This window comes from Struthio camelus, chromosome 9, assembly GCF_040807025.1.
Source record: "Struthio camelus isolate bStrCam1 chromosome 9, bStrCam1.hap1, whole genome shotgun sequence".
Taxonomy (NCBI): Eukaryota; Metazoa; Chordata; class Aves; order Struthioniformes; family Struthionidae; genus Struthio; species Struthio camelus.
The window spans coordinates 300,799-372,355 of record NC_090950.1 but is presented as its reverse complement, the minus strand read 5'-3'; positions in this window follow the sequence as shown (position 1 = coordinate 372,355).

Below are 71,557 nucleotides of genomic sequence, written 5' to 3'. Positions count from 1 at the left end.
CAATACTTTCGGAATGCTTGCCAGCGGAAAGCTGTCCAGTAGGCCCTAGCTGCCAAATATTCTGCCTTGATTAAAAACAACAACAACAAGCGTCTGTGATTTGCTTGCTTGCTTGTTTCCGTTTTTGAAGGGCTGCTGGGAAAGAAGGCAGGACTGCCACCACATTGCACGTGCCTAAGGTCTAGCGGGTGCCAGGAAAGCAGGTAGCTGTGTCCTGCTCTTCTGCGCAGAACACCCGCCTTAGCCCGGACCTGAAAGGCAGTCGGTTTTCCTCAAAGGCTTTTGGCCGCCTTCCTCTCGAGCCCGTTCAGTGCCGGAGTCACGGCGCACGTCAAGCTGTGCGCAGGCTCGGGTCTTTGCTTTCTAGAAAAGCAAACCGCTGAGCAGATGGGCTTGGGCTGAATGTCATGACAGGGAGTGACCCTGCTGCCTCTTGCCTTTCCGATGCCGAGCTTGCTGGCGGGAGCCTTCAGGACTCTGACTAACCTTGCCGCCAGCACCGCAACTTACCACCAAAAGCAACAGATCGCCATGCTCAAAACAATAACATTGCCAAGCCAAGCTTGAAAAGCTTGTTTTGATTCTCAAAACAATAAAATGACCATCAAACCAAAAGCCAGTCCTTAGCGGTACTTCAGACTTCTGTACGAATTTTACCACGCAAAGAAGCAACTTTTTTCCCCCGTTCGCTTCCATTAGGCGTGCTTTTTTCCAAAGGTGCCGGTAATGCCGATGGGTAGCAGAGCTCCCGCTGGCGCCCCAGGCCTGGCAGGAGCTAAGGCCCGAATGGGGTGCCGTGGGAGCGCGTGGCAGGAGTGCGAGCAGCAAGCCACTCTGCTGCTCGGGCAGGTCAAGTGTCAGCACGTCTGATCAGAAGCTGCTTGTGCTTCACTGGGGCTGGGTGGAGGAAGCGAGGCTAAAGGGAAAAGAAAAAGAAAAAAAAAGATGTCGAGCAACTGCATAAGGCAAAGGGAAATCCAGTCAGGCCCAGCTGGCTAGCGAGGGGGCACTTTGGGGCGCAGGGCCACTGGCACGCAGGCAGTCCCGGCGACACAACCACGCGTGGCCACGGCAGCCAAGGCAAAGGCACCAGACACACCGAACTGGGGAAGGGATGGAGCAAAGTGGGGCCCACCGGGCACAGGTGGGCTGTGCCGCGGCCTAGCGCGGGGGCGCGGGGGCAGGCGGCCCGTGCCAGGGCCGGCACCGGGCCAGCGCAGCCGGGCGCCACCCCGCGCGGCCCCGGAGCAGGCACCCCTGCCGCTGCCCGCGGGCCCCGGGCCCCCGGGCCCGGCCGGCCCAGCAGCACCAGCCCTTGGCCCGGGCGCCAGCGCCACTGGGTGGGCTGCATGTCGCTCCTGGGGCGCCCCGCCCCTCCCCTCCCGCCCACCGCTTGCTGCTCGGCCCGCCCCACCCCGCCCCGCCCCTCCCACCCACTGCTCGCTGCTCCCCGCCCCGCCCCTCCCCTCCCCTCCCCTCCCGCCCACCGCTTGCTGCTCGGCCCGCCCCACCCCGCCCCGCCCCTCCCACCCACTGCTCGCTGCTCCCCGCCCCGCCCCTCCCCTCCCCTCCCCTCCCGCCCACCGCTTGCTGCTCGGCCCGCCCCACCCCGCCCCGCCCCTCCCGCCCACCGCTCGCTGCTCGGCCCGCCCCACCCCGCCCCGCCCCTCCCCTCCCGCCCACCGCTTGCTGCTCGGCCAGCCAGCGCGCAGGTGGCCGGGGCCTGGCAGGCAGGCGGCGACCCGGGCAGCGTGGCGGGGAAGGCGCGGGGCTCGCTCGCTCGCTCGCTCCCCGCCCGCCCTCTCGGTGCCAGCCCCGAGCCCCGAGCCTGACGCCAGCCCCGGCCTCCGCACGCCGGCCCCAGACGCTGCCCACCAGCGCTAGAGGCAGGTGCGCCAGGGCACGCAGGGCGGCCTCCGGAGAGCTGCGCCCACGCAGACGGCAGAGCTGGGGGCGGTGAGGGGCCCTGCGGTGAGGGCGGCGCGCATGGCACAGGGCCTGTGAGAGCCCTTTGCTTAGGCCCCTGCCCTGCCCTGCCCTGCCCTGCCCTGCCTGCCGCTAACCCCGACCCTGAAGCCCTGTCCTGACCCCAGTCCCTCCCCCGAGCCCCTGCTCTAATCCCTAGCCCCACACCCTCTCCGCCCAGCCCAAGCCCAACCTGGTAACCCCTTAGCCTCCCTCTCACCCCAGGCCCCCCCCCCCGATCCCGCCCCTGAAGTCCTTGCCACACCGGGCTCACCCTGAGCCCTAGCCCGAACCCAAAAGGCTAGCCCATGCCCTAACCACTTACCAGCAGCCGTAGGCAGAGCGCTGAACCCTCCCCCAAGCCTCCCCCGATCCCTACCCCGAAAAGGCGAGTGCCAACCTGTAGCCCCTAGCCAAAACGCACTAGGCCCTAACGGGACACCGAAAGGGCAAACCCTGAACACTAACCCTCTCCCGGTAGAGTAACGCCTGCGCTGCCCCTCCGTGGCCCGAGTTAATGGCAACGTTAGAGGGAAGGTGATTGCTTGCAGGTTATGCCTGATAAAAGTCTGCTCTCCTGTACAGTCACAGGAACCAGGAGATTTCCCCTCCTCACAGCTCCTCCTGACAGAGTTCAGAGACCTGGTGACTCTTTTGCTCTGTTTCACAGGCAAACTATGACATGCAGCTGCCTTGGACGTCTGAGCAGGTAGGAGGGATTATTTATGGAGCCCAGGACTTCAGGCAGGGAGTTACCTTTCCTGCCTACCCAGTGCTACCTTGCCTACCCAGTGAGGCTCTCCATTATCAAGCTCCGAGGAAACGCCAAATGCACCCTCCAAGCGTGCCCCACGCAGGAGCAGCTCTGCCGTGCCAGGCCTGCGAGTGTTCGCCTGACCAGCTTCATCCAAACAGAAGCTACCGCCACTGAGTGCTTTGAAGAAAGCAGCGGGGGAGCGGGGGCAGTCGGTCACAGCGAGCCGTTCCCTCTGCACAGAGCTCCCGCAAATGAAAGTAGTGTCACCGCGCCAGGAATCTGTTAGCATCTCTCTCCTGGAGACATCTCAGGCTATGCCTGCTTCTCTTTGGCATGAAATGCTGGCTGGCTTCAAAAGCATTGCTTTGCCCTTCCAGATCCGGAACCTTCCCTCAGAGCAGCTCCAAGAGCCAAGGTAGAACCTGTTAGAAACTGGTCCCTCAGTTAGCATAACTGTTATGTTAGAAACGGGAGCTAATTTAGCTCTAGCCCAGCTGAGCGCTAGGCCTAACGGAGATGAAGCCTGCAGGCCGCAGGACTGACCGGCAGTGAACGCGAAAGACATTGCTGCTGATGGGACTGCAAAACCAGCTAGAAGCGGCCCTCAAGGACCCAGAACAGAATGAACAGAAGCAACGGTTAACCTTCGGCAACGAGTGAAGGCACTGTGAAGCAGCAACGTAGCAACCGTCCTGGGCTGCAGACATGAACCGATCCGAAGGAAAGAGACTTAACTGACTCAGTAAAGAAGACTGGAAGAGACTTTCACTGGCAGGCGGGGAACTAAGACTGTAAGGAGGACAGTTTCTTCAGACTTCTTTTGTTCTGGGTCCCTCGAAAGAGGCACCCGGCTCGAGCAGTTTGACTGATTACTGCATTGCAAAATGAATTGAATTTGCCTGGAGAATGATCTAGAGTCGAGCCGCTCTTTTCCATGGCAAACTGCAGTACCGTTTGGGGCAATGATGGAAAACACCCAATCCAGTATGAGAAGAACCCCCAAACCAAAGCTGCTGTGGACACACTGACGCGTTAATTCCATAGCACAGGAGCTGCCCGCGAAATGTAGGCGGCTTACCCCCGCTAAGTATTTGTCAAATAGCTGCTCTCGTTAGTTCTGTCAAGACTCTCTTATGCGGCAATTGTACAGGACTAAGTTCGTCCCAGAAGGCGCAAGGAGAGAGCAGCCCCGTTCCTGGGAAAGCCTTCTGGAGAGAGAAAGTCCAAGCGTGCTCACACTGATGAGGAGGCGCACTAGTGCTAACGTGTAATAGCGCCAGGCTTTTCCGCTAATTCCTGGAGACAGGTGAAATTGTGCGGCTGCTCCAAGAACGCCTTAAAAGTTGTTTGGCATTGCAGGGTCTTCCAACAGGCTTGCTCTTAAGGGCTGTTGAAGGTGTTTCTCTGTAGTGCAGAATGAGGGGCTTGCTTCCCCTCCTGACCTAGACCAAATGCATGGAAAAGGGAGCTGGAGGAGAGCGGGTGTTGTGCTCTACAAGTCTTAGGGACAGAGTTTGGGGCACCACAAGAGTGGGAAAGACAACCCGCACCAACAGGAAAATGGCAGCCCAAACGGCACAGCAGGTATGGTGACAGCAGCGTATTTTTCTTCTTAGTCTGGCTTCTTCGGCCCGGGAAAGAGGTGTCAGCTGTGCGGGCGGGAGCCCAGCCCCAGCCCCTGCCTTTTTCTGCGGTGGGGCTGTCTTTGCCTCCCAACACCTCCAGCAGCTGCAGATGTGGAGGGTAATTTGTCCTGCAGTAGATGTCTTGGAGATGCCTCCAAGCCAAAATTGTCTTGTGGGGGGGCCTCCTTGTTGCCATTGACTCTGGAGGTGGCGAGGAGCTCCGGTCGAGAGACAAGCTCCTCAGACATGTCCTCTTGTGCGTTTTCTTTCCTCCTGAGCTGCTGCCGGGGCTCAGTGCTGGTCATGTGCTTGCCTATGCTGGTTTCCTCCTCTTGGCTTTTGGGCTCTTCAGTCTGGCGTGAGGTGGTGGCAGCAGGATGCTTTCTTCCCTGAGCCAAGCAGGGAGTTGGGAGAGGAAGGGGGCCTGGAGGGACGCCGGAGCTGTGCATGCCTCTGAGAGCTGGTGGGCTGCAAGAGGATGCTGGAGGTGCGGGGAAATGCGATGGTGGGCAATGTGCTGGCGGGACGTGTGTGCAGCAGGCAGAGGCGAGTGGTGGCGGAAGGCGAAGGCTGGAGGGTGCAGCTCAGAGGGCGGCTGGGTGCAGGGGAGCCCTGGCAGCTGGGCCAGGCTGCGGGGAGTGCTGTCGGGGCCTGGGCCGGGGTCGGGGCGGGCGGGGGCTGGGTGGGGAGCACCGTGGGCCGTGTGGGCTGTGTGGGCTGTGCGGCCGTGCTGGGGGGCGGGTGGGCTCCGGGGGCAGGGCCTGGGTGTTGGGTGCAGGGTGCTGGGAGGTGTGTGCACATTGCTGGCTGCAGAGTACCGGGAGGTGGGTGCTCACTGCTGGGTGCAGGGTGACAGGTGCTGGGATGCATGGTGCTGGCTGCAGGATCCTTTGAGGTGAGGTGCACGTTGCTGGCTGCCGGGTGCCTGGAGGTGGGTGCTGGGTGCAGGGTCCCAGGTGCTGAGATCCAGGGTGTGAGGTGCTGGAGTACACAGTGCCAGGGTGAGGAGTCGCAGTGCAGGGTTCCAGGGGCTGGGGTGCATGGTGCTGGGTGCAGCAGCTTAGTGCTTTCATGTGTTGAGACATCTCGGCATACTTTTTTTCTGTTTTTCCCAGTTGTGACCAGTCTGGATTACGCCTTTGGGGTGGGGTTGTGGGTGGGAACCTGCTCAGCACCAGCATCTGCAGCTCCCGCTCTGGGAGGGAGCAAGGCTAATGGTAGGCTGTGTGTGGCTGGCAGCAGCATCTCTGCCGCTGTAGGTGCTCGAGCGGATTGTATTGCTTTGCTTTGGAGGCATGCAGTGGAGACAGTTGGGAGAAGCAGCTTGCTTTGGTTCTCTGTCAGGGCCAAGGCAGAAGAGCTTAGTATGGAAGCTGGTGTAGAACGAGAGTCTTTGGAGGCAGCCCTGAAGCTGGGTCATCCTGTCGGTACGATGTTGATAGGTGCCAGGAGCAATGTCTGCCTTGTTGAGGCCTGCAGAGGCAAACCTTGCTGTGGAGCTGGAGCAAGAGCCTGGCTGTTGTTGCTGTTCAGCAGCATCCGAGTTTTTCATTTTTGTGCCAGGCCCTTGCAACGTTGGAAGCTGTCGCGGCCAGCTTCTCGGCGGACGAGCGGAAGGAGTTGGAAGAAGGGCAGAAGGAGCTCTACAGGGCCGGGAGTGGGGACAATGATGGGAGGTCTTGACCTCCCTGGGTAAAGACCTTTTGGCGTAGTGCTTTAGAGAAGAGAGTTGGGCGCTGAGGGAGAGTGCGAGCAAAGCTCATGTCGTGCCTTTCTTTGCTTTTGATGGGTTTTGTATTTCCCGGCTTGTGTGGAAGCCAAGTTTGCTGCAGGAGTAAAGCTGGAAAGGTGTGCGGGACCTGGACAGATACTAGAGTCGCGTCCCGCATTTGCGTGTCTCAGGTCCTTTGGGTGTTCAAGTACTGTCTGTCTTTGTTATTTCATTTGGCAGGTGAGGGGCTGAAATGGGGAGCAGGAAGATGCTCACCAGGAAAATCCAGGGATTGTAATCACCTGGACCTGGAACTTGCCAACCAGCAAGAACCCAGCAGGCATGTGATCAGCTGTGTCAGCCTTGCCTGCAGTGGCCATGAGGCAGTGGAGCTTGTGCTTCTGAGGGGAGTGAGGAAGAAGAGCAGCAGAGTGCAGACTGTGGATGTGAGAGGAGCAGACTTGGGCCTCCTGGGGGGACTGGTGGAGGAATCCCATGGGAGGCAGCTCTGAAGGGCTCCAGAAAGCTGGCAGGTCTTTCAGGCCAGCAGCCTCCAAGCTCCAGAATGGCCCATGCTGATACCCAGTTCCAGTGTCAGAGAAGGAAATCGCAACTGCTTTAGCTTCAGCACTGTTAGAGAAGGAAAGTGTAGCTGAGTTAGCTTCAGCTTAGCATCGGCCTGACTCTTCCTTAGCGTAAGTGCCTAAAGTAGACGAAGCCTGCAGGCCTCAAGGCCGAACTGTCCAGGAACTCCAGAAATTGCTGACGATGTGACATTGCTGATGATGGAACTGCAAAAGCAATTAAAGCCAGCTAATACAGATACAAAACTCACTACCCAGGAGACCAAGTGGAGTGCAGGAGACCAGATGGGATGCACCTGGCTTGTGGTTGAGCTTTGGGAAGATAAGGGACTGGTAGGAAACAAGGACATGGTAACCAGCCTGGGATGTAGGCCAGGACCTGTGCAAAGGAGACAGACACCAATCAGAAGGAGAGCGAGCACCGACTCAGGAAACAAGATTGGAGGAGACCTTCCCTGGCAGGCAGGGAAACCAAGCTGTCAAGGGTAGAATTACCCCAGAATGTCTTTGTTTGGGGTACCCAGCTCCAGCTCTTACTATGCTCTACCGTCATTTAAATAAATAAATAATTTTGCTGTTATATGTGCATGAGACTCTGCTCCTTGGAAACCTAGCGTTGGACTATTTCTACAGCACCCAGGAAACCAAGCAGACATCTCAGGAGACAGGGTGGCTAAAGAGGGAACTCAGGCATGAGCTCTAATGCAAAAAGGCAGCACACAGCCATGGGAAGCAGGGAGAGGCTGCAAAGGAGGAATTGAGAACTATTGTCCAGGCAAGTAGGGAAGCAGTTCCTCTGACACAGCCAAAGCTCCTCTAGGCTCGATGCTTGCAAGGGATGCCAGGAGCATAAAGATGATGTGCTCTTGTTTCAGTAAGAGTAGAAGCGGGAACAAGGGAAATGTGGGCCCAGGGCTGAACGGGGCAGGCTGCCATTGAGAGGGACCTAGACAGGTCACGGAATGACTGAGTGCCCAACCAGTTCTTAGGCATCTGAGACAGTTTATTGAGCCCTAACAGATACAACAGATTTGGGGTGTCGGTATAGGCGTTCCTACTATTAACAAATGGATTTGATTAACAAATACAGTGCTTAACAAGTAAACGGATTTATCAAACTATTTACATATATCAAACTGTGGACATATATTGATATGTTATGGCACAAAAAAAGGAACAGAAACAAGAGAACAGACAAAAGAAGGATAAGTAGCTCCTCTGAAAAGGGAAAAGCAGTAAAGAGGGAGGAAGCTAACACTTCCACGATTCGGACAATCTCGAACCCCTTTTACAAAGCAGCTTTGCTTCTGTAGATTGGGCAATAACCGTCCTATAGGTGCACCGAACACTCACGCAACCATGCGGCGAGATTTAAATCCCAGCAGGAATTCCTCGGGCGGCACCCCCCCCCCCCCCCAAAATGCCACCTGTCCTCCCATTCAAAGTAATAGCAGGGTCTGTCTGTGACTACTTTGCTGGATTTACATGCGATGGCAAGCATTGCAAGTTATAGTTACCTAATCTAAGACTCCATTGGAAAAAATTACAACCACCACCACCACCAAGAAGATCCCCCCTCCTCCCCCCCCCCCAGAATGCTTAACACAGCTGCCCAGAAAGGAACTCTCCCATTAGGCAGAACGATTGGACTTTTCAGATTGGTCTGCAACGGGGAAGAGAAAAAAAAATTAAGACACTTCCAAAAATTAACATTAAAGCGTTAAGTCATCAAGAAAAGGCAATGGCCTTACAACGCAGAACCAGCAGAGGCTATTTAAGAGCCATGCCGATTGTAAATCAGTCCTTGCCTCTTAGTCCCCCACAGCTCAGGTAAGCAATCACTAATGTAGTGAGTTCTTTTGTGATAACAATTACTTTCACCTTTCCCCGCCCCACCCCGTATAGCTAGGTTTCAAATATCTTGGGACTAGATTTGAAGTATCATTGTCAAAATAAATACCGGTCCATGTCCAATTTAAACTGTACCAAGTGTACGCTTCTAACAAGACTGATAAATCCATGAGAAGATGCTAGTGGACCCAGGCTGCTTGGTTTTTAGCCGAAGGTAAACTCATGCTTGGCTTGGTCAAGTCAGCCACAGCACAAAGTCTTCCTAGCTCTACTAGAATGTCACTGAAAGGGTAATATTAGTAAATGTCAGAGGCTAACACGAGTAAAGATTAGTCACTAACGTTAAGCAATGTTTCTGTGAAGAAGTAGCTTTCTGGTGGTGAAAACAAATCCCCCCCCCGGTTGATTGGACTCAACCTGGAGAGCTAGGATCTAAGCCTGGGATTTAAGCACAGGAGTGCCATGAATGGCCAGCAGGAGGCATTCCCCCACGTTTGTGACTGCTAAATGAACCTCTTTCTACACAGCTCCAGGGCAGAGAACACCACCAACAGTAAGCGTATGCTGTGCTTGCTTTACAGACAGCACAGTACCGCTCTAACAACTCTCTAGGTGTTTTTTTCCTTTTAAGAACAGGTCCTGTTTTGCAAGGATGAGGCACAAATACGTATGGCCTTCCTACAGAGAAAGAAAACAACTGCTGATAACAATAAATAATTTAGGAAAATATTCATATGCTTTACAGTCAATAGCATATTCTACAAGCTGCTGAGCCTGCACATCTTCTACCTCTCCACCAAGATTTTTTTAAATTTTGCTCTTATGCTTTTACTCCTTCACTCGCCAGCCCGATAAGGTACTTCTTCAACACAAGTGCGAACGCAAAAGCTACCTGTTAGCCCGACTCAATTTCTTTTTAGCATTTTAATTTCCCTACAGAGTGAATTTCTCACATGAGGTTAGCTTCTTATTCTGAAAGAGCATTGGAATACTTTCTAAGAACTTACAAACTGCTCCCTGATCCTGCAAGCGCCGTCTTCACAGACAGTTTCCGAGTTTGCTGCTTTGTGCTTTATGTCACTGCCAAATGTTGTGCCTGTCCCGTTTTATAGAGGGTAACCTCAAACATGGACTATCCATCCCTATGCCTCCAGGTCAAGAGGGAACAGTGGAAAAACATGAAGCGCCTTTGGTATTGTAACCAGCTGATCTCTTCCAAGACATCCACAGCCCACTCAGAATAACCAAATTAAGTAGCAGAAGGATGACTTTTTAAAACAGATACATAAATAGCTTCCCAAAAGAGCACTTGCACAAGTGAGTAATTCTGGAGACAGGACACTTTTGCTTTATCACAGGAGCAGTGCCAGGCTGTTCCCCTTCCCTTACACAAACTCATTCAAAAGGTCCGAGAACTGACATAATACCAGCCTGTGCACATGATGCGTCCACAGGCTATGCTAGCGCAACCGCACGTGTAAAGAACAGCCCAGCTTCTCCCCGGGAAACTCTACAGCAAGTCTGCATTGTGCAATTATGTGCAATTGTAGCAGCTATTGCAGCTATTGCAGTTATGGAAAGAGTGAGCGACGGAAATTGTGGAACAGCTTTAGTACTGTACTTTACTGCTCTACACGTTCTTTATCTCGCCTTGCCGTGTCAGCAGGAAAAAGTTTCTTCCTTGGTTATTTGAACTCCTGACAATAGGCAAAGCTTGAAAAAAGCAGTGCGTCCCTTTCCCCGTTTGCAAGACAAGAAAAAAAGCCCCATTTAGAATATGATGGAGAAAAACATCTCAAACCACTCTCAGTATTGACAAGGGGGATTTGTAAAGAAATGGCACAGTATAGCTCTGCGTGAGTCTCAGGGCGTCTTTCCTGAAGCATAACCACAGGGCGACACTCATAAAGGAGGAGACTTAGTCACATTACCTAGAAACAGAACTCTTGGAAAAACTTCTAAGAACGGGCTCCAGGCACTGGGAGGCAATCCTGTGTAGCGATAGCAAGTGACTGTACGACTTTAACGTGGCTGCGCTTGACTGCCTGAGATGGCCTTAGACGACCCACGTGTCTCCACCTTAGTCAGTTGGCCAAAACAAGAACGGGGTTTCCACGCAACTTATTGGCAACGCGTTGTTATTTGCTGCTCAGGCTTCCAGTCCGTTTCCAATCAAGAGACAGCTTAGTTTTAGCCACATGAAGTACAGTGACATTTTAAATGTACCTTCCAAAGTTAGTGGTTGAACGGAACTGAAGAGGCTAGAGGGAGACACAGACAGGAGGGCAGGAGGAGATTGAATAGCAAAAGGAGTGACAGCAGAGCCGTCATTACGGGACCAGACTACAGACGCGACTCCACACCTGCAACCGTGACAATGACGGCCAGCAGAGCAGAGGAATAGAAGGCTTGGAGAGAGAGTTTGCACCACGGGCAATAGTTCCTTCTCTTTTCTAAGGCTTCCCTCCTTTTGGTATGAGTTGTTCATTAAAATGTATTCAATTCCGAGGAGGAGGAGGAGGAGCGCCTCCACAGGGCCCAGTCACCATCATCACAGCCACCGAGTCTGACAAGAGTTCTCACAGAGAGACCTGGAGGTATCAGCAGACTTTGCCCGTGGGGAAAAATGGACTCTACGCAGACTGCTTTATTACTTTGTTGCTTACAGAAGGGCTCCATGCTGTTCAGTAGCTGTTATTTCAGTCTTCGCGCCTCGACTGCAGAGAGTTGGGCTAAGGCGTGGGATGACAGAGTTGCGGTAACAGAGCTGGGATAAGGCACTGGCTTGTGATTTGAGAACAAAATGGCAATCATGGGTTGATCTGTTGCAGCCTTTCTTCTAGTATTAAGCAAATGACTCACTCTTTCTGTGCTTCAGCGCCCACCCTGTAAAGCAGTGGGGGCAGGGGGCTAATGCAGTACGAGTGTCACAGGGACGGAGATAGTAGAGGCTCTGAGGCAGACAGATCCTCCAGCAATGGGTGCTAGGCCACATACAAAGAGAGAGGTCTAACCTCCTAGACAAACAAATGTCATAACCATTTACTTGCTGAGCCTCTGCAGACTGCTCTGTGAAATCATCCGTGCTAACTGAGATGCACCTGGTAGAAAAATAAAACACTACAGATGCTACACAGAAAGCCACAGGCTTAGCAACAGCTGTAGGAGCAACTGGGGGAAACGTCAAGAACTCCCTTTGAGTACTCTAGATGAAGAGAAATGTTTGGCACTCAACTACAGAGGTCAGCTCAGAGCAGTGGAAACATTACCTCACCTTTGCTTGACCTGCAATTCTCTGTAGGGGGCCAGAGCAGCTTTGGGGTGTTGGAGAGAATCTGAACCCTTTCACCTGCAGTGTAGGTGACAGCAGCAAAAGCCATGGATTTTTCCCTCTAATCTCTTGCTCTGTGTATCTGTTAACCACATCATCCGCAAAGTTGTTCCTTCCCCGTGCTTTTTATAGTAGTTCAGCTACAAAGGGCCAATTAGACATTACCAGAACCCAAAGGGTTGCTTGTTCTAAAAAAACAGCTATAGAGTAAAACCCACTTGTCACGATACTGACAAGCCGGAGCATCTATTCTGAAGAAAGAGAAAAGGAAAATGTAGAGGAACTTCCTATCTTGGCATCTTTCCAGAGATGCTGCTAGTGAGCTCCCTGGCTTGAAGTACAACAAAACACCATCTTCACTGTGTGTTCTTAGCAGTTCTGCACTGAACGGTGCTCCTCAATGCAGACTCCGTGGAAAGCCATCTTCCTTTTGTGTGGAGTGGAGGAGGGCCAGATATTCCGACTGGCTAATTCTTTAAGGAAAGGAAATCCACTGCAAGCCACTGAAAGGATAAAAGCCTTCAGAAAGGATGACTGTAGAATGTCGATGAATTCTGCACCAATTCCACCTGTTATGCATCTCATCGTTAAGGGTTAGACTGAAAAGACCAGAAAGCGTCATACACTGAACACGTTCTGCCTCAAATTTCCTGGAAATCAATGCTGTACTTCATCAGATGAGGCACATTACAAGTTGTCATCTTCTAATACTCCACACACATTAATTTCCAAAAGAGTATTAGCTCAGTCTCTCTCAACGAATTTCTTTCAATGGAAACTAACACACATTCTGAAAATCCATGACAATCCATCTCAGGCTAAAAGAAAACTCCACACACGATGCTCTTGAAGCAAACTGTGTCCTGGAGTTTCCCAGGGCTTCTTTCACCACACTCTCGGAAAACATTCCACATGGATTTTCAAGGCGCAGTGGCCATAAGAACTTGCCAGAAGACGTCGCAGACTTAAATAACCGAGAAGAGTTTGTTCCAAATGTTCACTCTGTGACAGGCCTTTTGGAGTGGGAGAGCTTCTCGCTCAGTTATCTACAATGAATCTCCAGAGGGTGACTACACCTTTTGTCTCTAGAACTGCTTTCTGACTGTAAGGGACTTCTGAAAGTCCTTTTGTCCTGCACAAAAACTGCAGGAAACAAAGCCCTAGACTTTATTCAATGGCTTTCTTTTCCTTTTATGTCCTCCCTAGATGTGTGGTCAACAATTTGCGGGGGAGGGTTGCCTTTTTTTTCTTTTTTTTTTTTTTCCATTGTGCTCCCCGACAGCTAGCAGGTCCACTGTCTGGGGAATCTTTAACCTGGAAGGAATAGATGGCACTTGGGTAACAAGGAGTTGGGTCAGCTCTTCTGATCACAGAAGACAGTGCCTTTTCCTAATTTCCTTGACGTTAATCCCTTTGCACCTTAGTGTCTCGTGCCTAAAGAGGTTCCAGCAAGACAGCAGACGAGAGTAATCCAGCTTGCCTCACACCGTTTTACATCTTTGAAGAAAGCAATTATTTTGTGTGGCCCTTATTCGAAAGCGTACTAACATTCTAAACTCCAGAGCCAAGAAAGGCAGAAAATTGCGTCCAGAGACGCATACTGTGGGTTACCGTCTCTCATCTCCTTTCACATGGTCAATACAGACTCGCTCTGCATACTACACAGAAAGTCATTCTCTGACCTAGTTGCCCAATGATCAGATGACTATCACGGCTGGAGATCGTGGAGACCTCTTGCAAGTTATCACAATAGTTCCAAAAACCAAGGTCACAATCAGAGGCCTCCTCTAATCCAAGCCCAGAGCCGCTCTCTCAGCTCATTATCCAGTAAAAAAGCAGACCCTCTGTTTTACACTCACGTGGAATACTCCTCCAACAAATTCACAAATGAACGTAAAGAAAGAATGACTTTTTGACCACTGAAACACTTCAGCTTTTCTTTCCCGATAGTCTGCGTGCACACAAGGCACTCCACGAAAATGAGCATATTCCTCCATCCTTTGGCTTTAGACTCCAAACCTGCAGTAGTCACACCGGTACAGCTATGACACCGCCCAGCTATTCACTAACTTCTACTCACCTCACATTCCTACCCCTACCAAAATATAGACCAGATCCAGCTGCAACAGGACACTGCTGAGCCTCTCCTTGACCTGCAGTGTCCTACACACTACTGTAGAACCTGTAAGGGTTCTACAATACTCATTTTGCAAGTGTGCTAACGCTCTCTTACAGTTTCTATTGCTCAGCTGCACCTTTCTTGTTTGTTTCCATACTCTTGGTCATACTCAGATCAGAAGAGAGGATTCCTGAAAAGGTGACCAGCACAAGCAATCTTTTTAGCAAGGCAAAGCTGGGCAAACGGCAAGCATCTCTCAACAACTGTTTAGTAGCAACGCTGTATGGCACACAATGGTAATAATATTACAGGCCTAGCACAGCAAATGCATGCTGCTCTTTGTGGCCCAGAAAGCGTTTCATGAAGGTGCCCCATGCAGTGATTACTATACTATGGCTATAAAGGACCAGTGCTTCACTTAGCATGGCTTTATCTGGCATAATGCAAATGAAAGCCTGAAGGAAACCTGGGCTTCAGTCAGGGTCAAGGTGGAGTCTCCAACCCTCTAATACTCTCAGGTCAGGTTATCATTTGGAGCTTGACCTGCAGTGTCCCCGAAATGCTTCTGCAATACTCATGCTGCAAGTTTCCTAATGCTCTTCTACATTTTCTCTTCCTCAACTGTACCTTTTTTGTTGGCTTTCATGCTCTTGGGTCATACTCTTTGCTCTTCAATGCTTTCTCTTCCTCTTCTACATTCTATGCTACATTTTCACTTTAGTGGGTTTCTCTTTGATTTTACGTCATCAGACACAAACTTTCACCTGGAGGCTTCTTTTGGTAAACAGTCTCTACTAACCAGCCCTACGAGCATGGGGCTTCTCCTTGGGCTCCTTTTCAGTTGGTGAGTCTCTGCGGATCCTACACTATGGCAAGATTTCATTCCTCCTTCTTACCAAGAGGAAAATTAGTAACAAATTCTTCTTTCTTGGTATTTCATGAGACCGCTAATACTGTGGCCGTTCTTACCTAACGACTCAGATATAATTTATGTTTTTAACCAACTCCTTTGATTTACTTTGAACTGAACTGAAGGCTAACGGTGTACGTAGGTGTCTAGCTTTTAAGCAACAGCCCCAAGAACAAATTGTGCAAGCCCTGAGAAAATAAATCCTGGCATTTTTACAGTGAGAACAAATTAAAAATCTTGCCAATGCTACACTTTCAAACAGAAATCAGCATCCTGATACAGCCAGCCGACAAAGCTGCTACTAAATGGTCAAGGCCCACATTTCCTTAATTGCCCTTTTGCTATCACTGGGCCTTAAATCAAAATGAGTATGCAGAAGATCATTACTTAGCTCCACAAATGCACATCTGCTCCAAAAAGTGGTCCAGAGTACCTCAGTATGTTGTGTGACTACTCGCCTTCTTCGAGAAATACATTGTCTACATTTTGGTTGCAACACCACCGCATAAGTACAGCTCAGGTGACGGTGACGCGCTGAACGATTTGTCTCAGCACAGAGATAAAAGTACTTCCTGAGGAACCACCTTTATAGAGAGCGGTCTCAGGTAGCAGCCTCTGACTTCATGGACCGCAAGAATTTTGGGCCTTACAGGCTGTCCTGAAGCTATAAGGGCCATTCCTTTTCATCCTCCTGGTTAATAAATAGATTTTTTTTTTTTTATAGCAGGTATAAAGACAGTTGAAGAGAAATTTTTTTTTTTAATAATTCCTGTACTGAGTTTGAGTACCTTCTGGCTTTCGGTTAAAAGGAAACTAAATTGCCATATGCAGTTGAAATACTTCAGCACAGACTCCATGAATTCAGGGCTACTTGTCATATAAGGCATCAAGCAGAGCCCACTAGGGGCACTGAAGCCATTGACAATGTCTAGTCTTACAAAAGCCATGGATTAACTCATCTGTACTCTCTGGGTCCTAATGGTTTGGCCGACTGATGATGGTGCAAGACTCTCAGACAGAAGGTAATTGCCTCTCTCTCTTTTTTTACTATAGATCAGCAATAATCTATCCCTTTCTCCCAGACTTAGGTCACTGCAAAGTTTTCTTCTGTTTATGTCACCACCTCGCTCCATCAGAGAGTCCTTCGTCGTCTTCCCATGGCAGTGACAAAAAAAAAGGATTTACTTTTAAGTGCCACCTCTGTGGCATCTGACTACCCCAGGAAGGCTTGACTTGTCTGATGGATTCCACTCTCTGCAGAAGATCATGACGTTCAGAACAAACGGAGCTCTTTGTCCTTCTCAGATATGCCAAGACTCTTTTCTAGACAGATTAAGACACTGGCAGGAGGCGATTGCTGAGCTCTTCCATAAAGCAGGAACCAGAAAAGATCCGTGCATTCAGTGGCATGGCCCTTCTCTTTTTAGTTATTATCGCTTGAAGTTTACAAGCAAAAATGAGTAAGTGTTCTGCCAGAACTTTTCTTCATATTAACCCCTCTGGCGACACTAAACTTCACTTTCCCGTCCGCTCTCCAGCACACCCCTGTCTCCCATGGCATCTGAAATATTTGCCAAGGCCTGAAACCACGCAGTCACCTCTTCCCCTCTCACCCCTTACTACTACTGCCTACAACTTCCCTGGAACTCGCCACAGTTCAAGGACACTCACTCACTCACGGGGTCCCACCTGCCTAAAGCTTAGCTCCTCTTCTCCCTGAGCCACTGCATCTTTTCTTGAACTCTCACCCTAGAACATCCCTGCTCTCTTTAACTTATGAGTCACTATCCCTGGAAAACATTTGTTGAGATCCTTTATCAAGCATGCACTATAACAAGGAAATGGATTGTAGTCTTGTTGAAGCAAGCTATACTTGAGGTACTAATGGGATTGCGGATTAAGGGTCCTACAGGGCCCCCTCAGAAGAGCTTGACCCTTGCGGAAGCCCTCGCAATCCGAGCTTTTACATCCACTCACCCAAAAACCGCATAACTGCATCCTTGCAGACTTCCAGGCTGTTGCCTTAACCTTTTGGTTGCCTTAGAACTCATTACTTAACTCCTGATGTCAAATGACACCACTGAGTTGTGTCCAGTTCCATCACGATGCCGACTCTGGGGCCATTACAACTGAAAGGGAAAAGCATGCAGGTCCCTTCTCTCTCCCTCCCGTGACTAGGACCGTTTCCCACACCCTACCTTCAGACAGTCTCCAAACAGAGCAGTGGAGCATGGAAGTTTTATCACTGTTTCCTTATCTTACCTAGTCTGTTACAGAGACTAGGCTCAGGTGTCTCTTCCAAAATCTTTGCAACACAAACAACTGCACCCTAGAGCAGTTAGAGCCAATTCAACAAGGGGATGTAGCCAGGCAAAGTCACAAAGCCAGATGATGGGCTACACAGTGCGCGTGAGGGGGAGCTCTCAGGAGAGCTAGGTGTGGAAATGTAGGAAACGTAGTAGGATGGTGTGGTACAAATGGCGTCATCAGAAACTCAAGTGAACAGTACCTATTTATATGGCTACTATCCCTCCTCAGTCACCACGCGCTCATCACTGTAGCACAGAATTTGCTCCACTGAAAAGGCCATTTAAATCCAGCTCTTTGGCTTCGCTCAACTAAGCAGTTTACGCTCATTTGCCTTGGAATGCTCTTCTACTCCCTAAAAACAATAACAGAAAAACAGCTTTTAATATCCTTGAATTTGAAAACACACCAGCTTCTTTTTAATAACTGCCGGAAAACTGTACCTAAACATACTTAAAACTACATTTTTCATTCTTTTTACTTAACTGCCACTTGCTTGAATTCAAGACTTTTGCAGGGGTCACAGCTCTACAAGTGGAAGACGCAAACCCCAGGTCACGTTCACAGGACTCCCACAGTTTGGACTTAAAGTCCAATACCTAAGACTTGGAATCGATTTTTCAGTGCTGGTAATATAGGCTTCGGATGATATTGAATTATGTGTGCATGCACAAACACATTATACATGGGGGCACAGACTTTGTACAGAGCAAAAAGCAGAGAGAGAGAAACACAGACACTAATATTAATGTATTACCGTTTACATCCTACTACCAGACGAGGAATGCTGTCACAGAGGTACAAGGGAAACCTTTCTGTCTCCTCAGTGACTGCTGGTAGAAGAGGGAACACTATGCGAGCATTCGGGCTTTGCAGAAGCGGGTATGGATCCAGCGGAGCTAACTCCTTCCTCTTTGACGTGAAATCATGCTTGTGTATGGGCAAACTTTGGGACTGCTGTCTGTGCCTAAGAAGTCCACAGCATTTAACCGATTTAGCGGTCAAAAGGGATAGAAATATTGCGATAGAAATCTATGTCTAACAAAAAGGCTTCTGGACAATGGCTTTGAGGTTTAATTCTTATCCTTTCTTTATAGACCGAGACACGGGAAGAAAACCCCCCCCCCACATGCCCCGAGCACAAAACCAGCGTTTCATTAACACCACATTCTACCAAAAAGAGTACAGCAGTTCTGAGTCGGTGGGTGAAAGGCAGTTGCATGACGAAAAGAAACAGACTAAAAATATAAAAAGCCAGACATGAATCCTTCTTTTTATCCGGGAGCCCTCAGTCTTAACTCTCATAACCCCATTTCCTACCATACGCCCATACTTCATTTTCAGCTCCAACTGTAACTTCTTGCAGGGAAGAAGCGCTTTCTTATTCATAACAAGTAGCCACTCCACCAGCATTGCTTCATAACAATAATGAATGACTATAGCTAGTCAACCGTTGTAGGTTGTTACCTCAGCCGTGCCGCCACCGCGCCCGCTCGCCCGGCCTCTACGCCCGGCCGCCCTCCGCCCCACACCCTCCAGCCTTCGCCTTCCGCCACCACTCGCCTCTGCTTGCTGCACACACGTCCCGCCAGCACTTGCCCACCATCGCATTTCCCCGCACCTCCAGCATCCTCTTGCAGCCCACCAGCTCTCAGACGCACGCACAGCTCCGCGATGCCTTTTCCTTCCGTTGTGACAGGCCTTGCTGGGGCTCCTGGCATCAGGCCCTTATCTATGGGACTTCCCATGGCAGTTTGTCGCTTCTTTAGCCGACTTGCCACTTTCCACACAGGAAAGTGCGATTCGCCCGTTAGAGCGATTCCTAGATTCACTCGGGCGTAGCTGCTCTTGCAGTCATCCGTTCCACCTCTCTGTTCTCCCCTTCCTTGGAGGTCGCCGAGGGGGGTGCAAAGTCCAGGGGACTCCACGTGAAGCACACCACGTGTGCACCTCTTTGTTCTTAAAATGTGACCCGTTGTCGGATGGTAGTTCTCGGCGCAAGGGAAAAGTGGCAAAGCAGCTGCTGAAGCAGCTGCAGTTGCTAGACCAGTTGCAGCTCGGGCGGGGGGCACATCCCCGATACCACTCCTTGTTTCTACTCCTGGGAGAAGGTGTTTCCAACCTTCCGCTCGTCTCCCTGAGGGGCCAATACACTCCGCCTGGCAAGTTTCCCCGAGTACTTTACCTTCTCTGAGACTGGCGAGCTGTTTGTTGTCCCTGCGACATGCACTGTACCATCGCTTGACAAAAATGGCCTGAGTCTACAATGTGCTTTGCCGGGGCTTTTGTCACAGGCCAGCCTCTCCTCGCAGCCCCTTGAAATAAATCAAAGCTCCCAGCAGGTCCTAGCCATTCCGGTAGCCATTTGCCCAGCCGTTCTGCCGCAGAAATGGGTCATACATGGCTTCTGGCCAGAGGAGGAGCAGCCCTCTGATTCCACTTTGCCTCAGGGTTGCGGGGGTTTGGTGGGCACATACATGTCCTGCGGGGATGTTCTGAGCTTGAGCTCTATGCTAAGTCTTTTCCCAGGCAGTCCTCCCCCCCCACACACACACCTCTCCCACTGACTTGCCGATTGCTTTTCAGCCAGCTGCCCAGCCAGCGGGGGGCCCGGCCCGCGGAGCACGCGCGGCCCTCGAGGCACAGGCGGCGCCTCGCTCCAGGGCCGTTTCCAGCGCTCGGAGCTCTGCTAGCGGGGCCGAGCCGGCCATTGCCTCGGCGAAAGCTTCTCCGCGCTCTCGCGGCAGAGCTGCGGCTCGGCCTCCGCAGGGTTTCCCGGGGCGCCGGGCGCGCCCGCCGCGGCCCCCGAGCCCGGCTTCGCTCTCGCCGTGCCGGGCAGCGGCGCCGCTCCCGCCGACGAGGCCGCAGGGCAGCGCTCCGCAGGCGTCCCCGGGCGCTCGGCACTCGCCGCTCGCTCGCTCGCTCGCTCGCTCGCTTTCTCCGGCCCCTCTCTCGCCCCCGCGGATCTGCAGACGAAGCCCCTCGCTGCTCTGCAGTCTTTGTGCTGTCCCCCGGCGCAAAGGCGCAAAGGCTGGCCGGGTAAAACGCGTTTGAAACACAGCACCAGGCACACACAACTTGACTTCCCTTTCGCGACTTAATGGCTCGCTAGTTAGCAGCCCTTCAGACGCCGCTAACAGCACTTTCTCCAGGGCAGGGCAGGGCAGGGCAGGGCAGGGGGGGGTCCCTCGAGCCTTGCGAGCCTTGCGGCGATTTAGAGCCAAAGGCAGTAGGGTAGTCCTTTGGACCTTGCGCACCTTGTTGCCATCATCCCCACGGCGAGCCCTTATCGCCTATGCCTGTATGTAGCGTAGCTGGGGGTGTGGGGTGGATCGGCCCCGTACACTGGTAAGTGACACTTTCCGCCTTTAAAGCAGCTAATGCTTCCTGATGGTTTGCTTGCCAGGTCCAGACCGCCTTGTTCGTCAGCACATCGTACAGAGGTCTCGCCAGCCTCCTGAGTCCAGCAATGAGTGACCTGCAAAACCCAAGAGGGTTTTTTTTTCCCCTAGAATACTCCGTTGCTGTAATTGTGGGAGTAATTCTGTCACAGGTTTTGTGACAGGAGCAGGGAGCGTCTACTGAGCAATGTTGACTGGTTTGCTGTTGGGCAGGAGTGGGGCTCTTCGTAGGAGAGTCCTAGGCTTAATCCTACGGAGATGAGTTTGTCCTGTCACTGGAGGACTACCGATTTCCCACGTACCCCAGCTATCTAGGCCAGACTCTCCTTGCAGAATATCCATTCCCAGACTATTCATTGCGCCCAAGAACAGCAAGACCTCCAATGCTACGTCCATTGGAGAGTATTCATTTCGCCCGTCCAACTGGGTAAGTGTTAGGCGCACCATTAAGGCCTCCTACAGCAACTGCTTGTTTCTTGAAAGGAGCTTTACCTCCACAGGTACGCTGCCGTGTTGTGGAAAGCTGCGCTGCCGTATGCATGCAAAATGTTGTGGGATACTTCTCCTTGACAGCGCCCAACCTTTCGGGGCTGTGGTTCGGTGTAGCTGTCGGGGCGGCCGCGACTCGCGGGGAGCGCAGCCGGGGCCGGGGCCGGGGGCTGTGCGGGGGCGGGGGCGGAAATCCTCCCCGCGCAGCGGCAGAGGCAGCGGCAGCGGCAGAGGCAGAGGCAGAGGCAGAGGCAGAGGCAGCGGCGGCGCGGCCGTGCCAGGGGGGCGGGCGGACGAGCTCCGGGGGCAGGACCTGGGTGCTGGGTGCAGGGTGCCGGGAGGTGCGTGCACGTTGCTGAGTGCTTTAGAGAAGCGAGTTGGGCGCTGAGGGAGAGTGCGAGCAAAGCTCATGTCGTGCCTTTCTTTGCTTTTGAAGAAAGGGTTTTGTATTTCCCGGCTTGTGTGGGAGCCAAGTTTGCTGCAGGAGTAAAGCTGGAAAGGGGCGCGGGACGTGGCCAGCTGCCATTTGGGGCTGCTGGAGGTGGATGCAAAGAGCATTTTGGAGCTGCTCGAGCTTTTTTTTCCCTCTGGGAAAGCGGCTGCCCGGCTGCCCTGCGGTGCTCTGGGCTGCTGCCCAAAGCACCGCTTGCTCCTGCTTTTCCTTGTGCCCACTTTGTCCTTTGAGCTCTGCAAAAGACTTCCAAAGTGCTTTTCCCCCCAACAGCCCCTGATGTCTGTGAAGCTGCCAGGTCCTTTGCGAGTCCAGGTAATGCCTGGCTTTGTTTTTCTGTTTGGCAGGTGAGGGGCTGAAACGGGGGGCAGGAAGATGCTCATCAGGAAGATCTGGAGAAGCCAGGCGAGAGTGGAAAGCTGTGCTCGCGACAGAAAGCAAACGGCGTGGGAGGGTGAACGCAGGGCAGCTCGTGAAGGGAGGGCTTTTTCAGCAAGTCCCTGAAGGCTGTTGTCCAGGGGAGTCGGGACCCTGTACAAGTGCCGTGTGGTGACACCTTGGCTCTGTGGGTCCTTTGCAGCACGGGAGGCTATGTAGGGACACAAGGGACACGGGAATATGCAAGGGACATGAGAGCACCCAGACGATATGTAGCTCCAGCTCTTTCCGCAGTTTGGAGAATCAGGGGAACATCCAAGCAGCAGTTTCTGAGGGAAGAACAGAGCTAACTTCCTGGCTGGCAACATCCTTCCCACAAGCTGCAGAGAATCCTCTGAGCAGAGAGGAATGCCAAGACAATCACAGGCCCTGGAATGGGACAAGTTAGGAAAACCAATTGTGTAGCGAGTGAGAGAGCAAAGAGAGAATCCTTTGCGATACACCTTCAAGGAGGGGAAGAATACGTCAGTCGCTGTAAAACAAGACCACTGTCCTGGAAGCTCCGATACTCTCACTCATTTTTCTTTCTCTAGTTCATGGGATTTGTTTCCCTTTTTTCACGTCAGGGAAATAGAGCTGGCCAGCAAAACTGCCTTTCATGGTCTCTCAACTGTTCCAGTGGCAGAAGAACAATGTACAACCAGCAGCAGGACCGAGGTGGGTTAAACTTGTGGCAGAAGGGAAATGCAGTCTTGGAGCAGCTCAAGGGGCCCTGCCTTCTGCTCTTAAGACATGGACTCTCTGCGCTCTTGTGTACATCCCACAGCTGGACTGAGCAGGCAGATTTTGGAGTTGAACGGGACCTCCTTTAGCCTGCCATTCATTCCCCCTCCCCAAACCCTACATTCAGATGTCTACTCCAGAGGAATCTGGAGCATGCGATCCTGCCCCAGGATCATGCCTTGCACCTGCCCCAGCATCCTGTCCTGGCATCTGCGCTGGCACCTGCAGCGTGATGCTGCCCCGGGATCTGCCTGTGCTGCCCCAGGACGTGCCCGATGCCAGGCGTCCGAGGGAGCCCGGTGTCCCTCAAAGGCGGCGTCGGAGGAGCCGCCAGGAGTGTCGGTAACGGCGGCGTCGCAGAACGCGGTGTCCCGGCAACAGCGGCGTCCGAGGGAGCCGGAGGAGCCGGTAACGGCGGCGTCCGAGGGAGCCCCAGGTGCCGGGAGCGGCGGCATCGGAGGAGCCGGAGGAGCCGGAGGAGCCGGGAGCGGCGGCGTCCGAGGAGCGGCGGCGTCGGCGCGGCCCAGGCGTCAGGGGACGCAGGCGACGAGGGACCGCGGGGCCGGGGCGTCCAGGCGTTGGCGTGCGGCGGCGACGAGGGGCCCCGGCGAGCGAGGGAGCGAGGTTTGGGGGCGGCGCCCGCCATGGGCGGGGGCAGGTCGCGTCTCCTGGCGGGGCTCCGCGGCTGGCTCGGGCCGGGGCCGGGTTGGGGGCCGGGGCCGGGGTGGGCAGCGGGGTCCCGGGGCGGCAGCGGGAGCGCGCGGGCGGCAGGAGGCAGGAGGCGGGGCCGGGGCCGGGGCCGGGGTGCGGGTTGGGGTCCGAGTCCCGGTCCGGGGCGGGATCGGGGTCCAGGTTGCAGTCCTTGAGCGGGGCTGGGGCCGGATCGGGGTCCCGGTTGGGGTCCTTGAGCGGGGCCGGGCCGGGGTCCGGGTTGCGGTGTGGGGCTGGGGCCGGGTCGGGGTCCGGATTGGGGTCCTTGAGCGGGGCCTGCTCGGGGTCCGGGTTGCGGTCCGGGGCCGGGGCCGGGGCCGGGTCCGCGGCCTGGTCCGGGGCCGGGTCGGGGTCCGGGTCCGGGTCCGGGTCCGGGTCCGGGTCCGGGCGGCAGCGCGGGGCCCCGCGGGGTCCCGCCCCCGCCGAAGGGGCAGCGGCCGCCGGCAGCCGCCGAGCCCCCCCCGCGGCTCCGGGCAGCGCCGCCGCTCGCGGCGACCCCGGCGTCCGGCAGGAGGCAGCGGCTCGGGCAGCGGCGGCAGTGCCCGGGGGGCCGGGGGGGACACGGGGGAGACGGAGGGAGAAGGGGGACGAGTGGGGAGCCGGGGGAAACGGCAGGACACAGGGGACATGAGAGCGAAGGGAGGCTCTGTAGGGACAGAAGGGACACAGGAGGGTCTGGGGAACAAGGGACACATAGGATATGTAGAGAGAGAAGGGAGATGGGAGGGGGCAGGAGACAAGAGGGGACATGGAGGACATGGAGAGACAGAAGGGACATGGGAGGCTGTGAGAGGCTTGAGAGGATATGGAGGTTATGCAGAGACGCAGGGGACATGGGAGCAGGCAGGAGACATAAGAGCACATCTAGGATATGTAGAGACACAAGGGACATGGGAGGGGGCTGGAGACAAGAGACGATATGGAGAATACAGAGAGACACAAGGGACATGGGAGGGCGAAGGAGACATGAGAGGATGTGGAGGCTATGTAGGGACAGAGGGGACATGGGAGGGGGCAGGAGATAGGAGAGGACATGGAGGATATACAGACACACAAGGGACATGGGAGGGGGCAAGAGACATGAGAGGACACTTAGGATGTGTAGACACAGAAGGCACATGGGATTATGCAGGAGACATGAAAGAACATGGAGGATATGAAGAGACAGAGGGGACATGGGAGCAGGTAGGAGACATGAGACCACATCTAGGATATGTAGAGACAGAAGGGACATGGGAGTATGCAAGAGACATGAAAGAACATGGAGGATATGAAGAGACAGAGGGGACATGGGAGCAGGTAGGAGACATGAGACCACATCTAGGATATGTAGAGACAGAAGGGACATGGGAGCATGGAAGAGACATAAGAGGACATGAAGGTTACGTAGGGACACAAAGCACACGGGTTTCTGTAAGAGACATGAGAGGACATGGAGGATATGCAGAGACAGAAGGGACATGGGAGGGGGCAAGAGTCAGAAGACAACATCAGGGATATGGAGAGACAGAAGGGACATGGGATTATGCCGGAGACATGAGAAGACATGGAGGTAATGTAGGGACACAAGGCACACAGGATTATGCAGGAGACATGAGAGGATATGGAGGATATGTAGGGAGAGAAGGGACATGGGAGGGCACAGGAGACATGAAAGAACATGGAGGATATGTAGGGACAGAAGGGACATGGGAGGGGGTAAGAGACAGAAGACAACATCCAGGATATGGAGAGACAGAAGGGACACGGGAGTATGCAGGAGACATGAGAGGACATGGAGGTAATGTAGGGACAGAAGGGACACGGGATTATGGAAGAGACATGAGAGGATATGGAGGATATGTAGGGAGAGAAGGGGCATGGGAGGGTGCAGGAGACAAGAGACGATATGGAGAATACGGAGAGACACAAGGGACATGGGAGGGCGAAGGAGACATGAGAGGATGTGGAGGCTATGTAGGGACAGCGGGGACATGGTTGGGGGCAGGAGATAGGAGAGGACATGGAGGATATGAAAGGACAGAAGGGGCATGGGAGTATGCCAGAGACAGAAGACAACATCCAGGATATGGAGAGACACAGGAGACATGGGAGCATGGAAGAGACATAAGAGGACATGAAGGTTACGTAGGGACACAAAGCACACGGGTTTCTGTAAGAGACATGAGAGGACATGGAGGATATGCAGAGACAGAAGGGACATGGGAGGGGGCAAGAGTCAGAAGACAACATCGGGGATATGGAGAGACAGAAGGGACATGGGAGGGGGTAAGAGACAGACGACAACATCCAGGATATGGAGAGACAGAAGGGACACGGGAGTATGCCGGAGACATGAGAGGACATGGAGGTAATGTAGGGACACAAGGCACACGGGATTATGGAAGAGACATGAGAGGATATGGAGGATATGTAGGGAGAGAAGGGGCATGGGAGGGTGCAGGAGACAAGAGACGATATGGAGAATACGGAGAGACACAAGGGACATGGGAGGGCGAAGGAGACATGAGAGGATGTGGAGGCTATGTAGGGACAGCGGGGACATGGTTGGGGGCAGGAGATAGGAGAGGACATGGAGGATATGAAAGGACAGAAGGGGCATGGGAGTATGCCAGAGACAGAAGACAACATCCAGGATATGGAGAGACACAGGAGACATGGGAGCATGGAAGAGACATAAGAGGACATGAAGGTTACGTAGGGACACAAAGCACACGGGTTTCTGTAAGAGACATGAGAGGACATGGAGGATATGCAGAGACAGAAGGGACATGGGAGGGGGCAAGAGTCAGAAGACAACATCGGGGATATGGAGAGACAGAAGGGACATGGGAGGGGGTAAGAGACAGACGACAACATCCAGGATATGGAGAGACAGAAGGGACACGGGAGTATGCAGGAGACATGAGAGGACATGGAGGTAATGTAGGGACACAAGGCACACGGGATTATGGAAGAGACATGAGAGGATATGGAGGATATGTAGGGAGAGAAGGGGCATGGGAGGGTGCAGGAGACAAGAGACGATATGGAGAATACAGAGAGACACAAGGGACATGGGAGGGCGAAGGAGACATGAGAGGATGTGGAGGCTATGTAGGGACAGCGGGGACATGGTTGGGGGCAGGAGATAGGAGAGGACATGGAGGATATGAAAGGACAGAAGGGGCATGGGAGTATGCCAGAGACAGAAGACAACATCCAGGATATGGAGAGACACAGGAGACATGGGAGCATGGAAGAGACATAAGAGGACATGAAGGTTACGTAGGGACACAAAGCACACGGGTTTCTGTAAGAGACATGAGAGGACATGGAGGATATGCAGAGACAGAAGGGACATGGGAGGGGGCAAGAGTCAGAAGACAACATCGGGGATATGGAGAGACAGAAGGGACATGGGAGGGGGTAAGAGACAGACGACAACATCCAGGATATGGAGAGACAGAAGGGACACGGGAGTATGCCGGAGACATGAGAGGACATGGAGGTAATGTAGGGACACAAGGCACACGGGATTATGGAAGAGACATGAGAGGATATGGAGGATATGTAGGGAGAGAAGGGGCATGGGAGGGTGCAGGAGACAAGAGACGATATGGAGAATACGGAGAGACACAAGGGACATGGGAGGGCGAAGGAGACATGAGAGGATGTGGAGGCTATGTAGGGACAGCGGGGACATGGTTGGGGGCAGGAGATAGGAGAGGACATGGAGGATATGAAAGGACAGAAGGGGCATGGGAGTATGCCAGAGACAGAAGACAACATCCAGGATATGGAGAGACACAGGAGACATGGGAGCATGGAAGAGACATAAGAGGACATGAAGGTTACGTAGGGACACAAAGCACACGGGTTTCTGTAAGAGACATGAGAGGACATGGAGGATATGCAGAGACAGAAGGGACATGGGAGGGGGCAAGAGTCAGAAGACAACATCGGGGATATGGAGAGACAGAAGGGACATGGGAGGGGGTAAGAGACAGACGACAACATCCAGGATATGGAGAGACAGAAGGGACACGGGAGTATGCAGGAGACATGAGAGGACATGGAGGTAATGTAGGGACACAAGGCACACGGGATTATGGAAGAGACATGAGAGGATATGGAGGATATGTAGGGAGAGAAGGGGCATGGGAGGGTGCAGGAGACAAGAGACGATATGGAGAATACGGAGAGACACAAGGGACATGGGAGGGCGAAGGAGACATGAGAGGATGTGGAGGCTATGTAGGGACAGCGGGGACATGGTTGGGGGCAGGAGATAGGAGAGGACATGGAGGATATGAAAGGACAGAAGGGGCATGGGAGTATGCCAGAGACAGAAGACAACATCCAGGATATGGAGAGACACAGGAGACATGGGAGCATGGAAGAGACATAAGAGGACATGAAGGTTACGTAGGGACACAAAGCACACGGGTTTCTGTAAGAGACATGAGAGGACATGGAGGCTATGGAGAGACAGAAGGGACATGGGAGGGCGCAGGAGACATAAGACCACATCCAGGATATGGAGAGACAGAAGGGATGTGGGAGTATGCAAGGAGCATGGGAGCACGTGGAGAATATGTAGGGACACAAGGGACACAGGAGTATACAGGAGACATGAGAACCCACGAAAGGTATGTAGAGACAAAAGGAAGACGGATTTATGTAAGGGACATGAGATCACAAGGAGGATGTGTAGAGACACAAGGGACATTAGAGGGCTCAGCAACTCTGGGGGCACACCAAGGGTATAGCAAGGTGGCAAAGGGAGAGCAGGGGGCTATGGGTCAGGGGAGGCCATGGGGCAGGAGGAGGGTTACTGCTCAGGAGGAGGTGGGAGCAGGGATGGCTGTGCCCCATGGGTCATTTGGGCAATGAGGCAGTAAAGTGGGTTGGGTTGGAAAGTTGTTTTTTTTTTGGTACAAAAATGCAGGAACCCAGATGCCTGAGTCCTCGGGGGGAGCAGGGCCCCAGACACCTGGGTTCCTGGGAAAGCAGCGACCCAGGCGCCTGGATCCCTGGGGGCAGAGGTGACCCAGACATCTGGGTGCCTATGGGAAGCGGGGACCCCTAGTCCTGGGTCCCTGGGGGAGTGGGGACTCAGACAGCTGGATCCCTGGGCAGGGAGAGGGGCCCCGGACACCTGGGTCCCTTGCGGGGTAGGGTGAATCAGGCCCCAGATGTCTGGGTCCCTGTTGGGGGAAATCAGGTCCCGGACACCTGGGTCCCTGTTGGGGGGGTAGAGGTGACGCAGATGCCTGTTTCCCTGGGGGGAGCAGGGACCTGGACAGCTGGATGCATGAGGGGAGCAGGAACCCAGATGCCTGAGTCCCCAGGGGGAGCAGGGCCCCAGACACCTGGGTCCCTACCTGGGGGCATTGGGCCCTGGGTCCCTATGCATGGTGTCTCTGGGGCTACATGTGTGGGTGGGTGTGCCACAGCCACAGAAGCACGGTAGAAGGTGCGAGCTCTTTGCCCTGGGGCGCTTCTCATCTACCAGCACAACTGCAGCCCCTTGGCAGTTACTCCCCAGGACTCCAGTAGCTTTGTGTAGATGAAAAACTTGTCGCTTGTTTCACGTTCCTGAATATAGAGAAGAGCTGCTGCAAGCTGTGCAGAGAAGTAGAACGGTTCGTGCCGGTTAGTAATAGAAGGCCCGGGACATGCAGCCAGTGTCCGCTGCCGGCTTGGTGGATGGTGCAGCCTGCTGCTCCTTTGGTGAGATGTTCTCCTCCCTCGCAGCACAAGCAGAATATAGGTATTTTTCAGGTCTGCCATTTCAGGCTGCATGGAGCGTTCCATGGGAAGCCAACTTGTCAAGGTTAATGCTGAGACATCAGGTGGGCCATGGCCTGGTGGGCAGTTGCCTGATCAGTGGATTTGGGGAAGAGCCCCTCCACTGAGGCAGCCTCTTGCTGGGGCTGCAGAACACAGAGAAGGCTGTAATGCCTTTTTCTGCGGTGGGGCTGTCTTTGCCTCCCAACACCTCCAGCAGCTGCAGATGTGGAGGGTAATTTGTCCTGCAGTAGATGTCTTGGAGATGCCTCCAAGCCAAAATTGTCTTGTGGGGGGGCCTCCTTGTTGCCATTGACTCTGGAGGTGGCGAGGAGCTCCGGTCGAGAGACAAGCTCCTCAGACATGTCCTCTTGTGCGTTTTCTTTCCTCCTGAGCTGCTGCCGGGGCTCAGTGCTGGTCATGTGCTTGCCTACGCTGGTTTCCTCCTCTTGGCTTTTGGGCTCTTCAGTCCGGCGCGAGGTGGTGGCAGCAGGATGCTTTCTTCCCTGAGCCAAGCAGGGAGTTGGGAGAGGAAGGGGGCCTGGAGGGACGCCGGAGCTGTGCATGCCTCTGAGAGCTGGTGGGCTGCAAGAGGATGCTGGAGGTGCGGGGAAATGCGATGGTGGGCAATGTGCTGGCGGGACGTGTGTGCAGCAGGCAGAGGCGAGTGGTGGCGGAAGGCGAAGGCTGGAGGGTGCAGCTCAGAGGGCGGCCGGGTGCAGGGGAGCCCTGGCAGCTGGGCCAGGCTGCGGGGAGCGCAGCTGGGGCCGGGGCCCGGGCGGGGGCTGGGCGGGGAGCACTGCTGTGCGGCCGTGCTGGGGGGCGGGCGGGCTCCGGGGGCAGGACCCGGGTGTTGGGTGCCGGGAGGTGTGTGCACATTTTCTGGGTGCAGGGTGCTGGGAGGTGTGTGCACATTGCTGGCTGCAGAGTACCGGGAGGTGGGTGCTCACTGCTGGGTGCAGGGTGACAGGTGCTGGGATGCATGGTGCTGGCTGCAGGATCCTTTGAGGTGAGGTGCACGTTGCTGGCTGCCGGGTGCCTGGAGGTGGGTGCTGGGTGCAGGGTCCCAGGTGCTGAGATCCAGGGTGTGGGGTGCTGGAGTACACAGTGCCAGGGTGAGGAGTCGCAGTGCAGGGTTCCAGGGGCTGGGGTGCATGGTGCTGGGTGCAGCAGCTTAGTGCTTTCATGTGTTGAGACATCTCGGCATACTTTTTTTCTGTTTTTCCCAGTTGTGACCAGTCTGGATTACGCCTTTGGGGTGGGGTTGTGGGTGGGAACCTGCTCAGCACCAGCATCTGCAGCTCCCGCTCTGGGAGGGAGCAAGGCTAATGGTAGGCTGTGTGTGGCTGGCAGCAGCATCTCTGCCGCTGTAGGTGCTCGAGCGGATTGTATTGCTTTGCTTTGGAGGCATGCAGTGGAGACAGTTGGGAGAAGCAGCTTGCTTTGGTTCTCTGTCAGGGCCAAGGCAGAAGAGCTTAGTATGGAAGCTGGTGTAGAACGAGAGTCTTTGGAGGCAGCCCTGAAGCTGGGTCATCCTGTCGGTACGATGTTGATAGGTGCCAGGAGCAATGTCTGCCTTGTTGAGGCCTGCAGAGGCAAACCTTGCTGTGGAGCTGGAGCAAGAGCCTGGCTGTTGTTGCTGTTCAGCAGCATCCGAGTTTTTCATTTTTGTGCCAGGCCCTTGCAACGTTGGAAGCTGTCGCGGCCAGCTTCTCGGCGGACGAGCGGAAGGAGTTGGAAGAAGAGCAGAAGGAGCTCTACAGGGCCGGGAGTGGGGACAATGATGGGAGGTCTTGACCTCCCTGGGTAAAGACCTTTTGGCGTAGTGCTTTAGAGAAGAGAGTTGGGCGCTGAGGGAGAGTGCGAGCAAAGCTCATGTCGTGCCTTTCTTTGCTTTTGATGGGTTTTGTATTTCCCGGCTTGTGTGGAAGCCAAGTTTGCTGCAGGAGTAAAGCTGGAAAGGTGTGCGGGACCTGGACAGATACTAGAGTCGCGTCCCGCATTTGCGTGTCTCAGGTCCTTTGGGTGTTCAAGTACTGTCTGTCTTTGTTATTTCATTTGGCAGGTGAGGGGCTGAAATGGGGAGCAGGAAGATGCTCACCAGGAAAATCCAGGGATTGTAATCACCTGGACCTGGAACTTGCCAACCAGCAAGAACCCAGCAGGCATGTGATCAGCTGTGTCAGCCTTGCCTGCAGTGGCCATGAGGCAGTGGAGCTTGTGCTTCTGAGGGGAGTGAGGAAGAAGAGCAGCAGAGTGCAGACTGTGGATGTGAGAGGAGCAGACTTGGGCCTCCTGGGGGGACTGGTGGAGGAATCCCATGGGAGGCAGCTCTGAAGGGCTCCAGAAAGCTGGCAGGTCTTTCAGGCCAGCAGCCTCCAAGCTCCAGAATGGCCCATGCTGATACCCAGTTCCAGTGTCAGAGAAGGAAATCGCAACTGCTTTAGCTTCAGCACTGTTAGAGAAGGAAAGTGTAGCTGAGTTAGCTTCAGCTTAGCATCGGCCTGACTCTTCCTTAGCGTAAGTGCCTAAAGTAGACGAAGCCTGCAGGCCTCAAGGCCGAACTGTCCAGGAACTCCAGAAATTGCTGACGATGTGACATTGCTGATGATGGAACTGCAAAAGCAATTAAAGCCAGCTAATACAGATACAAAACTCACTACCCAGGAGACCAAGTGGAGTGCAGGAGACCAGATGGGATGCACCTGGCTTGTGGTTGAGCTTTGGGAAGATAAGGGACTGGTAGGAAACAAGGACATGGTAACCAGCCTGGGATGTAGGCCAGGACCTGTGCAAAGGAGACAGACACCAATCAGGAGGAGAGCGAGCACCGACTCAGGAAACAAGATTGGAGGAGACCTTCCCTGGCAGGCAGGGAAACCAAGCTGTCAAGGGTAGAATTACCCCAGAATGTCTTTGTTTGGGGTACCCAGCTCCAGCTCTTACTATGCTCTACCGTCATTTAAATAAATAAATAATTTTGCTGTTATATGTGCATGAGACTCTGCTCCTTGGAAACCTAGCGTTGGACTATTTCTACAGCACCCAGGAAACCAAGCAGACATCTCAGGAGACAGGGTGGCTAAAGAGGGAACTCAGGCATGAGCTCTAATGCAAAAAGGCAGCACACAGCCATGGGAAGCAGGGAGAGGCTGCAAAGGAGGAATTGAGAACTATTGTCCAGGCAAGTAGGGAAGCAGTTCCTCTGACACAGCCAAAGCTCCTCTAGGCTCGATGCTTGCAAGGGATGCCAGGAGCATAAAGATGATGTGCTCTTGTTTCAGTAAGAGTAGAAGCGGGAACAAGGGAAATGTGGGCCCAGGGCTGAACGGGGCAGGCTGCCATTGAGAGGGACCTAGACAGGTCACGGAATGACTGAGTGCCCAACCAGTTCTTAGGCATCTGAGACAGTTTATTGAGCCCTAACAGATACAACAGATTTGGGGTGTCGGTATAGGCGTTCCTACTATTAACAAATGGATTTGATTAACAAATACAGTGCTTAACAAGTAAACGGATTTATCAAACTATTTACATATATCAAACTGTGGACATATATTGATATGTTATGGCACAAAGAAAGGAACAGAAACAAGAGAACAGACAAAAGAAGGATAAGTAGCTCCTCTGAAAAGGGAAAAGCAGTAAAGAGGGAGGAAGCTAACACTTCCACGATTCGGACAATCTCGAACCCCTTTTACAAAGCAGCTTTGCTTCTGTAGATTGGGCAATAACCGTCCTATAGGTGCACCGAACACTCACGCAACCATGCGGCGAGATTTAAATCCCAGCAGGAATTCCTCGGGCGGCACCCCCCCCCCCCCAAAATGCCACCTGTCCTCCCATTCAAAGTAATAGCAGGGTCTGTCTGTGACTACTTTGCTGGATTTACATGCGATGGCAAGCATTGCAAGTTATAGTTACCTAATCTAAGACTCCATTGGAAAAAATTACAACCACCACCACCACCAAGAAGATCCCCCCTCCTCCCCCCCCCCCAGAATGCTTAACACAGCTGCCCAGAAAGGAACTCTCCCATTAGGCAGAACGATTGGACTTTTCAGATTGGTCTGCAACGGGGAAGAGAAAAAAAAATTAAGACACTTCCAAAAATTAACATTAAAGCGTTAAGTCATCAAGAAAAGGCAATGGCCTTACAACGCAGAACCAGCAGAGGCTATTTAAGAGCCATGCCGATTGTAAATCAGTCCTTGCCTCTTAGTCCCCCACAGCTCAGGTAAGCAATCACTAATGTAGTGAGTTCTTTTGTGATAACAATTACTTTCACCTTTCCCCGCCCCACCCCGTATAGCTAGGTTTCAAATATCTTGGGACTAGATTTGAAGTATCATTGTCAAAATAAATACCGGTCCATGTCCAATTTAAACTGTACCAAGTGTACGCTTCTAACAAGACTGATAAATCCATGAGAAGATGCTAGTGGACCCAGGCTGCTTGGTTTTTAGCCGAAGGTAAACTCATGCTTGGCTTGGTCAAGTCAGCCACAGCACAAAGTCTTCCTAGCTCTACTAGAATGTCACTGAAAGGGTAATATTAGTAAATGTCAGAGGCTAACACGAGTAAAGATTAGTCACTAACGTTAAGCAATGTTTCTGTGAAGAAGTAGCTTTCTGGTGGTGAAAACAAATCCCTCCCCCCGGTTGATTGGACTCAACCTGGAGAGCTAGGATCTAAGCCTGGGATTTAAGCACAGGAGTGCCATGAATGGCCAGCAGGAGGCATTCCCCCACGTTTGTGACTGCTAAATGAACCTCTTTCTACACAGCTCCAGGGCAGAGAACACCACCAACAGTAAGCGTATGCTGTGCTTGCTTTACAGACAGCACAGTACCGCTCTAACAACTCTCTAGGTGTTTTTTTCCTTTTAAGAACAGGTCCTGTTTTGCAAGGATGAGGCACAAATACGTATGGCCTTCCTACAGAGAAAGAAAACAACTGCTGATAACAATAAATAATTTAGGAAAATATTCATATGCTTTACAGTCAATAGCATATTCTACAAGCTGCTGAGCCTGCACATCTTCTACCTCTCCACCAAGATTTTTTTAAATTTTGCTCTTATGCTTTTACTCCTTCACTCGCCAGCCCGATAAGGTACTTCTTCAACACAAGTGCGAACGCAAAAGCTACCTGTTAGCCCGACTCAATTTCTTTTTAGCATTTTAATTTCCCTACAGAGTGAATTTCTCACATGAGGTTAGCTTCTTATTCTGAAAGAGCATTGGAATACTTTCTAAGAACTTACAAACTGCTCCCTGATCCTGCAAGCGCCGTCTTCACAGACAGTTTCCGAGTTTGCTGCTTTGTGCTTTATGTCACTGCCAAATGTTGTGCCTGTCCCGTTTTATAGAGGGTAACCTCAAACATGGACTATCCATCCCTATGCCTCCAGGTCAAGAGGGAACAGTGGAAAAACATGAAGCGCCTTTGGTATTGTAACCAGCTGATCTCTTCCAAGACATCCACAGCCCACTCAGAATAACCAAATTAAGTAGCAGAAGGATGACTTTTTAAAACAGATACATAAATAGCTTCCCAAAAGAGCACTTGCACAAGTGAGTAATTCTGGAGACAGGACACTTTTGCTTTATCACAGGAGCAGTGCCAGGCTGTTCCCCTTCCCTTACACAAACTCATTCAAAAGGTCCGAGAACTGACATAATACCAGCCTGTGCACATGATGCGTCCACAGGCTATGCTAGCGCAACCGCACGTGTAAAGAACAGCCCAGCTTCTCCCCGGGAAACTCTACAGCAAGTCTGCATTGTGCAATTATGTGCAATTGTAGCAGCTATTGCAGCTATTGCAGTTATGGAAAGAGTGAGCGACGGAAATTGTGGAACAGCTTTAGTACTGTACTTTACTGCTCTACACGTTCTTTATCTCGCCTTGCCGTGTCAGCAGGAAAAAGTTTCTTCCTTGGTTATTTGAACTCCTGACAATAGGCAAAGCTTGAAAAAAGCAGTGCGTCCCTTTCCCCGCTTGCAAGACAAGAAAAAAAGCCCCATTTAGAATATGATGGAGAAAAACATCTCAAACCACTCTCAGTATTGACAAGGGGGATTTGTAAAGAAATGGTACAGTATAGCTCTGCGTGAGTCTCAGGGCGTCTTTCCTGAAGCATAACCACAGGGCGACACTCATAAAGGAGGAGACTTAGTCACATTACCTAGAAACAGAACTCTTGGAAAAACTTCTAAGAACGGGCTCCAGGCACTGGGAGGCAATCCTGTGTAGCGATAGCAAGTGACTGTACGACTTTAACGTGGCTGCGCTTGACTGCCTGAGATGGCCTTAGACGACCCACGTGTCTCCACCTTAGTCAGTTGGCCAAAACAAGAACGGGGTTTCCACGCAACTTATTGGCAACGCGTTGTTATTTGCTGCTCAGGCTTCCAGTCCGTTTCCAATCAAGAGACAGCTTAGTTTTAGCCACATGAAGTACAGTGACATTTTAAATGTACCTTCCAAAGTTAGTGGTTGAACGGAACTGAAGAGGCTAGAGGGAGACACAGACAGGAGGGCAGGAGGAGATTGAATAGCAAAAGGAGTGACAGCAGAGCCGTCATTACGGGACCAGACTACAGACGCGACTCCACACCTGCAACCGTGACAATGACGGCCAGCAGAGCAGAGGAATAGAAGGCTTGGAGAGAGAGTTTGCACCACGGGCAATAGTTCCTTCTCTTTTCTAAGGCTTCCCTCCTTTTGGTATGAGTTGTTCATTAAAATGTATTCAATTCCGAGGAGGAGGAGGAGGAGCGCCTCCACGGGGCCCAGTCACCATCATCACAGCCACCGAGTCTGACAAGAGTTCTCACAGAGAGACCTGGAGGTATCAGCAGACTTTGCCCGTGGGGAAAAATGGACTCTACGCAGACTGCTTTATTACTTTGTTGCTTACAGAAGGGCTCCATGCTGTTCAGTAGCTGTTATTTCAGTCTTCGCGCCTCGACTGCAGAGAGTTGGGCTAAGGCGTGGGATGACAGAGTTGCGGTAACAGAGCTGGGATAAGGCACTGGCTTGTGATTTGAGAACAAAATGGCAATCATGGGTTGATCTGTTGCAGCCTTTCTTCTAGTATTAAGCAAATGACTCACTCTTTCTGTGCTTCAGCGCCCACCCTGTAAAGCAGTGGGGGCAGGGGGCTAATGCAGTACGAGTGTCACAGGGACGGAGATAGTAGAGGCTCTGAGGCAGACAGATCCTCCAGCAATGGGTGCTAGGCCACATACAAAGAGAGAGGTCTAACCTCCTAGACAAACAAATGTCATAACCATTTACTTGCTGAGCCTCTGCAGACTGCTCTGTGAAATCATCCGTGCTAACTGAGATGCACCTGGTAGAAAAATAAAACACTACAGATGCTACACAGAAAGCCACAGGCTTAGCAACAGCTGTAGGAGCAACTGGGGGAAACGTCAAGAACTCCCTTTGAGTACTCTAGATGAAGAGAAATGTTTGGCACTCAACTACAGAGGTCAGCTCAGAGCAGTGGAAACATTACCTCACCTTTGCTTGACCTGCAATTCTCTGTAGGGGGCCAGAGCAGCTTTGGGGTGTTGGAGAGAATCTGAACCCTTTCACCTGCAGTGTAGGTGACAGCAGCAAAAGCCATGGATTTTTCCCTCTAATCTCTTGCTCTGTGTATCTGTTAACCACATCATCCGCAAAGTTGTTCCTTCCCCGTGCTTTTTATAGTAGTTCAGCTACAAAGGGCCAATTAGACATTACCAGAACCCAAAGGGTTGCTTGTTCTAAAAAAACAGCTATAGAGTAAAACCCACTTGTCACGATACTGACAAGCCGGAGCATCTATTCTGAAGAAAGAGAAAAGGAAAATGTAGAGGAACTTCCTATCTTGGCATCTTTCCAGAGATGCTGCTAGTGAGCTCCCTGGCTTGAAGTACAACAAAACACCATCTTCACTGTGTGTTCTTAGCAGTTCTGCACTGAACGGTGCTCCTCAATGCAGACTCCGTGGAAAGCCATCTTCCTTTTGTGTGGAGTGGAGGAGGGCCAGATATTCCGACTGGCTAATTCTTTAAGGAAAGGAAATCCACTGCAAGCCACTGAAAGGATAAAAGCCTTCAGAAAGGATGACTGTAGAATGTCGATGAATTCTGCACCAATTCCACCTGTTATGCATCTCATCGTTAAGGGTTAGACTGAAAAGACCAGAAAGCGTCATACACTGAACACGTTCTGCCTCAAATTTCCTGGAAATCAATGCTGTACTTCATCAGATGAGGCACATTACAAGTTGTCATCTTCTAATACTCCACACACATTAATTTCCAAAAGAGTATTAGCTCAGTCTCTCTCAACGAATTTCTTTCAGTGGAAACTAACACACATTCTGAAAATCCATGACAATCCATCTCAGGCTAAAAGAAAACTCCACACACGATGCTCTTGAAGCAAACTGTGTCCTGGAGTTTCCCAGGGCTTCTTTCACCACACTCTCGGAAAACATTCCACATGGATTTTCAAGGCGCAGTGGCCATAAGAACTTGCCAGAAGACGTCGCAGACTTAAATAACCGAGAAGAGTTTGTTCCAAATGTTCACTCTGTGACAGGCCTTTTGGAGTGGGAGAGCTTCTCGCTCAGTTATCTACAATGAATCTCCAGAGGGTGACTACACCTTTTGTCTCTAGAACTGCTTTCTGACTGTAAGGGACTTCTGAAAGTCCTTTTGTCCTGCACAAAAACTGCAGGAAACAAAGCCCTAGACTTTATTCAATGGCTTTCTTTTCCTTTTATGTCCTCCCTAGATGTGTGGTCAACAATTTGCGGGGGAGGGTTGCCTTTTTTTTCTTTTTTTTTTTTTTCCATTGTGCTCCCCGACAGCTAGCAGGTCCACTGTCTGGGGAATCTTTAACCTGGAAGGAATAGATGGCACTTGGGTAACAAGGAGTTGGGTCAGCTCTTCTGATCACAGAAGACAGTGCCTTTTCCTAATTTCCTTGACGTTAATCCCTTTGCACCTTAGTGTCTCGTGCCTAAAGAGGTTCCAGCAAGACAGCAGACGAGAGTAATCCAGCTTGCCTCACACCGTTTTACATCTTTGAAGAAAGCAATTATTTTGTGTGGCCCTTATTCGAAAGCGTACTAACATTCTAAACTCCAGAGCCAAGAAAGGCAGAAAATTGCGTCCAGAGACGCATACTGTGGGTTACCGTCTCTCATCTCCTTTCACATGGTCAATACAGACTCGCTCTGCATACTACACAGAAAGTCATTCTCTGACCTAGTTGCCCAATGATCAGATGACTATCACGGCTGGAGATCGTGGAGACCTCTTGCAAGTTATCACAATAGTTCCAAAAACCAAGGTCACAATCAGAGGCCTCCTCTAATCCAAGCCCAGAGCCGCTCTCTCAGCTCATTATCCAGTAAAAAAGCAGACCCTCTGTTTTACACTCACGTGGAATACTCCTCCAACAAATTCACAAATGAACGTAAAGAAAGAATGACTTTTTGACCACTGAAACACTTCAGCTTTTCTTTCCCGATAGTCTGCGTGCACACAAGGCACTCCACGAAAGTGAGCATATTCCTCCATCCTTTGGCTTTAGACTCCAAACCTGCAGTAGTCACACCGGTACAGCTATGACACCGCCCAGCTATTCACTAACTTCTACTCACCTCACATTCCTACCCCTACCAAAATATAGACCAGATCCAGCTGCAACAGGACACTGCTGAGCCTCTCCTTGACCTGCAGTGTCCTACACACTACTGTAGAACCTGTAAGGGTTCTACAATACTCATTTTGCAAGTGTGCTAACGCTCTCTTACAGTTTCTATTGCTCAGCTGCACCTTTCTTGTTTGTTTCCATACTCTTGGTCATACTCAGATCAGAAGAGAGGATTCCTGAAAAGGTGACCAGCACAAGCAATCTTTTTAGCAAGGCAAAGCTGGGCAAACGGCAAGCATCTCTCAACAACTGTTTAGTAGCAACGCTGTATGGCACACAATGGTAATAATATTACAGGCCTAGCACAGCAAATGCATGCTGCTCTTTGTGGCCCAGAAAGCGTTTCATGAAGGTGCCCCATGCAGTGATTACTATACTATGGCTATAAAGGACCAGTGCTTCACTTAGCATGGCTTTATCTGGCATAATGCAAATGAAAGCCTGAAGGAAACCTGGGCTTCAGTCAGGGTCAAGGTGGAGTCTCCAACCCTCTAATACTCTCAGGTCAGGTTATCATTTGGAGCTTGACCTGCAGTGTCCCCGAAATGCTTCTGCAATACTCATGCTGCAAGTTTCCTAATGCTCTTCTACATTTTCTCTTCCTCAACTGTACCTTTTTTGTTGGCTTTCATGCTCTTGGGTCATACTCTTTGCTCTTCAATGCTTTCTCTTCCTCTTCTACATTCTATGCTACATTTTCACTTTAGTGGGTTTCTCTTTGATTTTACGTCATCAGACACAAACTTTCACCTGGAGGCTTCTTTTGGTAAACAGTCTCTACTAACCAGCCCTACGAGCATGGGGCTTCTCCTTGGGCTCCTTTTCAGTTGGTGAGTCTCTGCGGATCCTACACTATGGCAAGATTTCATTCCTCCTTCTTACCAAGAGGAAAATTAGTAACAAATTCTTCTTTCTTGGTATTTCATGAGACCGCTAATACTGTGGCCGTTCTTACCTAACGACTCAGATATAATTTATGTTTTTAACCAACTCCTTTGATTTACTTTGAACTGAACTGAAGGCTAACGGTGTACGTAGGTGTCTAGCTTTTAAGCAACAGCCCCAAGAACAAATTGTGCAAGCCCTGAGAAAATAAATCCTGGCATTTTTACAGTGAGAACAAATTAAAAATCTTGCCAATGCTACACTTTCAAACAGAAATCAGCATCCTGATACAGCCAGCCGACAAAGCTGCTACTAAATGGTCAAGGCCCACATTTCCTTAATTGCCCTTTTGCTATCACTGGGCCTTAAATCAAAATGAGTATGCAGAAGATCATTACTTAGCTCCACAAATGCACATCTGCTCCAAAAAGTGGTCCAGAGTACCTCAGTATGTTGTGTGACTACTCGCCTTCTTCGAGAAATACATTGTCTACATTTTGGTTGCAACACCACCGCATAAGTACAGCTCAGGTGACGGTGACGCGCTGAACGATTTGTCTCAGCACAGAGATAAAAGTACTTCCTGAGGAACCACCTTTATAGAGAGCGGTCTCAGGTAGCAGCCTCTGACTTCATGGACCGCAAGAATTTTGGGCCTTACAGGCTGTCCTGAAGCTATAAGGGCCATTCCTTTTCATCCTCCTGGTTAATAAATAGATTTTTTTTTTTTTTATAGCAGGTATAAAGACAGTTGAAGAGAAATTTTTTTTTTTAATAATTCCTGTACTGAGTTTGAGTACCTTCTGGCTTTCGGTTAAAAGGAAACTAAATTGCCATATGCAGTTGAAATACTTCAGCACAGACTCCATGAATTCAGGGCTACTTGTCATATAAGGCATCAAGCAGAGCCCACTAGGGGCACTGAAGCCATTGACAATGTCTAGTCTTACAAAAGCCATGGATTAACTCATCTGTACTCTCTGGGTCCTAATGGTTTGGCCGACTGATGATGGTGCAAGACTCTCAGACAGAAGGTAATTGCCTCTCTCTCTTTTTTTACTATAGATCAGCAATAATCTATCCCTTTCTCCCAGACTTAGGTCACTGCAAAGTTTTCTTCTGTTTATGTCACCACCTCGCTCCATCAGAGAGTCCTTCGTCGTCTTCCCATGGCAGTGACAAAAAAAAAGGATTTACTTTTAAGTGCCACCTCTGTGGCATCTGACTACCCCAGGAAGGCTTGACTTGTCTGATGGATTCCACTCTCTGCAGAAGATCATGACGTTCAGAACAAACGGAGCTCTTTGTCCTTCTCAGATATGCCAAGACTCTTTTCTAGACAGATTAAGACACTGGCAGGAGGCGATTGCTGAGCTCTTCCATAAAGCAGGAACCAGAAAAGATCCGTGCATTCAGTGGCATGGCCCTTCTCTTTTTAGTTATTATCGCTTGAAGTTTACAAGCAAAAATGAGTAAGTGTTCTGCCAGAACTTTTCTTCATATTAACCCCTCTGGCGACACTAAACTTCACTTTCCCGTCCGCTCTCCAGCACACCCCTGTCTCCCATGGCATCTGAAATATTTGCCAAGGCCTGAAACCACGCAGTCACCTCTTCCCCTCTCACCCCTTACTACTACTGCCTACAACTTCCCTGGAACTCGCCACAGTTCAAGGACACTCACTCACTCACGGGGTCCCACCTGCCTAAAGCTTAGCTCCTCTTCTCCCTGAGCCACTGCATCTTTTCTTGAACTCTCACCCTAGAACATCCCTGCTCTCTTTAACTTATGAGTCACTATCCCTGGAAAACATTTGTTGAGATCCTTTATCAAGCATGCACTATAACAAGGAAATGGATTGTAGTCTTGTTGAAGCAAGCTATACTTGAGGTACTAATGGGATTGCGGATTAAGGGTCCTACAGGGCCCCCTCAGAAGAGCTTGACCCTTGCGGAAGCCCTCGCAATCCGAGCTTTTACATCCACTCACCCAAAAACCGCATAACTGCATCCTTGCAGACTTCCAGGCTGTTGCCTTAACCTTTTGGTTGCCTTAGAACTCATTACTTAACTCCTGATGTCAAATGACACCACTGAGTTGTGTCCAGTTCCATCACGATGCCGACTCTGGGGCCATTACAACTGAAAGGGAAAAGCATGCAGGTCCCTTCTCTCTCCCTCCCGTGACTAGGACCGTTTCCCACACCCTACCTTCAGACAGTCTCCAAACAGAGCAGTGGAGCATGGAAGTTTTATCACTGTTTCCTTATCTTACCTAGTCTGTTACAGAGACTAGGCTCAGGTGTCTCTTCCAAAATCTTTGCAACACAAACAACTGCACCCTAGAGCAGTTAGAGCCAATTCAACAAGGGGATGTAGCCAGGCAAAGTCACAAAGCCAGATGATGGGCTACACAGTGCGCGTGAGGGGGAGCTCTCAGGAGAGCTAGGTGTGGAAATGTAGGAAACGTAGTAGGATGGTGTGGTACAAATGGCGTCATCAGAAACTCAAGTGAACAGTACCTATTTATATGGCTACTATCCCTCCTCAGTCACCACGCTCATCACTGTAGCACAGAATTTGCTCCACTGAAAAGGCCATTTAAATCCAGCTCTTTGGCTTCGCTCAACTAAGCAGTTTACGCTCATTTGCCTTGGAATGCTCTTCTACTCCCTAAAAACAATAACAGAAAAACAGCTTTTAATATCCTTGAATTTGAAAACACACCAGCTTCTTTTTAATAACTGCCGGAAAACTGTACCTAAACATACTTAAAACTACATTTTTCATTCTTTTTACTTAACTGCCACTTGCTTGAATTCAAGACTTTTGCAGGGGTCACAGCTCTACAAGTGGAAGACGCAAACCCCAGGTCACGTTCACAGGACTCCCACAGTTTGGACTTAAAGTCCAATACCTAAGACTTGGAATCGATTTTTCAGTGCTGGTAATATAGGCTTCGGATGATATTGAATTATGTGTACATGCACAAACACATTATACATGGGGGCACAGACTTTGTACAGAGCAAAAAGCAGAGAGAGAGAAACACAGACACTAATATTAATGTATTACCGTTTACATCCTACTACCAGATGAGGAATGCTGTCACAGAGGTACAAGGGAAACCTTTCTGTCTCCTCAGTGACTGCTGGTAGAAGAGGGAACACTATGCGAGCATTCGGGCTTTGCAGAAGCGGGTATGGATCCAGCGGAGCTAACTCCTTCCTCTTTGACGTGAAATCATGCTTGTGTATGGGCAAACTTTGGGACTGCTGTCTGTGCCTAAGAAGTCCACAGCATTTAACCGATTTAGCGGTCAAAAGGGATAGAAATATTGCGATAGAAATCTATGTCTAACAAAAAGGCTTCTGGACAATGGCTTTGAGGTTTAATTCTTATCCTTTCTTTATAGACCGAGACACGGGAAGAAAACCCCCCCCCCACATGCCCCGAGCACAAAACCAGCGTTTCATTAACACCACATTCTACCAAAAAGAGTACAGCAGTTCTGAGTCGGTGGGTGAAAGGCAGTTGCATGACGAAAAGAAACAGACTAAAAATATAAAAAGCCAGACATGAATCCTTCTTTTTATCCGGGAGCCCTCAGTCTTAACTCTCATAACCCCATTTCCTACCATACGCCCATACTTCATTTTCAGCTCCAACTGTAACTTCTTGCAGGGAAGAAGCGCTTTCTTATTCATAACAAGTAGCCACTCCACCAGCATTGCTTCATAACAATAATGAATGACTATAGCTAGTCAACCGTTGTAGGTTGTTACCTCAGCCGTGCCGCCACCGCGCCCGCTCGCCCGGCCTCTACGCCCGGCCGCCCTCCGCCCCACACCCTCCAGCCTTCGCCTTCCGCCACCACTCGCCTCTGCTTGCTGCACACACGTCCCGCCAGCACTTGCCCACCATCGCATTTCCCCGCACCTCCAGCATCCTCTTGCAGCCCACCAGCTCTCAGACGCACGCACAGCTCCGCGATGCCTTTTCCTTCCGTTGTGACAGGCCTTGCTGGGGCTCCTGGCATCAGGCCCTTATCTATGGGACTTCCCATGGCAGTTTGTCGCTTCTTTAGCCGACTTGCCACTTTCCACACAGGAAAGTGCGATTCGCCCGTTAGAGCGATTCCTAGATTCACTCGGGCGTAGCTGCTCTTGCAGTCATCCGTTCCACCTCTCTGTTCTCCCCTTCCTTGGAGGTCGCCGAGGGGGGTGCAAAGTCCAGGGGACTCCACGTGAAGCACACCACGTGTGCACCTCTTTGTTCTTAAAATGTGACCCGTTGTCGGATGGTAGTTCTCGGCGCAAGGGAAAAGTGGCAAAGCAGCTGCTGAAGCAGCTGCAGTTGCTAGACCAGTTGCAGCTCGGGCGGGGGGCACATCCCCGATACCACTCCTTGTTTCTACTCCTGGGAGAAGGTGTTTCCAGCCTTCCGCTCGTCTCCCTGAGGGGCCAATACACTCCGCCTGGCAAGTTTCCCCGAGTACTTTACCTTCTCTGAGACTGGCGAGCTGTTTGTTGTCCCTGCGACATGCACTGTACCATCGCTTGACAAAAATGGCCTGAGTCTACAATGTGCTTTGCCGGGGCTTTTGTCACAGGCCAGCCTCTCCTCGCAGCCCCTTGAAATAAATCAAAGCTCCCAGCAGGTCCTAGCCATTCCGGTAGCCATTTGCCCAGCCGTTCTGCCGCAGAAATGGGTCATACATGGCTTCTGGCCAGAGGAGGAGCAGCCCTCTGATTCCACTTTGCCTCAGGGTTGCGGGGGTTTGGTGGGCACATACATGTCCTGCGGGGATGTTCTGAGCTTGAGCTCTATGCTAAGTCTTTTCCCAGGCAGTCCCCCCCCCACACACACACACCTCTCCCACTGACTTGCCGATTGCTTTTCAGCCAGCTGCCCAGCCAGCGGGGGGCCTGGCCCGCGGAGCACGCGCGGCCCTCGAGGCACAGGCGGCGCCTCGCTCCAGGGCCGTTTCCAGCGCTCGGAGCTCTGCTAGCGGGGCCGAGCCGGCCATTGCCTCGGCGAAAGCTTCTCCGCGCTCTCGCGGCAGAGCTGCGGCTCGGCCTCCGCAGGGTTTCCCGGGGCGCCGGGCGCGCCCGCCGCGGCCCCCGAGCCCGGCTTCGCTCTCGCCGTGCCGGGCAGCGGCGCCGCTCCCGCCGACGAGGCCGCAGGGCAGCGCTCCGCAGGCGTCCCCGGGCGCTCGGCACTCGCCGCTCGCTCGCTCGCTCGCTCGCTCGCTTTCTCCGGCCCCTCTCTCGCCCCCGCGGATCTGCAGACGAAGCCCCTCGCTGCTCTGCAGTCTTTGTGCTGTCCCCCGGCGCAAAGGCGCAAAGGCTGGCCGGGTAAAACGCGTTTGAAACACAGCACCAGGCACACACAACTTGACTTCCCTTTCGCGACTTAATGGCTCGCTAGTTAGCAGCCCTTCAGACGCCGCTAACAGCACTTTCTCCAGGGCAGGGCAGGGCAGGGCAGGGCAGGGGGGGGTCCCTCGAGCCTTGCGAGCCTTGCGGCGATTTAGAGCCAAAGGCAGTAGGGTAGTCCTTTGGACCTTGCGCACCTTGTTGCCATCATCCCCACGGCGAGCCCTTATCGCCTATGCCTGTATGTAGCGTAGCTGGGGGTGTGGGGTGGATCGGCCCCGTACACTGGTAAGTGACACTTTCCGCCTTTAAAGCAGCTAATGCTTCCTGATGGTTTGCTTGCCAGGTCCAGACCGCCTTGTTCGTCAGCACATCGTACAGAGGTCTCGCCAGCCTCCTGAGTCCAGCAATGAGTGACCTGCAAAACCCAAGAGGGTTTTTTTTTCCCCTAGAATACTCCGTTGCTGTAATTGTGGGAGTAATTCTGTCACAGGTTTTGTGACAGGAGCAGGGAGCGTCTACTGAGCAATGTTGACTGGTTTGCTGTTGGGCAGGAGTGGGGCTCTTCGTAGGAGAGTCCTAGGCTTAATCCTACGGAGATGAGTTTGTCCTGTCACTGGAGGACTACCGATTTCCCACGTACCCCAGCTATCTAGGCCAGACTCTCCTTGCAGAATATCCATTCCCAGACTATTCATTGCGCCCAAGAACAGCAAGACCTCCAATGCTACGTCCATTGGAGAGTATTCATTTCGCCCGTCCAACTGGGTAAGTGTTAGGCGCACCATTAAGGCCTCCTACAGCAACTGCTTGTTTCTTGAAAGGAGCTTTACCTCCACAGGTACGCTGCCGTGTTGTGGAAAGCTGCGCTGCCGTATGCATGCAAAATGTTGTGGGATACTTCTCCTTGACAGCGCCCAACCTTTCGGGGCTGTGGTTCGGTGTAGCTGTCGGGGCGGCCGCGACTCGCGGGGAGCGCAGCCGGGGCCGGGGCCGGGGGCTGTGCGGGGGCGGGGGCGGAAATCCTCCCCGCGCAGCGGCAGAGGCAGCGGCAGCGGCAGCGGCAGAGGCAGAGGCAGAGGCAGAGGCAGCGGCGGCGCGGCCGTGCCAGGGGGGCGGGCGGACGAGCTCCGGGGGCAGGACCTGGGTGCTGGGTGCAGGGTGCCGGGAGGTGCGTGCACGTTGCTGAGTGCTTTAGAGAAGCGAGTTGGGCGCTGAGGGAGAGTGCGAGCAAAGCTCATGTCGTACCTTTCTTTGCTTTTGAAGAAAGGGTTTTGTATTTCCCGGCTTGTGTGGGAGCCAAGTTTGCTGCAGGAGTAAAGCTGGAAAGGGGCGCGGGACGTGGCCAGCTGCCATTTGGGGCTGCTGGAGGTGGATGCAAAGAGCATTTTGGAGCTGCTCGAGCTTTTTTTTCCCTCTGGGAAAGCGGCTGCCCGGCTGCCCTGCGGTGCTCTGGGCTGCTGCCCAAAGCACCGCTTGCTCCTGCTTTTCCTTGTGCCCACTTTGTCCTTTGAGCTCTGCAAAAGACTTCCAAAGTGCTTTTCCCCCCAACAGCCCCTGATGTCTGTGAAGCTGCCAGGTCCTTTGCGAGTCCAGGTAATGCCTGGCTTTGTTTTTCTGTTTGGCAGGTGAGGGGCTGAAACGGGGGGCAGGAAGATGCTCATCAGGAAGATCTGGAGAAGCCAGGCGAGAGTGGAAAGCTGTGCTCGCGACAGAAAGCAAACGGCGTGGGAGGGTGAACGCAGGGCAGCTCGTGAAGGGAGGGCTTTTTCAGCAAGTCCCTGAAGGCTGTTGTCCAGGGGAGTCGGGACCCTGTACAAGTGCCGTGTGGTGACACCTTGGCTCTGTGGGTCCTTTGCAGCACGGGAGGCTATGTAGGGACACAAGGGACACGGGAATATGCAAGGGACATGAGAGCACCCAGACGATATGTAGCTCCAGCTCTTTCCGCAGTTTGGAGAATCAGGGGAACATCCAAGCAGCAGTTTCTGAGGGAAGAACAGAGCTAACTTCCTGGCTGGCAACATCCTTCCCACAAGCTGCAGAGAATCCTCTGAGCAGAGAGGAATGCCAAGACAATCACAGGCCCTGGAATGGGACAAGTTAGGAAAACCAATTGTGTAGCGAGTGAGAGAGCAAAGAGAGAATCCTTTGCGATACACCTTCAAGGAGGGGAAGAATACGTCAGTCGCTGTAAAACAAGACCACTGTCCTGGAAGCTCCGATACTCTCACTCATTTTTCTTTCTCTAGTTCATGGGATTTGTTTCCCTTTTTTCACGTCAGGGAAATAGAGCTGGCCAGCAAAACTGCCTTTCATGGTCTCTCAACTGTTCCAGTGGCAGAAGAACAATGTACAACCAGCAGCAGGACCGAGGTGGGTTAAACTTGTGGCAGAAGGGAAATGCAGTCTTGGAGCAGCTCAAGGGGCCCTGCCTTCTGCTCTTAAGACATGGACTCTCTGCGCTCTTGTGTACATCCCACAGCTGGACTGAGCAGGCAGATTTTGGAGTTGAACGGGACCTCCTTTAGCCTGCCATTCATTCCCCCTCCCCAAACCCTACATTCAGATGTCTACTCCAGAGGAATCTGGAGCATGCGATCCTGCCCCAGGATCATGCCTTGCACCTGCCCCAGCATCCTGTCCTGGCATCTGCGCTGGCACCTGCAGCGTGATGCTGCCCCGGGATCTGCCTGTGCTGCCCCAGGACGTGCCCGATGCCAGGCGTCCGAGGGAGCCCGGTGTCCCTCAAAGGCGGCGTCGGAGGAGCCGCCAGGAGTGTCGGTAACGGCGGCGTCGCAGAACGCGGTGTCCCGGCAACAGCGGCGTCCGAGGGAGCCGGAGGAGCCGGTAACGGCGGCGTCCGAGGGAGCCCCAGGTGCCGGGAGCGGCGGCATCGGAGGAGCCGGAGGAGCCGGAGGAGCCGGGAGCGGCGGCGTCCGAGGAGCGGCGGCGTCGGCGCGGCCCAGGCGTCAGGGGACGCAGGCGACGAGGGACCGCGGGGCCGGGGCGTCCAGGCGTTGGCGTGCGGCGGCGACGAGGGGCCCCGGCGAGCGAGGGAGCGAGGTTTGGGGGCGGCGCCCGCCATGGGCGGGGGCAGGTCGCGTCTCCTGGCGGGGCTCCGCGGCTGGCTCGGGCCGGGGCCGGGTTGGGGGCCGGGGCCGGGGTGGGCAGCGGGGTCCCGGGGCGGCAGCGGGAGCGCGCGGGCGGCAGGAGGCGGGGCCGGGGCCGGGGTGCGGGTTGGGGTCCGAGTCCCGGTCCGGGGCGGGATCGGGGTCCAGGTTGCGGTCCTTGAGCGGGGCTGGGGCCGGATCGGGGTCCCGGTTGGGGTCCTTGAGCGGGGCCGGGCCGGGGTCCGGGTTGCGGTGTGGGGCTGGGGCCGGGTCGGGGTCCGGATTGGGGTCCTTGAGCGGGGCCTGCTCGGGGTCCGGGTTGCGGTCCGGGGCCGGGGCCGGGGCCGGGTCGGGGTCCGCGGCCTGGTCCGGGGCCGGGTCGGGGTCCGGGTCCGGGTCCGGGTCCGGGTCCGGGTCCGGGTCCGGGTCCGGGCGGCAGCGCGGGGCCCCGCGGGGTCCCGCCCCCGCCGAAGGGGCAGCGGCCGCCGGCAGCCGCCGAGCCCCCCCCGCGGCTCCGGGCAGCGCCGCCGCTCGCGGCGACCCCGGCGTCCGGCAGGAGGCAGCGGCTCGGGCAGCGGCGGCAGTGCCCGGGGGGCCGGGGGGGACACGGGGGAGACGGAGGGAGAAGGGGGACGAGTGGGGAGCCGGGGGAAACGGCAGGACACAGGGGACATGAGAGCGAAGGGAGGCTCTGTAGGGACAGAAGGGACACAGGAGGGTCTGGGGAACAAGGGACACATAGGATATGTAGAGAGAGAAGGGAGATGGGAGGGGGCAGGAGACAAGAGGGGACATGGAGGACATGGAGAGACAGAAGGGACATGGGAGGCTGTGAGAGGCTTGAGAGGATATGGAGGTTATGCAGAGACGCAGGGGACATGGGAGCAGGCAGGAGACATAAGAGCACATCTAGGATATGTAGAGACACAAGGGACATGGGAGGGGGCTGGAGACAAGAGACGATATGGAGAATACAGAGAGACACAAGGGACATGGGAGGGCGAAGGAGACATGAGAGGATGTGGAGGCTATGTAGGGACAGAGGGGACATGGGAGGGGGCAGGAGATAGGAGAGGACATGGAGGATATACAGACACACAAGGGACATGGGAGGGGGCAAGAGACATGAGAGGACACTTAGGATGTGTAGACACAGAAGGCACATGGGATTATGCAGGAGACATGAAAGAACATGGAGGATATGAAGAGACAGAGGGGACATGGGAGCAGGTAGGAGACATGAGACCACATCTAGGATATGTAGAGACAGAAGGGACATGGGAGTATGCAAGAGACATGAAAGAACATGGAGGATATGAAGAGACAGAGGGGACATGGGAGCAGGTAGGAGACATGAGACCACATCTAGGATATGTAGAGACAGAAGGGACATGGGAGCATGGAAGAGACATAAGAGGACATGAAGGTTACGTAGGGACACAAAGCACACGGGTTTCTGTAAGAGACATGAGAGGACATGGAGGATATGCAGAGACAGAAGGGACATGGGAGGGGGCAAGAGTCAGAAGACAACATCAGGGATATGGAGAGACAGAAGGGACATGGGATTATGCCGGAGACATGAGAAGACATGGAGGTAATGTAGGGACACAAGGCACACAGGATTATGCAGGAGACATGAGAGGATATGGAGGATATGTAGGGAGAGAAGGGGCATGGGAGGGCACAGGAGACATGAAAGAACATGGAGGATATGTAGGGACAGAAGGGACATGGGAGGGGGTAAGAGACAGAAGACAACATCCAGGATATGGAGAGACACAAGGGACACGGGAGTATGCAGGAGACATGAGAGGACATGGAGGTAATGTAGGGACAGAAGGGACACGGGATTATGGAAGAGACATGAGAGGATATGGAGGATATGTAGGGAGAGAAGGGGCATGGGAGGGTGCAGGAGACAAGAGACGATATGGAGAATACGGAGAGACACAAGGGACATGGGAGGGCGAAGGAGACATGAGAGGATGTGGAGGCTATGTAGGGACAGCGGGGACATGGTTGGGGGCAGGAGATAGGAGAGGACATGGAGGATATGAAAGGACAGAAGGGGCATGGGAGTATGCCAGAGACAGAAGACAACATCCAGGATATGGAGAGACACAGGAGACATGGGAGCATGGAAGAGACATAAGAGGACATGAAGGTTACGTAGGGACACAAAGCACACGGGTTTCTGTAAGAGACATGAGAGGACATGGAGGATATGCAGAGACAGAAGGGACATGGGAGGGGGCAAGAGTCAGAAGACAACATCGGGGATATGGAGAGACAGAAGGGACATGGGAGGGGGTAAGAGACAGACGACAACATCCAGGATATGGAGAGACAGAAGGGACACGGGAGTATGCAGGAGACATGAGAGGACATGGAGGTAATGTAGGGACACAAGGCACACGGGATTATGGAAGAGACATGAGAGGATATGGAGGATATGTAGGGAGAGAAGGGGCATGGGAGGGTGCAGGAGACAAGAGACGATATGGAGAATACGGAGAGACACAAGGGACATGGGAGGGCGAAGGAGACATGAGAGGATGTGGAGGCTATGTAGGGACAGCGGGGACATGGTTGGGGGCAGGAGATAGGAGAGGACATGGAGGATATGAAAGGACAGAAGGGGCATGGGAGTATGCCAGAGACAGAAGACAACATCCAGGATATGGAGAGACACAGGAGACATGGGAGCATGGAAGAGACATAAGAGGACATGAAGGTTACGTAGGGACACAAAGCACACGGGTTTCTGTAAGAGACATGAGAGGACATGGAGGATATGGAGAGACAGAAGGGACATGGGAGGGCGCAGGAGACATAAGACCACATCCAGGATATGGAGAGACAGAAGGGATGTGGGAGTATGCAAGGAGCATGGGAGCACGTGGAGAATATGTAGGGACACAAGGGACACAGGAGTATACAGGGGACATGAGAACCCACGAAAGGTATGTAGAGACAAAAGGAAGACGGATTTATGTAAGGGACATGAGATCACAAGGAGGATGTGTAGAGACACAAGGGACATTAGAGGGCTCAGCAACTCTGGGGGCACACCAAGGGTATAGCAAGGTGGCAAAGGGAGAGCAGGGGGCTATGGGTCAGGGGAGGCCATGGGGCAGGAGGAGGGTTACTGCTCAGGAGGAGGTGGGAGCAGGGATGGCTGTGCCCCATGGGTCATTTGGGCAATGAGGCAGTAAAGTGGGTTGGGTTGGAAAGTTGTTTTTTTTTTGGTACAAAAATGCAGGAACCCAGATGCCTGAGTCCTCGGGGGGAGCAGGGCCCCAGACACCTGGGTTCCTGGGAAAGCAGCGACCCAGGCGCCTGGATCCCTGGGGGCAGAGGTGACCCAGACATCTGGGTGCCTATGGGAAGCGGGGACCCCTAGTCCTGGGTCCCTGGGGGAGTGGGGACTCAGACAGCTGGATCCCTGGGCAGGGAGAGGGGCCCCGGACACCTGGGTCCCTTGCGGGGTAGGGTGAATCAGGCCCCAGATGTCTGGGTCCCTGTTGGGGGAAATCAGGTCCCGGACACCTGGGTCCCTGTTGGGGGGGTAGAGGTGACGCAGATGCCTGTTTCCCTGGGGGGAGCAGGGACCTGGACAGCTGGATGCATGAGGGGAGCAGGAACCCAGATGCCTGAGTCCCCAGGGGGAGCAGGGCCCCAGACACCTGGGTCCCTACCTGGGGGCATTGGGCCCTGGGTCCCTATGCATGGTGTCTCTGGGGCTACATGTGTGGGTGGGTGTGCCACAGCCACAGAAGCACGGTAGAAGGTGCGAGCTTTGCCCTGGGGCGCTTCTCATCTACCAGCACAACTGCAGCCCCTTGGCAGTTACTCCCCAGGACTCCAGTAGCTTTGTGTAGATGAAAAACTTGTCGCTTGTTTCACGTTCCTGAATATAGAGAAGAGCTGCTGCAAGCTGTGCAGAGAAGTAGAACGGTTCGTGCCGGTTAGTAATAGAAGGCCCGGGACATGCAGCCAGTGTCCGCTGCCGGCTTGGTGGATGGTGCAGCCTGCTGCTCCTTTGGTGAGATGTTCTCCTCCCTCGCAGCACAAGCAGAATATAGGTATTTTTCAGGTCTGCCATTTCAGGCTGCATGGAGCGTTCCATGGGAAGCCAACTTGTCAAGGTTAATGCTGAGACATCAGGTGGGCCATGGCCTGGTGGGCAGTTGCCTGATCAGTGGATTTGGGGAAGAGCCCCTCCACTGAGGCAGCCTCTTGCTGGGGCTGCAGAACACAGAGAAGGCTGTAATGCCTTTTTCTGCGGTGGGGCTGTCTTTGCCTCCCAACACCTCCAGCAGCTGCAGATGTGGAGGGTAATTTGTCCTGCAGTAGATGTCTTGGAGATGCCTCCAAGCCAAAATTGTCTTGTGGGGGGGCCTCCTTGTTGCCATTGACTCTGGAGGTGGCGAGGAGCTCCGGTCGAGAGACAAGCTCCTCAGACATGTCCTCTTGTGCGTTTTCTTTCCTCCTGAGCTGCTGCCGGGGCTCAGTGTTGGTCATGTGCTTGCCTACGCTGGTTTCCTCCTCTTGGCTTTTGGGCTCTTCAGTCCGGCGCGAGGTGGTGGCAGCAGGATGCTTTCTTCCCTGAGCCAAGCAGGGAGTTGGGAGAGGAAGGGGGCCTGGAGGGACGTCGGAGCTGTGCGTGTGCCTGAGAGCTGGTGGGCTGCAAGAGGATGCTGGAGGTGCGGGGAAATGCGATGGTGGGCAAGTGCTGGCGGGACGTGTGTGCAGCAAGCAGAGGCGAGTGGTGGCGGAAGGCGAAGGCTGGAGGGTGTGGGGCGGAGGGCGGCCGGGCGTAGAGGCCGGGCGAGCGGGCGCGGTGGCGGCACGGCTGAGGTAACAACCTACAACGGTTGACTAGCTATAGTCATTCATTATTGTTATGAAGCAATGCTGGTGGAGTGGCTACTTGTTATGAATAAGAAAGCGCTTCTTCCCTGCAAGAAGTTACAGTTGGAGCTGAAAATGAAGTATGGGCGTATGGTAGGAAATGGGGTTATGAGAGTTAAGACTGAGGGCTCCCGGATAAAAAGAAGGATTCATGTCTGGCTTTTTATATTTTTAGTCTGTTTCTTTTCGTCATGCAACTGCCTTTCACCCACCGACTCAGAACTGCTGTACTCTTTTTGGTAGAATGTGGTGTTAATGAAACGCTGGTTTTGTGCTCGGGGTATGTGTGGGGGGGGTTTTCTTCCCGTGTCTCGGTCTATAAAGAAAGGATAAGAATTAAACCTCAAAGCCATTGTCCAGAAGCCTTTTTGTTAGACATAGATTTCTATCGCAATATTTCTATCCCTTTTGACCGCTAAATCGGTTAAATGCTGTGGACTTCTTAGGCACAGACAGCAGTCCCAAAGTTTGCCCATACACAAGCATGATTTCACGTCAAAGAGGAAGGAGTTAGCTCCGCTGGATCCATACCCGCTTCTGCAAAGCCCGAATGCTCGCATAGTGTTCCCTCTTCTACCAGCAGTCACTGAGGAGACAGAAAGGTTTCCCTTGTACCTCTGTGACAGCATTCCTCGTCTGGTAGTAGGATGTAAACGGTAATACATTAATATTAGTGTCTGTGTTTCTCTCTCTCTGCTTTTTGCTCTGTACAAAGTCTGTGCCCCCATGTATAATGTGTTTGTGCATGCACACATAATTCAATATCATCCGAAGCCTATATTACCAGCACTGAAAAATCGATTCCAAGTCTTAGGTATTGGACTTTAAGTCCAAACTGTGGGAGTCCTGTGAACGTGACCTGGGGTTTGCGTCTTCCACTTGTAGAGCTGTGACCCCTGCAAAAGTCTTGAATTCAAGCAAGTGGCAGTTAAGTAAAAAGAATGAAAAATGTAGTTTTAAGTATGTTTAGGTACAGTTTTCCGGCAGTTATTAAAAAGAAGCTGGTGTGTTTTCAAATTCAAGGATATTAAAAGCTGTTTTTCTGTTATTGCTTTTAGGGAGTAGAAGAGCATTCCAAGGCAAATGAGCGTAAACTGCTTAGTTGAGCGAAGCCAAAGAGCTGGATTTAAATGGCCTTTTCAGTGGAGCAAATTCTGTGCTACAGTGATGAGCGCGTGGTGACTGAGGAGGGATAGTAGCCATATAAATAGGTACTGTTCACTTGAGTTTCTGATGACGCCATTTGTACCACACCATCCTACTACGTTTCCTACATTTCCACACCTAGCTCTCCTGAGAGCTCCCCCTCACGCGCACTGTGTAGCCCATCATCTGGCTTTGTGACTTTGCCTGGCTACATCCCCTTGTTGAATTGGCTCTAACTGCTCTAGGGTGCAGTTGTTTGTGTTGCAAAGATTTTGGAAGAGACACCTGAGCCTAGTCTCTGTAACAGACTAGGTAAGATAAGGAAACAGTGATAAAACTTCCATGCTCCACTGCTCTGTTTGGAGACTGTCTGAAGGTAGGGTGTGGGAAACGGTCCTAGTCACGGGAGGGAGAGAGAAGGGACCTGCATGCTTTTCCCTTTCAGTTGTAATGGCCCCAGAGTCGGCATCGTGATGGAACTGGACACAACTCAGTGGTGTCATTTGACATCAGGAGTTAAGTAATGAGTTCTAAGGCAACCAAAAGGTTAAGGCAACAGCCTGGAAGTCTGCAAGGATGCAGTTATGCGGTTTTTGGGTGAGTGGATGTAAAAGCTCGGATTGCGAGGGCTTCCGCAAGGGTCAAGCTCTTCTGAGGGGGCCCTGTAGGACCCTTAATCCGCAATCCCATTAGTACCTCAAGTATAGCTTGCTTCAACAAGACTACAATCCATTTCCTTGTTATAGTGCATGCTTGATAAAGGATCTCAACAAATGTTTTCCAGGGATAGTGACTCATAAGTTAAAGAGAGCAGGGATGTTCTAGGGTGAGAGTTCAAGAAAAGATGCAGTGGCTCAGGGAGAAGAGGAGCTAAGCTTTAGGCAGGTGGGACCCCGTGAGTGAGTGAGTGTCCTTGAACTGTGGCGAGTTCCAGGGAAGTTGTAGGCAGTAGTAGTAAGGGGTGAGAGGGGAAGAGGTGACTGCGTGGTTTCAGGCCTTGGCAAATATTTCAGATGCCATGGGAGACAGGGGTGTGCTGGAGAGCGGACGGGAAAGTGAAGTTTAGTGTCGCCAGAGGGGTTAATATGAAGAAAAGTTCTGGCAGAACACTTACTCATTTTTGCTTGTAAACTTCAAGCGATAATAACTAAAAAGAGAAGGGCCATGCCACTGAATGCACGGATCTTTTCTGGTTCCTGCTTTATGGAAGAGCTCAGCAATCGCCTCCTGCCAGTGTCTTAATCTGTCTAGAAAAGAGTCTTGGCATATCTGAGAAGGACAAAGAGCTCCGTTTGTTCTGAACGTCATGATCTTCTGCAGAGAGTGGAATCCATCAGACAAGTCAAGCCTTCCTGGGGTAGTCAGATGCCACAGAGGTGGCACTTAAAAGTAAATCCTTTTTTTTTGTCACTGCCATGGGAAGACGACGAAGGACTCTCTGATGGAGCGAGGTGGTGACATAAACAGAAGAAAACTTTGCAGTGACCTAAGTCTGGGAGAAAGGGATAGATTATTGCTGATCTATAGTAAAAAAAGAGAGAGAGGCAATTACCTTCTGTCTGAGAGTCTTGCACCATCATCAGTCGGCCAAACCATTAGGACCCAGAGAGTACAGATGAGTTAATCCATGGCTTTTGTAAGACTAGACATTGTCAATGGCTTCAGTGCCCCTAGTGGGCTCTGCTTGATGCCTTATATGACAAGTAGCCCTGAATTCATGGAGTCTGTGCTGAAGTATTTCAACTGCATATGGCAATTTAGTTTCCTTTTAACCGAAAGCCAGAAGGTACTCAAACTCAGTACAGGAATTATTAAAAAAAAAAATTTCTCTTCAACTGTCTTTATACCTGCTATAAAAAAAAAAAAATCTATTTATTAACCAGGAGGATGAAAAGGAATGGCCCTTATAGCTTCAGGACAGCCTGTAAGGCCCAAAATTCTTGCGGTCCATGAAGTCAGAGGCTGCTACCTGAGACCGCTCTCTATAAAGGTGGTTCCTCAGGAAGTACTTTTATCTCTGTGCTGAGACAAATCGTTCAGCGCGTCACCGTCACCTGAGCTGTACTTATGCGGTGGTGTTGCAACCAAAATGTAGACAATGTATTTCTCGAAGAAGGCGAGTAGTCACACAACATACTGAGGTACTCTGGACCACTTTTTGGAGCAGATGTGCATTTGTGGAGCTAAGTAATGATCTTCTGCATACTCATTTTGATTTAAGGCCCAGTGATAGCAAAAGGGCAATTAAGGAAATGTGGGCCTTGACCATTTAGTAGCAGCTTTGTCGGCTGGCTGTATCAGGATGCTGATTTCTGTTTGAAAGTGTAGCATTGGCAAGATTTTTAATTTGTTCTCACTGTAAAAATGCCAGGATTTATTTTCTCAGGGCTTGCACAATTTGTTCTTGGGGCTGTTGCTTAAAAGCTAGACACCTACGTACACCGTTAGCCTTCAGTTCAGTTCAAAGTAAATCAAAGGAGTTGGTTAAAAACATAAATTATATCTGAGTCGTTAGGTAAGAACGGCCACAGTATTAGCGGTCTCATGAAATACCAAGAAAGAAGAATTTGTTACTAATTTTCCTCTTGGTAAGAAGGAGGAATGAAATCTTGCCATAGTGTAGGATCCGCAGAGACTCACCAACTGAAAAGGAGCCCAAGGAGAAGCCCCATGCTCGTAGGGCTGGTTAGTAGAGACTGTTTACCAAAAGAAGCCTCCAGGTGAAAGTTTGTGTCTGATGACGTAAAATCAAAGAGAAACCCACTAAAGTGAAAATGTAGCATAGAATGTAGAAGAGGAAGAGAAAGCATTGAAGAGCAAAGAGTATGACCCAAGAGCATGAAAGCCAACAAAAAAGGTACAGTTGAGGAAGAGAAAATGTAGAAGAGCATTAGGAAACTTGCAGCATGAGTATTGCAGAAGCATTTCGGGGACACTGCAGGTCAAGCTCCAAATGATAACCTGACCTGAGAGTATTAGAGGGTTGGAGACTCCACCTTGACCCTGACTGAAGCCCAGGTTTCCTTCAGGCTTTCATTTGCATTATGCCAGATAAAGCCATGCTAAGTGAAGCACTGGTCCTTTATAGCCATAGTATAGTAATCACTGCATGGGGCACCTTCATGAAACGCTTTCTGGGCCACAAAGAGCAGCATGCATTTGCTGTGCTAGGCCTGTAATATTATTACCATTGTGTGCCATACAGCGTTGCTACTAAACAGTTGTTGAGAGATGCTTGCCGTTTGCCCAGCTTTGCCTTGCTAAAAAGATTGCTTGTGCTGGTCACCTTTTCAGGAATCCTCTCTTCTGATCTGAGTATGACCAAGAGTATGGAAACAAACAAGAAAGGTGCAGCTGAGCAATAGAAACTGTAAGAGAGCGTTAGCACACTTGCAAAATGAGTATTGTAGAACCCTTACAGGTTCTACAGTAGTGTGTAGGACACTGCAGGTCAAGGAGAGGCTCAGCAGTGTCCTGTTGCAGCTGGATCTGGTCTATATTTTGGTAGGGGTAGGAATGTGAGGTGAGTAGAAGTTAGTGAATAGCTGGGCGGTGTCATAGCTGTACCGGTGTGACTACTGCAGGTTTGGAGTCTAAAGCCAAAGGATGGAGGAATATGCTCACTTTCGTGGAGTGCCTTGTGTGCACGCAGACTATCGGGAAAGAAAAGCTGAAGTGTTTCAGTGGTCAAAAAGTCATTCTTTCTTTACGTTCATTTGTGAATTTGTTGGAGGAGTATTCCACGTGAGTGTAAAACAGAGGGTCTGCTTTTTTACTGGATAATGAGCTGAGAGAGCGGCTCTGGGCTTGGATTAGAGGAGGCCTCTGATTGTGACCTTGGTTTTTGGAACTATTGTGATAACTTGCAAGAGGTCTCCACGATCTCCAGCCGTGATAGTCATCTGATCATTGGGCAACTAGGTCAGAGAATGACTTTCTGTGTAGTATGCAGAGCGAGTCTGTATTGACCATGTGAAAGGAGATGAGAGACGGTAACCCACAGTATGCGTCTCTGGACGCAATTTTCTGCCTTTCTTGGCTCTGGAGTTTAGAATGTTAGTACGCTTTCGAATAAGGGCCACACAAAATAATTGCTTTCTTCAAAGATGTAAAACGGTGTGAGGCAAGCTGGATTACTCTCGTCTGCTGTCTTGCTGGAACCTCTTTAGGCACGAGACACTAAGGTGCAAAGGGATTAACGTCAAGGAAATTAGGAAAAGGCAATGTCTTCTGTGATCAGAAGAGCTGACCCAACTCCTTGTTACCCAAGTGCCATCTATTCCTTCCAGGTTAAAGATTCCCCAGACAGTGGACCTGCTAGCTGTCGGGGAGCACAATGGAAAAAAAAAAAAAAGAAAAAAAAGGCAACCCTCCCCCGCAAATTGTTGACCACACATCTAGGGAGGACATAAAAGGAAAAGAAAGCCATTGAATAAAGTCTAGGGCTTTGTTTCCTGCAGTTTTTGTGCAGGACAAAAGGACTTTCAGAAGTCCCTTACAGTCAGAAAGCAGTTCTAGAGACAAAAGGTGTAGTCACCCTCTGGAGATTCATTGTAGATAACTGAGCGAGAAGCTCTCCCACTCCAAAAGGCCTGTCACAGAGTGAACATTTGGAACAAACTCTTCTCGGTTATTTAAGTCTGCGACGTCTTCTGGCAAGTTCTTATGGCCACTGCGCCTTGAAAATCCATGTGGAATGTTTTCCGAGAGTGTGGTGAAAGAAGCCCTGGGAAACTCCAGGACACAGTTTGCTTCAAGAGCATCGTGTGTGGAGTTTTCTTTTAGCCTGAGATGGATTGTCATGGATTTTCAGAATGTGTGTTAGTTTCCACTGAAAGAAATTCGTTGAGAGAGACTGAGCTAATACTCTTTTGGAAATTAATGTGTGTGGAGTATTAGAAGATGACAACTTGTAATGTGCCTCATCTGATGAAGTACAGCATTGATTTCCAGGAAATTTGAGGCAGAACGTGTTCAGTGTATGACGCTTTCTGGTCTTTTCAGTCTAACCCTTAACGATGAGATGCATAACAGGTGGAATTGGTGCAGAATTCATCGACATTCTACAGTCATCCTTTCTGAAGGCTTTTATCCTTTCAGTGGCTTGCAGTGGATTTCCTTTCCTTAAAGAATTAGCCAGTCGGAATATCTGGCCCTCCTCCACTCCACACAAAAGGAAGATGGCTTTCCACGGAGTCTGCATTGAGGAGCACCGTTCAGTGCAGAACTGCTAAGAACACACAGTGAAGATGGTGTTTTGTTGTACTTCAAGCCAGGGAGCTCACTAGCAGCATCTCTGGAAAGATGCCAAGATAGGAAGTTCCTCTACATTTTCCTTTTCTCTTTCTTCAGAATAGATGCTCCGGCTTGTCAGTATCGTGACAAGTGGGTTTTACTCTATAGCTGTTTTTTTAGAACAAGCAACCCTTTGGGTTCTGGTAATGTCTAATTGGCCCTTTGTAGCTGAACTACTATAAAAAGCACGGGGAAGGAACAACTTTGCGGATGATGTGGTTAACAGATACACAGAGCAAGAGATTAGAGGGAAAAATCCATGGCTTTTGCTGCTGTCACCTACACTGCAGGTGAAAGGGTTCAGATTCTCTCCAACACCCCAAAGCTGCTCTGGCCCCCTACAGAGAATTGCAGGTCAAGCAAAGGTGAGGTAATGTTTCCACTGCTCTGAGCTGACCTCTGTAGTTGAGTGCCAAACATTTCTCTTCATCTAGAGTACTCAAAGGGAGTTCTTGACGTTTCCCCCAGTTGCTCCTACAGCTGTTGCTAAGCCTGTGGCTTTCTGTGTAGCATCTGTAGTGTTTTTTTTTTCTACCAGGTGCATCTCAGTTAGCACGGATGATTTCACAGAGCAGTCTGCAGAGGCTCAGCAAGTAAATGGTTATGACATTTGTTTGTCTAGGAGGTTAGACCTCTCTCTTTGTATGTGGCCTAGCACCCATTGCTGGAGGATCTGTCTGCCTCAGAGCCTCTACTATCTCCGTCCCTGTGACACTCGTACTGCATTAGCCCCCTGCCCCCACTGCTTTACAGGGTGGGCGCTGAAGCACAGAAAGAGTGAGTCATTTGCTTAATACTAGAAGAAAGGCTGCAACAGATCAACCCATGATTGCCATTTTGTTCTCAAATCACAAGCCAGTGCCTTATCCCAGCTCTGTTACCGCAACTCTGTCATCCCACGCCTTAGCCCAACTCTCTGCAGTCGAGGCGCGAAGACTGAAATAACAGCTACTGAACAGCATGGAGCCCTTCTGTAAGCAACAAAGTAATAAAGCAGTCTGCGTAGAGTCCATTTTTCCCCACGGGCAAAGTCTGCTGATACCTCCAGGTCTCTCTGTGAGAACTCTTGTCAGACTCGGTGGCTGTGATGATGGTGACTGGGCCCCGTGGAGGCGCTCCTCCTCCTCCTCCTCGGAATTGAATACATTTTAATGAACAACTCATACCAAAAGGAGGGAAGCCTTAGAAAAGAGAAGGAACTATTGCCCGTGGTGCAAACTCTCTCTCCAAGCCTTCTATTCCTCTGCTCTGCTGGCCGTCATTGTCACGGTTGCAGGTGTGGAGTCGCGTCTGTAGTCTGGTCCCGTAATGACGGCTCTGCTGTCACTCCTTTTGCTATTCAATCTCCTCCTGCCCTCCTGTCTGTGTCTCCCTCTAGCCTCTTCAGTTCCGTTCAACCACTAACTTTGGAAGGTACATTTAAAATGTCACTGTACTTCATGTGGCTAAAACTAAGCTGTCTCTTGATTGGAAACGGACTGGAAGCCTGAGCAGCAAATAACAACGCGTTGCCAATAAGTTGCGTGGAAACCCCGTTCTTGTTTTGGCCAACTGACTAAGGTGGAGACACGTGGGTCGTCTAAGGCCATCTCAGGCAGTCAAGCGCAGCCACGTTAAAGTCGTACAGTCACTTGCTATCGCTACACAGGATTGCCTCCCAGTGCCTGGAGCCCGTTCTTAGAAGTTTTTCCAAGAGTTCTGTTTCTAGGTAATGTGACTAAGTCTCCTCCTTTATGAGTGTCGCCCTGTGGTTATGCTTCAGGAAAGACGCCCTGAGACTCACGCAGAGCTATACTGTGCCATTTCTTTACAAATCCCCCTTGTCAATACTGAGAGTGGTTTGAGATGTTTTTCTCCATCATATTCTAAATGGGGCTTTTTTTCTTGTCTTGCAAGCGGGGAAAGGGACGCACTGCTTTTTTCAAGCTTTGCCTATTGTCAGGAGTTCAAATAACCAAGGAAGAAACTTTTTCCTGCTGACACGGCAAGGCGAGATAAAGAACGTGTAGAGCAGTAAAGTACAGTACTAAAGCTGTTCCACAATTTCCGTCGCTCACTCTTTCCATAACTGCAATAGCTGCAATAGCTGCTACAATTGCACATAATTGCACAATGCAGACTTGCTGTAGAGTTTCCCGGGGAGAAGCTGGGCTGTTCTTTACACGTGCGGTTGCGCTAGCATAGCCTGTGGACGCATCATGTGCACAGGCTGGTATTATGTCAGTTCTCGGACCTTTTGAATGAGTTTGTGTAAGGGAAGGGGAACAGCCTGGCACTGCTCCTGTGATAAAGCAAAAGTGTCCTGTCTCCAGAATTACTCACTTGTGCAAGTGCTCTTTTGGGAAGCTATTTATGTATCTGTTTTAAAAAGTCATCCTTCTGCTACTTAATTTGGTTATTCTGAGTGGGCTGTGGATGTCTTGGAAGAGATCAGCTGGTTACAATACCAAAGGCGCTTCATGTTTTTCCACTGTTCCCTCTTGACCTGGAGGCATAGGGATGGATAGTCCATGTTTGAGGTTACCCTCTATAAAACGGGACAGGCACAACATTTGGCAGTGACATAAAGCACAAAGCAGCAAACTCGGAAACTGTCTGTGAAGACGGCGCTTGCAGGATCAGGGAGCAGTTTGTAAGTTCTTAGAAAGTATTCCAATGCTCTTTCAGAATAAGAAGCTAACCTCATGTGAGAAATTCACTCTGTAGGGAAATTAAAATGCTAAAAAGAAATTGAGTCGGGCTAACAGGTAGCTTTTGCGTTCGCACTTGTGTTGAAGAAGTACCTTATCGGGCTGGCGAGTGAAGGAGTAAAAGCATAAGAGCAAAATTTAAAAAAATCTTGGTGGAGAGGTAGAAGATGTGCAGGCTCAGCAGCTTGTAGAATATGCTATTGACTGTAAAGCATATGAATATTTTCCTAAATTATTTATTGTTATCAGCAGTTGTTTTCTTTCTCTGTAGGAAGGCCATACGTATTTGTGCCTCATCCTTGCAAAACAGGACCTGTTCTTAAAAGGAAAAAAACACCTAGAGAGTTGTTAGAGCGGTACTGTGCTGTCTGTAAAGCAAGCACAGCATACGCTTACTGTTGGTGGTGTTCTCTGCCCTGGAGCTGTGTAGAAAGAGGTTCATTTAGCAGTCACAAACGTGGGGGAATGCCTCCTGCTGGCCATTCATGGCACTCCTGTGCTTAAATCCCAGGCTTAGATCCTAGCTCTCCAGGTTGAGTCCAATCAACCGGGGGGGGGATTTGTTTTCACCACCAGAAAGCTACTTCTTCACAGAAACATTGCTTAACGTTAGTGACTAATCTTTACTCGTGTTAGCCTCTGACATTTACTAATATTACCCTTTCAGTGACATTCTAGTAGAGCTAGGAAGACTTTGTGCTGTGGCTGACTTGACCAAGCCAAGCATGAGTTTACCTTCGGCTAAAAACCAAGCAGCCTGGGTCCACTAGCATCTTCTCATGGATTTATCAGTCTTGTTAGAAGCGTACACTTGGTACAGTTTAAATTGGACATGGACCGGTATTTATTTTGACAATGATACTTCAAATCTAGTCCCAAGATATTTGAAACCTAGCTATACGGGGTGGGGCGGGGAAAGGTGAAAGTAATTGTTATCACAAAAGAACTCACTACATTAGTGATTGCTTACCTGAGCTGTGGGGGACTAAGAGGCAAGGACTGATTTACAATCGGCATGGCTCTTAAATAGCCTCTGCTGGTTCTGCGTTGTAAGGCCATTGCCTTTTCTTGATGACTTAACGCTTTAATGTTAATTTTTGGAAGTGTCTTAATTTTTTTTTCTCTTCCCCGTTGCAGACCAATCTGAAAAGTCCAATCGTTCTGCCTAATGGGAGAGTTCCTTTCTGGGCAGCTGTGTTAAGCATTCTGGGGGGGGGGGAGGAGGGGGGATCTTCTTGGTGGTGGTGGTGGTTGTAATTTTTTCCAATGGAGTCTTAGATTAGGTAACTATAACTTGCAATGCTTGCCATCGCATGTAAATCCAGCAAAGTAGTCACAGACAGACCCTGCTATTACTTTGAATGGGAGGACAGGTGGCATTTTGGGGGGGGGGGGTGCCGCCCGAGGAATTCCTGCTGGGATTTAAATCTCGCCGCATGGTTGCGTGAGTGTTCGGTGCACCTATAGGACGGTTATTGCCCAATCTACAGAAGCAAAGCTGCTTTGTAAAAGGGGTTCGAGATTGTCCGAATCGTGGAAGTGTTAGCTTCCTCCCTCTTTACTGCTTTTCCCTTTTCAGAGGAGCTACTTATCCTTCTTTTGTCTGTTCTCTTGTTTCTGTTCCTTTCTTTGTGCCATAACATATCAATATATGTCCACAGTTTGATATATGTAAATAGTTTGATAAATCCGTTTACTTGTTAAGCACTGTATTTGTTAATCAAATCCATTTGTTAATAGTAGGAACGCCTATACCGACACCCCAAATCTGTTGTATCTGTTAGGGCTCAATAAACTGTCTCAGATGCCTAAGAACTGGTTGGGCACTCAGTCATTCCGTGACCTGTCTAGGTCCCTCTCAATGGCAGCCTGCCCCGTTCAGCCCTGGGCCCACATTTCCCTTGTTCCCGCTTCTACTCTTACTGAAACAAGAGCACATCATCTTTATGCTCCTGGCATCCCTTGCAAGCATCGAGCCTAGAGGAGCTTTGGCTGTGTCAGAGGAACTGCTTCCCTACTTGCCTGGACAATAGTTCTCAATTCCTCCTTTGCAGCCTCTCCCTGCTTCCCATGGCTGTGTGCTGCCTTTTTGCATTAGAGCTCATGCCTGAGTTCCCTCTTTAGCCACCCTGTCTCCTGAGATGTCTGCTTGGTTTCCTGGGTGCTGTAGAAATAGTCCAACGCTAGGTTTCCAAGGAGCAGAGTCTCATGCACATATAACAGCAAAATTATTTATTTATTTAAATGACGGTAGAGCATAGTAAGAGCTGGAGCTGGGTACCCCAAACAAAGACATTCTGGGGTAATTCTACCCTTGACAGCTTGGTTTCCCTGCCTGCCAGGGAAGGTCTCCTCCAATCTTGTTTCCTGAGTCGGTGCTCGCTCTCCTTCTGATTGGTGTCTGTCTCCTTTGCACAGGTCCTGGCCTACATCCCAGGCTGGTTACCATGTCCTTGTTTCCTACCAGTCCCTTATCTTCCCAAAGCTCAACCACAAGCCAGGTGCATCCCATCTGGTCTCCTGCACTCCACTTGGTCTCCTGGGTAGTGAGTTTTGTATCTGTATTAGCTGGCTTTAATTGCTTTTGCAGTTCCATCATCAGCAATGTCACATCGTCAGCAATTTCTGGAGTTCCTGGACAGTTCGGCCTTGAGGCCTGCAGGCTTCGTCTACTTTAGGCACTTACGCTAAGGAAGAGTCAGGCCGATGCTAAGCTGAAGCTAACTCAGCTACACTTTCCTTCTCTAACAGTGCTGAAGCTAAAGCAGTTGCGATTTCCTTCTCTGACACTGGAACTGGGTATCAGCATGGGCCATTCTGGAGCTTGGAGGCTGCTGGCCTGAAAGACCTGCCAGCTTTCTGGAGCCCTTCAGAGCTGCCTCCCATGGGATTCCTCCACCAGTCCCCCCAGGAGGCCCAAGTCTGCTCCTCTCACATCCACAGTCTGCACTCTGCTGCTCTTCTTCCTCACTCCCCTCAGAAGCACAAGCTCCACTGCCTCATGGCCACTGCAGGCAAGGCTGACACAGCTGATCACATGCCTGCTGGGTTCTTGCTGGTTGGCAAGTTCCAGGTCCAGGTGATTACAATCCCTGGATTTTCCTGGTGAGCATCTTCCTGCTCCCCATTTCAGCCCCTCACCTGCCAAATGAAATAACAAAGACAGACAGTACTTGAACACCCAAAGGACCTGAGACACGCAAATGCGGGACGCGACTCTAGTATCTGTCCAGGTCCCGCACACCTTTCCAGCTTTACTCCTGCAGCAAACTTGGCTTCCACACAAGCCGGGAAATACAAAACCCATCAAAAGCAAAGAAAGGCACGACATGAGCTTTGCTCGCACTCTCCCTCAGCGCCCAACTCTCTTCTCTAAAGCACTACGCCAAAAGGTCTTTACCCAGGGAGGTCAAGGCCTCATCATTGTCCCCACTCCCGGCCCTGTAGAGCTCCTTCTGCCCTTCTTCCAACTCCTTCCGCTCGTCCGCCGAGAAGCTGGCCGCGACAGCTTCCAACGTTGCAAGGGCCTGGCACAAAAATGAAAAACTCGGATGCTGCTGAACAGCAACAACAGCCAGGCTCTTGCTCCAGCTCCACAGCAAGGTTTGCCTCTGCAGGCCTCAACAAGGCAGACATTGCTCCTGGCACCTATCAACATCGTACCGACAGGATGACCCAGCTTCAGGGCTGCCTCCAAAGACTCTCGTTCTACACCAGCTTCCATACTAAGCTCTTCTGCCTTGGCCCTGACAGAGAACCAAAGCAAGCTGCTTCTCCCAACTGTCTCCACTGCATGCCTCCAAAGCAAAGCAATACAATCCGCTCGAGCACCTACAGCGGCAGAGATGCTGCTGCCAGCCACACACAGCCTACCATTAGCCTTGCTCCCTCCCAGAGCGGGAGCTGCAGATGCTGGTGCTGAGCAGGTTCCCACCCACAACCCCACCCCAAAGGCGTAATCCAGACTGGTCACAACTGGGAAAAACAGAAAAAAAGTATGCCGAGATGTCTCAACACATGAAAGCACTAAGCTGCTGCACCCAGCACCATGCACCCCAGCCCCTGGAACCCTGCACTGCGACTCCTCACCCTGGCACTGTGTACTCCAGCACCCCACACCCTGGATCTCAGCACCTGGGACCCTGCACCCAGCACCCACCTCCAGGCACCCGGCAGCCAGCAACGTGCACCTCACCTCAAAGGATCCTGCAGCCAGCACCATGCATCCCAGCACCTGTCACCCTGCACCCAGCAGTGAGCACCCACCTCCCGGTACTCTGCAGCCAGCAATGTGCACACACCTCCCAGCACCCTGCACCCAGAAAATGTGCACACACCTCCCGGCACCCAACACCCGGGTCCTGCCCCCGGAGCCCGCCCGCCCCCCAGCACGGCCGCACAGCAGTGCTCCCCGCCCAGCCCCCGCCCGGGCCCCGGCCCCAGCTGCGCTCCCCGCAGCCTGGCCCAGCTGCCAGGGCTCCCCTGCACCCGGCCGCCCTCTGAGCTGCACCCTCCAGCCTTCGCCTTCCGCCACCACTCGCCTCTGCCTGCTGCACACACGTCCCGCCAGCACATTGCCCACCATCGCATTTCCCCGCACCTCCAGCATCCTCTTGCAGCCCACCAGCTCTCAGAGGCATGCACAGCTCCGGCGTCCCTCCAGGCCCCCTTCCTCTCCCAACTCCCTGCTTGGCTCAGGGAAGAAAGCATCCTGCTGCCACCACCTCGCGCCGGACTGAAGAGCCCAAAAGCCAAGAGGAGGAAACCAGCGTAGGCAAGCACATGACCAACACTGAGCCCCAGCAGCAGCTCAGGAGGAAAGAAAACGCACAAGAGGACATGTCTGAGGAGCTTGTCTCTCGACCGGAGCTCCTCGCCACCTCCAGAGTCAATGGCAACAAGGAGGCCCCCCCACAAGACAATTTTGGCTTGGAGGCATCTCCAAGACATCTACTGCAGGACAAATTACCCTCCACATCTGCAGCTGCTGGAGGTGTTGGGAGGCAAAGACAGCCCCACCGCAGAAAAAGGCATTACAGCCTTCTCTGTGTTCTGCAGCCCCAGCAAGAGGCTGCCTCAGTGGAGGGGCTCTTCCCCAAATCCACTGATCAGGCAACTGCCCACCAGGCCATGGCCCACCTGATGTCTCAGCATTAACCTTGACAAGTTGGCTTCCCATGGAACGCTCCATGCAGCCTGAAATGGCAGACCTGAAAAATACCTATATTCTGCTTGTGCTGCGAGGGAGGAGAACATCTCACCAAAGGAGCAGCAGGCTGCACCATCCACCAAGCCGGCAGCGGACACTGGCTGCATGTCCCGGGCTTTCTATTACTAACCGGCACGAACCGTTCTACTTCTCTGCACAGCTTGCAGCAGCTCTTCTCTATATTCAGGAACGTGAAACAAGCGACAAGTTTTTCATCTACACAAAGCTACTGGAGTCCTGGGGAGTAACTGCCAAGGGGCTGCAGTTGTGCTGGTAGATGAGAAGCGCCCCAGGGCAAAGAGCTCGCACCTTCTACCGTGCTTCTGTGGCTGTGGCACACCCACCCACACATGTAGCCCCAGAGACACCATGCATAGGGACCCAGGGCCCAATGCCCCCAGGTAGGGACCCAGGTGTCTGGGGCCCTGCTCCCCCTGGGGACTCAGGCATCTGGGTTCCTGCTCCCCTCATGCATCCAGCTGTCCAGGTCCCTGCTCCCCCCAGGGAAACAGGCATCTGCGTCACCTCTACCCCCCCAACAGGGACCCAGGTGTCCGGGACCTGATTTCCCCCAACAGGGACCCAGACATCTGGGGCCTGATTCACCCTACCCCGCAAGGGACCCAGGTGTCCGGGGCCCCTCTCCCTGCCCAGGGATCCAGCTGTCTGAGTCCCCACTCCCCCAGGGACCCAGGACTAGGGGTCCCCGCTTCCCATAGGCACCCAGATGTCTGGGTCACCTCTGCCCCCAGGGATCCAGGCGCCTGGGTCGCTGCTTTCCCAGGAACCCAGGTGTCTGGGGCCCTGCTCCCCCCGAGGACTCAGGCATCTGGGTTCCTGCATTTTTGTACCAAAAAAAAAACAACTTTCCAACCCAACCCACTTTACTGCCTCATTGCCCAAATGACCCATGGGGCACAGCCATCCCTGCTCCCACCTCCTCCTGAGCAGTAACCCTCCTCCTGCCCCATGGCCTCCCCTGACCCATAGCCCCCTGCTCTCCCTTTGCCACCTTGCTATACCCTTGGTGTGCCCCCAGAGTTGCTGAGCCCTCTAATGTCCCTTGTGTCTCTACACATCCTCCTTGTGATCTCATGTCCCTTACATAAATCCGTCTTCCTTTTGTCTCTACATACCTTTCGTGGGTTCTCATGTCCCCTGTATACTCCTGTGTCCCTTGTGTCCCTACATATTCTCCACGTGCTCCCATGCTCCTTGCATACTCCCACATCCCTTCTGTCTCTCCATATCCTGGATGTGGTCTTATGTCTCCTGCGCCCTCCCATGTCCCTTCTGTCTCTCCATAGCCTCCATGTCCTCTCATGTCTCCTGCATAATCCCATGTCCCTTGTGTGTCTACACATCCTAGATGTGGTCTTATGTCTCCTACCTGCTCCCATGTCTCCTGTGTCTCTCCATATCCTGGATGTTGTCTTCTGTCTCTGGCATACTCCCATGCCCCTTCTGTCCTTTCATATCCTCCATGTCCTCTCCTATCTCCTGCCCCCAACCATGTCCCCGCTGTCCCTACATAGCCTCCACATCCTCTCATGTCTCCTTCGCCCTCCCATGTCCCTTGTGTCTCTCCGTATTCTCCATATCGTCTCTTGTCTCCTGCACCCTCCCATGCCCCTTCTCTCCCTACATATCCTCCATATCCTCTCATGTCTCTTCCATAATCCCGTGTGCCTTGTGTCCCTACATTACCTCCATGTCCTCTCATGTCTCCGGCATACTCCCGTGTCCCTTCTGTCTCTCCATATCCTGGATGTTGTCGTCTGTCTCTTACCCCCTCCCATGTCCCTTCTGTCTCTCCATATCCCCGATGTTGTCTTCTGACTCTTGCCCCCTCCCATGTCCCTTCTGTCTCTGCATATCCTCCATGTCCTCTCATGTCTCTTACAGAAACCCGTGTGCTTTGTGTCCCTACGTAACCTTCATGTCCTCTTATGTCTCTTCCATGCTCCCATGTCTCCTGTGTCTCTCCATATCCTGGATGTTGTCTTCTGTCTCTGGCATACTCCCATGCCCCTTCTGTCCTTTCATATCCTCCATGTCCTCTCCTATCTCCTGCCCCCAACCATGTCCCCGCTGTCCCTACATAGCCTCCACATCCTCTCATGTCTCCTTCGCCCTCCCATGTCCCTTGTGTCTCTCCGTATTCTCCATATCGTCTCTTGTCTCCTGCACCCTCCCATGCCCCTTCTCTCCCTACATATCCTCCATATCCTCTCATGTCTCTTCCATAATCCCGTGTGCCTTGTGTCCCTACATTACCTCCATGTCCTCTCATGTCTCCTGCATACTCCCGTGTCCCTTCTGTCTCTCCATATCCTGGATGTTGTCGTCTGTCTCTTACCCCCTCCCATGTCCCTTCTGTCTCTCCATATCCCCGATGTTGTCTTCTGACTCTTGCCCCCTCCCATGTCCCTTCTGTCTCTGCATATCCTCCATGTCCTCTCATGTCTCTTACAGAAACCCGTGTGCTTTGTGTCCCTACGTAACCTTCATGTCCTCTTATGTCTCTTCCATGCTCCCATGTCTCCTGTGTCTCTCCATATCCTGGATGTTGTCTTCTGTCTCTGGCATACTCCCATGCCCCTTCTGTCCTTTCATATCCTCCATGTCCTCTCCTATCTCCTGCCCCCAACCATGTCCCCGCTGTCCCTACATAGCCTCCACATCCTCTCATGTCTCCTTCGCCCTCCCATGTCCCTTGTGTCTCTCCGTATTCTCCATATCGTCTCTTGTCTCCTGCACCCTCCCATGCCCCTTCTCTCCCTACATATCCTCCATATCCTCTCATGTCTCTTCCATAATCCCGTGTGCCTTGTGTCCCTACATTACCTCCATGTCCTCTCATGTCTCCTGCATACTCCCGTGTCCCTTCTGTCTCTCCATATCCTGGATGTTGTCGTCTGTCTCTTACCCCCTCCCATGTCCCTTCTGTCCCTACATATCCTCCATGTTCTTTCATGTCTCCTGTGCCCTCCCATGTCTCTTCTCTCCCTACATATCCTCCATATCCTCTCATGTCTCCTGCATAATCCTGTGTGCCTTGTGTCCCTACATTACCTCCATGTCTTCTCATGTCTCCGGCATAATCCCATGTCCCTTCTGTCTCTCCATATCCCTGATGTTGTCTTCTGACTCTTGCCCCCTCCCATGTCCCTTCTGTCTCTGCATATCCTCCATGTCCTCTCATGTCTCTTACAGAAACCCGTGTGCTTTGTGTCCCTACATAACCTTCATGTCCTCTTATGTCTCCTGCATACTCCCATGTCCCTTCTGTCTCTACATATCCTAGATGTGGTCTCATGTCTCCTACCTGCTCCCATGTCCCCTCTGTCTCTTCATATCCTCCATGTTCTTTCATGTCTCTTGCATACTCCCATGTCCCTTCTGTCTCTACATATCCTAGATGTGGTCTCATGTCTCCTACCTGCTCCCATGTCCCCTCTGTCTCTTCATATCCTCCATGTTCTTTCATGTCTCCTGCATAATCCCATGTGCCTTCTGTGTCTACACATCCTAAGTGTCCTCTCATGTCTCTTGCCCCCTCCCATGTCCCTTGTGTGTCTGTATATCCTCCATGTCCTCTCCTATCTCCTGCCCCCTCCCATGTCCCCTCTGTCCCTACATAGCCTCCACATCCTCTCATGTCTCCTTCGCCCTCCCATGTCCCTTGTGTCTCTCTGTATTCTCCATATCGTCTCTTGTCTCCAGCCCCCTCCCATGTCCCTTGTGTCTCTACATATCCTAGATGTGCTCTTATGTCTCCTGCCTGCTCCCATGTCCCCTGCGTCTCTGCATAACCTCCATATCCTCTCAAGCCTCTCACAGCCTCCCATGTCCCTTCTGTCTCTCCATGTCCTCCATGTCCCCTCTTGTCTCCTGCCCCCTCCCATCTCCCTTCTCTCTCTACATATCCTATGTGTCCCTTGTTCCCCAGACCCTCCTGTGTCCCTTCTGTCCCTACAGAGCCTCCCTTCGCTCTCATGTCCCCTGTGTCCTGCCGTTTCCCCCGGCTCCCCACTCGTCCCCCTTCTCCCTCCGT